The sequence below is a fragment of the Paroedura picta genome, chromosome 6, assembly GCF_049243985.1.
Source record: "Paroedura picta isolate Pp20150507F chromosome 6, Ppicta_v3.0, whole genome shotgun sequence".
In the NCBI taxonomy this organism is placed as follows: domain Eukaryota; kingdom Metazoa; phylum Chordata; class Lepidosauria; order Squamata; family Gekkonidae; genus Paroedura; species Paroedura picta.
Window position 1 is genome coordinate 63,867,691 of NC_135374.1, and position 61,198 is coordinate 63,928,888.

At 42.0% G+C, this 61,198-nt stretch overlaps 2 protein-coding genes across 4 annotated transcripts; one reads left to right on the forward strand and one right to left on the reverse strand.

Annotated features, from left to right (window-relative positions):
• Window positions 1-1,100: 1,100 nt before the first annotated feature.
• Window positions 1,101-28,104, reverse strand: HSF2BP (heat shock transcription factor 2 binding protein). Of its 2 annotated transcripts, none has more exons than XM_077342830.1 (8): window positions 27,746-28,104; window positions 24,938-25,088; window positions 21,604-21,707; window positions 20,586-20,729; window positions 17,631-17,769; window positions 14,777-14,894; window positions 7,793-7,896; window positions 1,101-1,816 (listed from the first exon to the last, which is right to left on the reverse strand). In XM_077342830.1, the coding sequence occupies exons 1-8, from the start codon at window positions 27,986-27,988 to the stop codon at window positions 1,608-1,610; spliced, it is 1,212 nt and encodes a 403-aa protein (XP_077198945.1). In that variant the 5' UTR covers window positions 27,989-28,104; the 3' UTR covers window positions 1,101-1,607. The 2 variants fall into 2 exon arrangements, with proteins under 2 accessions (XP_077198945.1, XP_077198944.1); XM_077342829.1 differs by having other exon boundaries at window positions 1,102-1,816; window positions 20,580-20,729; window positions 27,746-28,097.
• Window positions 28,105-28,137: 33 nt separating this feature from the next.
• On the forward strand, window positions 28,138-49,597 carry RRP1B (ribosomal RNA processing 1B). 2 transcript variants are annotated; one of them, XM_077342827.1, is made up of 16 exons: window positions 28,138-28,371; window positions 28,628-28,710; window positions 30,858-30,915; window positions 31,766-31,851; window positions 32,886-32,947; window positions 35,204-35,333; window positions 38,394-38,458; window positions 39,420-39,583; window positions 40,252-40,340; window positions 41,348-41,445; window positions 41,572-41,591; window positions 41,970-42,095; window positions 43,095-43,813; window positions 44,857-44,991; window positions 46,927-46,990; window positions 47,520-49,597. In XM_077342827.1, the coding sequence occupies exons 1-16, from the start codon at window positions 28,224-28,226 to the stop codon at window positions 47,708-47,710; spliced, it is 2,238 nt and encodes a 745-aa protein (XP_077198942.1). In that variant the 5' UTR covers window positions 28,138-28,223; the 3' UTR covers window positions 47,711-49,597. The 2 variants fall into 2 exon arrangements, with proteins under 2 accessions (XP_077198942.1, XP_077198943.1); XM_077342828.1 differs by lacking the exon at window positions 47,520-49,597 and adding an exon at window positions 47,113-47,511.
• The last annotated feature ends 11,601 nt before the right edge of the window (window positions 49,598-61,198 follow it).

Here is a 61,198-nt window from a genome sequence, read left to right on the forward strand (position 1 = left end):
AAAAATTTCCAAAGATGGAGAACCCACCATCTCCCGAGGAAGTCTGTTCCACTGAGAAACCGCTCTAACCATCAGGAACTTCTTCCAGATGTTTAGATGGAATTTCTTTTGAATTAATTTCATCCCATTTGTTCTGGTCTGTCCCTCTGGGGCAAGAGAGAACAATTCTGCTCCATCCTCCATATGGCACACCCTTTTAAATACTTGAAGATGGTTGTCAGATCCCCTCTCAGTCATCTCCTCTCTAGGCTAAACAGACCAAGCTCCCCCAACCTTTCTTCATACGTCTTGTTCTCCAAACCCCTCACCATCTTTGTTGCCCTCCTCTGGACACGTTCCAGTTTGTCAACATCCCTCTTCAACTGGTGTGCCCAAAACTGAACACAGTACTCCATGTGAGGCCGAACCAGAGCAAAGTAAAGCGGTACCATCACAGTAAAGCGGTACCCATGATCCTGTGAGAAGGTAAGGGCATTTCTATATGAGATCAGTATGCAATATGGTACTCCTTAGCAGGCTAGTAAAAATAGCCAGCACAGGGTCTCATTATGCAATCCCGTTTTTGGAATGTTCAATAGGTTTCTCTGGGTTGTGAGACTAAATGTAGTTTCCATAGCTCTGGCTTTCCACGTGGCCTTCAAGCTGTATGCAGTGGCTTTGCAAGGTCTTAATGGCTCCTACCCATCAGTGAGCCTCTTCAACATTTATCACTCATGTCAATAGAATTCAAATTCCCTGGTTGGCCACTAGAGACTGGAGGGCAGCATTTTCACATGGCTCTAACATTGTTGGGTTTGCAGCCCAAAAAGGTGGAGCGTTCTCTGTGTAAAGCTATTTAACGTGAGCAGATGGGTGTAGGGGGTAAAACTAGTTGGAAGGAACCTAAATCTAGTCCAATCTACTGCACAATGCAGGAACTCACAACTACCTGCCCACCCACAGTGACCCCAATTTTATGCCCAAGTAGGACTCTTATCCAGTGAGTGAGAATGGGAAGATATTACTGACAGAGCCCCGAAACCCATTGTTTGTGGCATCTGTCTTCCCTGTCTATTCTATATCTATATATAACATGCCTTCTAAAAGTTTGATTGAAAATATTTACAAAATTGTTTAGGTGCATCTCCTTTTATTGGATGTACATAACACTTTTCTGTTGCCCCAAAATAGAAAAAATTCAATGTACTTCTCAATCAGATATCATTGGGATAGGAGGAAAGCTGAAGTGGTGACGCAATGACTTCAAAGAAGAAGTACTTGATTTTATCTAACACAAATTGTTGATACGGAGTAATAGAAACTGAATAGAACTACTAGAATTCTTTATTATTAATTTCTTTGACTGTCTTTGGGGAAAGTGTAACACCAGTCTTTGCCTAACATTAATAGGTGGACCGTTATGTGGTTACCCGAGAAAACCTGATACATGCCACTTACAGCTATGATTAGTTTCTCTTACAGGAGAATACTGGCTAGGTGAACATGGAAGGACTAGAGTTTTTCAAATGCATATTATTTATCAATGTTAAAATAAACATTTTACAAACTACAAAACTGGGGGGGGTGGAGAACTGAAAATTCAAATGACAATGTTATAGCACTCACTTCTATATTTCACATTCTAATACTTTAATGTCCTCAAGAAGTTCTCGGGCTAGCACTTGAAGGTCTCCATTACGACACTTAGATAGCATAAGAATACGTGACAGTGGCATAGTGTCACGTATCTCGGCAGCTGACTTCGCTAAAACCTCTGGTTCCAAGATCACAGACTGGAGAAGCCGTAGGACATGAAGACATACCTCAGGATCTGGATCTAGAAGTGATGGGGGAAAAAGTCTAGCTAAGCAGATTTCTAAAATATCATCCCATATGAAATGTTCTGAGGCTGTCTTTCATCACAATCATTTTGTCCTCTTGCTTTGTATTTCAAATGTAATTATCTCATAAATGCTTATTTTAGTCATATCACTGATTTTTGCATTATTACTGACTGGTTCTCAAACAATGTACAGTATTCTGGAATAAAATTGAGTTACCACCTAGTAGATCACTAAAGCAGAATTATTTTGTTTTTTAAAGCCATTTAGTGTCTTAGTAGGTGTTTTTTATACATTTATACCCCACCTTTCTCACCAATGGGGACTCAAAGTGGCTTACATAATTCTCCTCTCTTCTGTTTTGTCCCAACAGCCTTGCAAGGTAGGTTAGGCTGGGAGAATGCGAATGGTCCAAAATCACTCAGTGAGCTTCCATAGCAAATGTGGGGATTTAAACCCTGGGTCTCTTAACTATTATACTACACTAATAGCTAGACATTTTGAGGTAGAAAACATAGAGAAACATGACTACAATGTCATGTTAGGAAATTGTCACAATACCCCTAAAGTATAGCCACTTACCCCTTACATGTTCTTTTTCTTATAATCCCCCCCCAAAAAAGTGGAGTACCAAGCATTACTGCCAAGACAAGTCTTACCCATCCTGTAGTGATGCATTTGATTTTTCCTACCTAAATGCATAACTTTACATTTTTTCATTTTTTTCATTTTAGCTCAGTTTTCCAGCCTGTCAAGATCATCCTGTATCCATTGTCCTCTGGTGTGTTTGCTAACCCTCCCAGTTTAGTATCATCTGCAAATTTAATAAGCATCACCTCTATTCCTTGAAAAGCATCTTTAAAGATTATTTCCTTAAAATTTGTGTAAGTTTGATAGTTTTCAAACATCTTTATTAGTTGTTTCAAATGGAAAAAGTTGCTTTATAAAAGAACAGAACAGGTATGAGTTATTCAATATGCAAACCAAGGGAATGACTGTTCAAATCTTCCATCTCATGTGGAAGTGTGTCTTCAGGCTGTGGGTGTTTTGAGTACAGTGAAACGTGTTAACAATAGCCACAAACCACACACCATTTTGTGGGACATTGTTTATCCCCAAATACAGAGAAATTTGGTTTGGAATAAAAATATATTCCACAAATCAAATTGTGAAAATTTTCCCCCAAGCATGGAAGTGGTATTAAGGCTGTACATATAGCAAACAGAGACTGTTTCCGCACTAGCAATATTGTTCAGATTTGCATTTTTAAAGGGTTGACTTTTTTGTCCATTTCTGCACTAAAATTTGTTTCTTCAGGCGCAGTCCCATATTGCCCCCTCACTTGCCCCGCAGTAAAGGAATCCCCAGGAAACCGGAGTTCATCTTTTCAAGTGGGGTCTAATTCAGGGCTGCCCAATGCGAAAATGTGTACAATTGGGGTTTTCCCCACATCTGTCTTTTTAAGTCATTTGAGAACACCCCTTTCCTCATTGCCATCCTCCCTCCCCCTCGGTCTAAAAAAACTGTCTTTAAAAAAGGGGGGATCGCATTACAATGCTGTTTCTAATTTTTTTAAAAAAGCAGTCTTGCATAGCAGTGTTATAAAGTTATAACTCCGGAGTTTTGAAAAATTACATTGAGGACACGGGGGGGGGGAGGCAATCAAGGGAGAAGAAAGGTGGGATTAAGGGACACAATGAAAACAAAGATGCAAGAACGCACCATTTTGCAAAAAAAAATTTTTTGAAAAGGGGAAGGGACCAAAGCATGATGGGAGGCTGCCTCCATCAGACTCAGTGCAGAAAGCATGTCACAAATTTCATCCTGGGAAATATGGCAAGGAAAGCCCAAATACAGAAATTCCAGTGCAAGCTTGCAGCATTCAAAGGAAATCCAAAGTGAAGCTAAAACAAGGTATGTCTCCTAATGTGGCAATGATCAGAGTTTGAATGTAGTGGTGCAGCTTAAGGTAGTGTGCATGCATACAAAAGCTTATACCCAAAATTAAAACTTTGTCTTAAATTTGCCACTGGACTCCAGCTTTTTTTCTGTTGCTTCAGACCACCACGCCACCCACCTGAATCCATATAGCAGACAATGCATAATTAACAAAGTGGGTGTTATGGCTAAGTAAGCATGCATAGAACCTGGCCTTACTTTCTACTTCTCAGTACTGAGAGCTGATTTTAAATGCATTTTGTGAATAGTCCTACCATTAGTCAAGGGTTACTCCAATGACTTCTTGTACAATAAAAGATTTCTGGATGATTATAGCAGGAGTTCTGCAATACTGTGAAGTACCATGTGTTTCTAGTACTCTCAAGGGAATTTCCTACCACGGAGTATCAGGGAACATAAAATGGTATCATATCCTCCCAGAGGACTGGTACAGAAACAGCTGCAGTGATTTTTTATAAGTCTGTTAATCATTTCATGAACATATCCTGGATGCTTTTATGTGCTATTGGTCTGGAACAGCATGTGTTACTTAATTACTAAAAAATGCTGATAAGATTTTAACAACATATTGAAAATCCAACTTAACTTCACTGACAGTCAGCACTGTACTGTTTTGATGTTGCCAGCATTCAACCATTAACAAAAGTAGTTGATAAGGCAAACGGGTATTGCAGTCGCATGTGTCACCGGCAGTATAGTCTCAGATGAACTATTCTCTGTAATGAGGCTTAAGTAATTGCATTACATCAATGCTGAACTGTTAATCTATAATAGGCTCTGGAAGTGTGATGTGAATTCAATTGGCACGTGCATGTAACATTCTTAGGTCATCAAGTGCAGGAGCAAAATCTATTACTCTGACAAATAATGGGTACCAAGTTCAAACCTGACTAATTTACTAGCTTTTCCAAATCACCCCCACTAGCACAAAAACATGCGACCATCACGTCATGCTGACAGTGACTGAGTTTTATTATGATGGCAACAGACATAAGCCTGCAGTCTTATGCACTTTACCCAAGAGAATCGTATCGAATTCAGTAGGGCTTGCTTCCAAGTAAGCATAGCTAGGCTGCAACTGAGACTGTGGTCACAGGGAGTAAAGCACAGCAGAGATCTTTGTATTGCTAACTTTAACGTCATGGGATGGCTTCAGTGAAAGAATTAATTATGACAGAGCTGAGCTAGGGAACTAATGCATCTCCTCTGTGATGAGGCAGCAGTTCAGCAGCTTGGTGGGTGCTGATTCAAAAAGGGAGTTTTGGTGATAGAGGGTGGGAAGAAGGTGTGTTTTTCTTTTTTTAAAAAGCAGACTGAAGACTAATGTCTTGAAAGGTTTGTGCTTTCTACTCTTTCCATTCCCAATATTATTTCAAAGCATGAGTCCTCAGAATGAGGACAGAACAGCTGTTTCAAAAACTGTTATGTATTCTTCTCCAGAGACAGAATACACATAAAACAGGGGCAGTGCTGATATGACAGAATTGAAATCCATTAAAAGTGAACATATTTGTGGCGACCTGGGCCTCATTGCTGTACACAGGGTGAGATCTCCCTATACGAAGGTTCCCACTTCTGAGTAGGGAAATTTCTGGAAATTAGGGGGTGAAGCCTGGGGAGAGTGTGGCTTTTGGAGGGCAGGCACCTCATCAGTGTATAATGCCACAGAGCCCACCCTACATGCATTTTCACCACAGAGCCAAAGACCGCTGAGTTCTGAGATCTCCAGGCACTAACTAGAGGCTGGCAACCCCACCCCATGGTCATGAGGAATACCACATATTGTATCAGATCCAGGCAGATGGAAACGTTTCATATACCTGCTAATGACAGATGATTTCATCAATGGGAAATGTTAAATCTGTTCCGGGGACAGTAGTCTCCAGTATGCCCCATTTGAGGGTTTCAGATATTTTCCTAAGGGCTGATGAAGGCAGGGAATGTTTTGCTGCTAGTTAGGGTGAACGTCCAGTAAAAGGAAGGAGAAAGTAGAATTGACAAAAAAACACTGTCTTTTATTCCATGAAGTCCATCTTAGAAAGAAGCCACTCAATAGTCTTAACTTGGAAGTAGGCCTCTCTCAGTAGTCAAGTTCCTAATGCGTAGCTGTTTTCAGTTGCCAACCAAGTTATTAATTGTACATGTCCAAAGTTACATTCCACATTAATGTTCCCTTCCACATAACAGGTTAGCTCCTACTGTGGGCATGTGGCAAGCCTAAGCCTTCCTGTTTGTCAAAGGACTGAAAGGCACTCTAATTTGTGCTTCCCTTTTAAAAGCAAAGTCTACATAGATACTGGGTGATTTTTAAGTTCTGTACTTAAAAAGTTGTTAATATATGCTTTATTACAAGTTTTACTGAATGTTGATTTTAGTAATGTTGCCTACTGTAAACAGGCTAGAAATTTAATAAACACATTATACTCTAATCTATAAATGGTTACCTTCCAAAATATGCACATCCAAAATTGGATTTAGATTTTATTTTTTGCCTTTAGAATAGATAACTTTTCAGAATGATCTTGTAACTAGTTTCAAAGCCCCTTTATAAAAAGGGGTTTTGAAAGGGGTGAAGGCGCGTGAGTCCAGCAGGGAGGGAACCCCCAGCAGCCGCGCTTCGCGCGACTGCTGGGGGTTCCCTCGGGCAGCGGTCTGACGCTGCGAGAGGCGCTTTGCGCCTCTCGCCGCGTCAGTCTGGGAGCAACTGCGAGCCGCGCTGCGCGCGGCTCGCAGTTGCTCAGGCTGGGAATCGGAGGGACCAATCGGCAGGCGCGAAGCGCCTGCCGATTGATCCCTCCGATTGTCTGTCGTGAGGAAGGGTCCAACCCGGACCCTTCCTCATCACGGACAAAGCCCACCTCTAGGGGGCTTAACGAATTATTTAGTCCGTGGCACCACGGGCTGTTTAAAGATGTTTGTTCTCAAGAGATGCCAAGACATTTATGATTTGGAAAAATTGTTCCCATGCCTGTCCTCGACTTTTTTGGCCCTGGCCCTGGCCCTGACCTGGTGGAATGAATTCCCGGGTGAGCTGCGGGCTCTGCAGGAGCATCTGGCATTCTGCAGGGCCTGCAAAACAGTTCTTCTGCCAGGTCTGTGGTTAAGACCAGGGTAGTGAGGAAGATTGCCCCTCCCCGGTCAGCCAGCAGCTAGTTTCATGATCTAACCCCTCTTTCCATCCCTCCAGAGATGGAGGTAAGGTGGGGAATGGGGAGTTTTTTTTGAATTCTTACTGACATATTGTTTGGGTTTTATTGTATTGTCCATTTTAATGGGGTTTTACTGGGGTTTTTATTGGACGTCTGTAACCCACCACGAACTAGGGGGCTCCCAGGCTATGCAGCTGCTGCTGGACCCAGCACAACTCATGAGTTGCACTACTGCTACTGGCATGCCCAAGGCTTCCTGGCTGCATGGCCACTGCCATGGGCCCAGCAGAACTCCTGGGCTGCACCACTGCCATACCCAGCAAGGTCCCCTGGCTGTGCCACTGCGGCTGAATCATTCCCTCCACCATATACTTAAAAAAACCCTCAGGTTTTTCTATAAATCTGGAGAGTGCTCCAAGTTTGCTGAAAAATTCGTTTAGCCTCTATGTGGCCCCAATCCAGAAATTTAGCTTTCTGTATATGGGAGCCATAAGTGGCTATTAGAATATAAGATGTACACATAAAATTCAGAAATTTCAATGTCAAATGCAAACTTTCCCAAACTAGGTAGATCTCTCCTGACTGATAAGTTCTTTCACAAGCCCTTTTCACAAGCCTGCCCCATTCACTCCCTTGTAAAATCCATCTTCCCATTCTCACTTCCTCTCATTCTTCTCCTTTCCAAAACACAGCCTTTTCTTGCAAATGAAATGGATATAGCACCTGGTGATTTAAAGTATGGTAATGTGGTTAAAATGTCTTTCCCCCTATAGTACATTAAGATAGATGAGAATTTTGGATGTTTATTCCCATTTATTATGTAGCCAAGTCATGATTTGGTCCTGCATCCTTTAAAGACCTTACCATTCAGGAGCCACCAGAGTAATGGAAAGAACCCAGGATTTTCACTGATGTACTTCAAGCCTTTCACGTTGATACTTACATTGTATAACGACATCATCATCAACCTGGAATTTAAAAAATGTTGAAAGGGTCATGGTACAATGTAGTTTTGTATCACACTACATAGTCTCTGTCCAGCTACAAACAATGCATTTTGACATCATTTCTACCATTGGGGACTACATTAATATATCCGTATATGTTCCTTTTTATTAATTTTAAGCTACAGATGCACATTATTGTACTTGTGTAATCAGTAAACCCCCCCCCCCCCGGGGCTGACATCATCCCCCTGGGCTAACATTGCCTGCCAATATTACACAACTGGGAACAGAAGTGCTAGATGTGGAAGGTTTAGTTAAAGTTGGGAATGGTTGCCGCCGTGATGCAGCGTTGGCTAGATGGTCAGTTGTGCCAGATGTTGGGAAATGTATTTTGTATTTTGATGGTATTTTGTATTTTTAACTGTATGTTTTATTGTGAACTACCCCAAGCCGGTACATAAGCCCACAATGATGATGATGATGATGCAGGGGCAGAAAAGGGAAAGCAGTTTAGTGCCACAGACTTCATGAGGATGGTCTTAAGTAAACACACAACACTTTCAGTGATATCCTCTTAACTGGGAGTCCCCAGTGGACAGCCTATCATCCTTATTAAGCTACTTGTCCTGACAAACAGAAAAGAGCACTTTAAAAAATTAGCCTGGGGAGGCTTAATTTAAAATCCTGTCATAAAAGTACAAATCCCTAGACCATTTTATTAAGTAATTCATTCTGTTTATACCTCTGTTTATACCTTTGGTTAATTTTTAGGGGTGGGGTTAAATTAAAAAAAAAAAGCCTCTCTGAATATATCTTATTGAAATTGATCAAAACGTTCATTCTGAATGTTCACTATTCATACTGAGAGCATATAAAGGTGTAAATGTAGCATCAATGAAATCAGTAAAAAGACTGTGGTGATTCCTACAATATATACACCATAAAAGGAACTGCTACCAACATAGGAACAGTAGTGTTACTAAATTTTGGGAATTAAAACTTCCTCTTCCCCAATCACTGGTCTTGATTCTGGATAGTAAACACAGTGTTTTATCCTGATATAAAAGAATCTAATCCTGAGTTCACAAACTAACAAAGAACATGAACAATTCAGCCTGCTTTCATATACATTTCAGAGAGGTCCTAGAATATTTATTCCAATCACAAAAAGTTACCCCAAGCACCATTATGTTTACAGTGACCTTACTCTTGTCAAAGTACTTGTTAGTGTTTACATAGCACTTTGAAAATATACACACTGGATAAGTGCTATGCTCAGTCAGCTATTTTCAAAAGCCTTCAGAGCTGTGTTTCATAATCAATTACTCTGCTAGTTTGTACACTAAGAAAACTAAAGGGCTTTCTTTGTGCACACAAACCCAGGTCCTGCCTCCCCCACTGCTGTTCTCTAGTCCGAAGGCTGCCCTGAATTTTAGTCATATCACTGAGGCTGGGATCCACTCTAGGGAGGCCTACTGCCAGCCTGGAAAAAGACTTTGACTTGTTTTCAATAGGCTTAAAATACTTGGATCTTTTGAACACACACTATGTCTTAACACAATAAATGTGTCTTCAGTTGATGCTCCTCCTCCTTAACTAGCAGAATAAGAACTTTCTTCATATTTTTATCCTTTGTCAGGACTGGGTCCTGCTGTTCTCCAAGACTCTTATCTCTGTGGACAGTGTCTCTTAAGCTGGATTTAGGCTGAAGGTCAATTTCTCATTGAAGAAGACATGGGAACACCTGAAAATTGGACTTCATTGCCAAGTCCCTAGGGATGGAGCTGGCCTGGAAAGATATACAGCCCCTTAATCTTCTTTTGAAGCCTTCAATTTCTTTTTATACTAAGAGAGAGCTGCCAGCATGTGACAAATACGACAGAAAACAGTCTGAGAAAAGAAGATGTAGGAGGCTGCCTCGAAGATTCCATGAAGGGCCATTTCAGCACAATTAATCATTCTGATCACTACAGCTCCCAGTTGACTGCCTATTCTATTGAAACAACTACCTTGGGTAGCTGAAGACTGACAATTTCATTCTCAACCAAGGAGTAAAATCCTATGGAAATAAATGAAAGTGCAAAGAACAGGAATAGCATTTTAAAGAAAGACTGTCTAGTGTCTCTCTGTGTACCCTACGTACTCTGGAGAACAGGTTTTGTCCTGAGCCCACAACAGAATCTTCATCTGATCACCCCTACTCCATAGGGCTGCCAAGTGTGGGTGGGAAGTACCTGGAGAAGGCATGGCTTGGGGAGGGGCGGGACTTCATCAGGGTATAGTACCATAGAGTCCACCCTCCAAAATAGCTGTTTTCTCCAGGGGAACTGATCTCTGTCACCTGGTGATCACTTGTTAAAGCAGTAGACCTCCAGACTCCATCTGGAGGTTGGCCACCTTAATCCTCCTCTCCGGCCTCTGCATCTTTTGAATATTTGCCCACGAGGCTCTGGGCAGTCTTTCTGGTATGAAAGGTTTAAAACTAGAAGGAAAGTTAGGGTGGCACTCATATTTTTCATCTCTTTGACAGCCTCTTTCTGTGGCACTGGTCGTGGTGAGACTCTGGTGTCTTGCCACATTTTTCTTGAATGCAACACCATTTCTACCCTATTCTAGCAGAGAGAAAAAGGGAGCAAGAAGGATATATGGTAGGGGTAGAGTGACTCACAACTTTCAGATTGGTGTCACCTTCTATCCTCAACAGGAAGAAGCCACTTTGGTTGATGTCCTTGTGAGGATAGTCAGGTTTCCAAAAAACAAAACAACAGACATCCCTCCAGGGCAACTCCCAGCTGGACCTCAGGGTTTTCCCAGTCTCTCTGTAGATCTTTCTTCTTCATACCTTGAAAAATTGCTCAGCAAATGCCTCAAGGGAGTGGGGTTGGAACCAGCTTTTAGGGTCCAAAGATCACCTGTGCAGCTGCTTCTGGCCTGAAGCTCCATTTGGCTCTTCCTCAGATCATTGGTAAGGCTTAGGGAGCTCTACATTTCCCTGGCCTTTGCTTCTTCTATCATGTTTTCCCAATTCTCTTCCTGTCTCTCAGAAAAAGATCTATTTGCCCTAACCATGGCAAGGTGCCGAGGGAAGGAAAGAGATACTGGCTCTCACAGACAGTCATAACAGGCTTGCCTTTTAAGAGACAGGAGGGCAACTGGGAAAAGCTTCACCATCACTGTCCACACCATGTTTTCTCAACAGGGGTTCCATGAAATGGTGTTTCTTGATGGCCTTGGAAGAATTTCGCCGATTAAGTGGGAGTTAATTATTTTTAATATGTATTTTATAATTTGTAAAAAGTTTGCTGGGTGATATGACTATACATGGTTATGTCAACCCGCCTCTCACTTCACAAAATGGCCAATGATGGGCCTGAAGGGGGTTTAAAGGGGAGGGGCTCCAATAATAAAAATCCTTACGGAGGATTGTCACACATGGTAACTGGAGTCCAGAGAGGTCAGTGCTCTCATTTTGACTTAACTGTGTTGGAGGGTGGCAAGGAGAGATGGGGCAGCAGATGCCTGCCCCAGCCCTGTTCCCAACCCAGCAGAGTAGGTTGCTGGGCCATTTCTGGTGTTTGGGGGGGGGGCAGAGGGAGGTGACAGAGTGTGATGTCACAACCAGTGAGAGTGTCTGGGGTCCCTGCCAGCCCCATACCTGGATCTTGCTCTGAGCGGGCCCAGATATCTGAATACCATCAGCAGTGTGCCTGGCTTGCTAGGGAAAAATCTGAGATGAAGCGAATATGTGGTAAATTTTAACAAATAGATGTATAGATTTTATATGTATTTTATATTTGAATTTATTTCACGAAACTACGGTAAGTTACCCCAAGACTTTTCTGGAGAGCGGCAGCTTAAAAGCTTAATTAATTAATATTGTCACTTCTGGCGACACATGACTTCTGGGGGTATGGTAGGGAGGTATGGCCTGCTGACCTCATTTCCAGGGTTTCTCAAAGCCTAAAGAATGTTTCAGGAGTTTTTCAACAGTTAAAGGATTGAGAAAGGCTGGTCCAGACATTCTAATTCATTCATGCCTACCCAATTATTTCTTCCATTTTACCCCAATTCACAATGTTCTCCTGCCTTCAGAGAGAGAACATAAAAAATTCATCCAATGAAAAGTACCACTGGATTTGGTCTTACAGTTTATTTACCAACAGAATTGCCCTAACCAATTTTAAATGAGGCAGAAAGACTAGATTGTTGTCTGTGCTTTTCTTTCAACTGTTTGTTCTGAAAAGAAACGAGGAGCTGGTTATGGTTAATTCAGAAGTGTGGGAAAATATTGAAAAGGTACATTTTTAGAGTTTAAACATTCTGCTAAGGTGTCAAAAGGGCAAAAGTCAAATCTGAAATAGACTGCACACAACCATGCAGGCACACAGCCTAGGAATGGCCCCCTATGGTACCTCCTCCAGTCATCAATTGCTTGTTCATTCTCTGTCCTACAAAATGGCATTCCTATTTTAAGATGTCTAATCATTTCCATTAGGTATCTAATTTTAGTTATATCTTTACACAAAATGTTCTTTTAGCCAAGAAAATACAGATTTTTGACAGCTGTTTTTTCCTGCCTGTCAATAATAGCCCAGTATTTTACAAATCCTCTGGCTCCCTCTGCTGACTATCCTTTGTAACAAACTTTCAAAATGAACAAAACACATTTTCTAGGCACCTCTGTACAAACACATAACGGACTCATACACACCTTATATCAGAAACCTAATGACCAACAAACATATCTATATGCCTTCAGCTACTATCCTAAGCATACCAAGCAATCTATTGTCTACAACTAGCCTCTATGCTACAACCACACCTGTTCCAATCCTACTGACAGAGATTCTCACCTGAGGGATCTACAACAAACGTTTTGGAACAGATTAACAATGCCAGAGGAATACCCAGGGCCTTTCCACACAAGGACCAATTTTGCTGAATGTTTTCAGTATGCAGAAACACTATATTTAATAGTGAAATTTAGTCATTCCGCATACCTTTAATTCTAGTAGAATATTGAAGTCCCAGTAGCGGTCTATGTTTCCAGTCTCGCTGAAATCGCAACAAAGGAAGCGATATTTTTCCACGCTTCTTCCCGCCCCTGTTCTGTTCCAACAGAACAGCCAATGAACTGTTGTGTTCGTGCTCCCGAAAAGCCCTTTCACTTTGAAAACTGTTTTTTAAAAACCCACACACACCAGTCGCGCACCAGAGAAAGCCGGTTACAAGGCCCCAAAGAGACGGCAATAGAATATAATAGAACAACAGTAGCCACATACAACTCTCAACTCAAGCTATTTCAATGCATCATTAAGGACTTACAAGCTCTACTGAATGTTGAGTTATTTTTCACAAGTGTGGGGCAGGGGGCTAATCTTTTCTTGCACACAGGCAGCCCCCCAACCTTAAACAAGAGAAACAGCACTTACTACAACACCCTATATTTGAAAGATATAAAAGCGTGATTACTTTTAATATATTTTTTCACTCAAGACTAGTCATCATATTGAGAGAGGGGTCGGTCCAATTTTTTGCTATATATAATTGTGGTGGACAGTTGCATGTCCTGCCCACCAGGAGTCTCAGCCAATCTCTTTCAAATGGTGGTTTAGAATGTTGAAAAGGGGCAATTGGCAGTTTAATGGCTGACCAACTGAATTGGGGGTTATTGGAATTTGGTGGGAAAAGGGAAGACTGCTGGTTAGTAAGGGCATTATGAGGGACTTTAGATATTTTGACACAGTTCCTGTCACAGACAGTTAAAAGTCTTTTTGTTCTATGTTCTGAATTTGTCAAACTAGAAACTTGCTTTGTAATGCCTTCTCAGGCCCCAGCTCCTCAGTAATGTTGTTATTGTAATACTCAGGAGGCTAGAGAAAAGGAAAACAAAGGAATAACTACACCATAAGTGTAGGGAAGAAGTTTGTCACAGATAAAATTTAAGTCCGTAGTTTCCAAGCCAGGAGATCGGGTGTCATCACAAAAAAGGGTGCCAGGAGCTGCTAACAGCATCCCTTCTGATATTGAGTTAATTAATTAGCCCTGGATAGCACTTGGAAGGGCAACCTCCAAGGAATACCAGTGGCAGATCACCTCCGAATGTGTCTTGCCTGGCAGCCAATCTTAGAAACTTCTGGCTATATTTCGCACATGGCATATGATTAAATAAATAAATAATAGACCGTAAATGCTTTCTAATATTAGATTTTCATGAGTGCAATCCTAAACACAGTTATATTGTACTAAGCCCACTGTCTTCAATGCCATTAGAAGGGTGCAACTGTTTAGGGTTGCATGGCATGTCTCCTTATGAGCATGCACATTTGAATATCTGAACTAATCATGGTAAAGAGTCTTACATTTGCTTTCTCTTTTAACATAGTGGTCCCCTCCCCCACTGATTACATCTTGATATTATATATATTACTAGAACTAGAAGATTTTATAAGCTTCATGGAAATAAAACTCTGCGGCAAAACAGCCCAAGAACAGTTAATACACCCAATTGTAATAAAATAAAGAGCTACAAGAAAAAATAGTATTACTATATCACCAATATAAACAATTGTTGTCCAATAATACAATTAGAATAAAGTATTAGTATGATAAAGGCTAATATACAGAATGTCACTTAATGCTGTACTTATGTCGCATTCTCCTAAGTCCTTAAAATGCTATACACACATACAAAATACTCTTACAACTATAAGGAAGGCCTGTATTCTTATCATTTGTAACAGAGATTAGGGAGGAGGGACTGGGGGGGAGAGGAAGTTTGAATTTGAGAAAGAATGGCTTGCTGAAACTGTGGAAGTTATAATACTTCATCACACTATATTATTATTTTAGCACTAGTACATTAGACTGCAGGATGCACTAAAACATGCACTTATCATACACTTTCAGTTTGGTGCAGCATCCCAGCTTCAGGTCTCCTAGAAGTTGCATCATTGTGTCCAACAACACTTTATTTGAATTAACCAGAAATTCACGGCCACACACTAAAGCAGCAATATCTAAAAAAAGAAAAGAAAAAAAGAACACAAAATAAAAGCATAATAACTACAAAGAGATAAACAGAGCAAGAGAATTTTGTAATCTCTATTTTAGCAGTAATACTGTAAAACTGTAGTTTTGGGTAAGACTATAGATTAGGTTTCTGGAAACAAATGACATGCTAATCTTTTGCACTGTAATTTGGTAAAGCACTTCCTATTTTTTTAATATGAACAACTAAGCAGCATTTGTTAAAATGTTTTTTAAAACCAGCTTCACACAACAGAATTGATGAACTACGGATTTAGTTAAATTTTTAAGAGTCAAGAGAATCTTTCTTCTTTACACCCTTGTCCAGCTGTCTAGTTCATACTGGATTCACATCACAGGTTGGCTAGCACTAAAATGTTATACCCATTTGCTGGTCAGATACAGAATAAAGAATGCCATTCTACTGATCAGAACAATTTATGTAACACACTGTCTGGTATGTCAATGAATATTCCAAGCAATGCTTTTTACATTTTTCTGGTAATCCTGATTAGCTGCACTAATGCAACTAATGAAGCTAGTAAAGAGTCGTCTAGGGTGATGAAAGCAGTTAACACTTCAGAGTCTGATTCCAGTAGCACCTTTAAGACCAACAAAGATTTATTCAAGGTGTGAGCTTTCGAGTGCAAGCACAAATCACTTCAGAGTCTGACATTCTGCATGTGCTTACATTTTCAGCTTCACAATTACACTTTCCCTAGCTCTTCTGAATACTTTTCCAAACTGGTATTTCTGTTATGCCTGCTCCTTCCAGGTCATTAATTTTGCCATGTAACAAAATTCTCACTCAGTATTTACACTCATCCCTATCTGTAAAGGAAAATAATTGGGGCTAAGAGTTTTACAAGAAATTGATACAGCTGCACAGTAGCTAAGTTGTTTTGATTTGATGATGCACAGAATTTTCAGGCATTACAGTGATACTGCAGAAAAAACAACATCCCTTAATTTTACTGCTGCTCTTCTGGTCAACATATATGGATATAGAAATTCATTGCCCACTTTCAGAAAGACAAGTTTTTCAACATACAGGCAATCGATATCTGATACAGAAAATTTTGGAAATTAAATAACATTCTGATGTGTTCTTTTGTCAAAATTGTTCAATATTTAATAAAGTATATATATTCAGTTCTCTCCTATGAAACAGAAATGACAGTGGTACAAAACATTCCCCCACCTCTCCGCTGGATTGTTTCATTTTGTTTTGTTTCAGAATCAAATCACGCTACTTCTACTATTGCAGCTAGTCCTCTGTTCAATTTAAGGTGATAGTTAAAGCCTAAATGGCCTGTGATTATCTGCAGGATCTCCTGTACCCTTGCCTTCCATTAGAACAACCAGAAATGCACAAAAATATTCTAAATGACTGCCTTTCAACTGTGGATTATTTCACCCTGGAGTTTTCTCATTGAGTCTGAGCATCTTTCAGAAACTTTAAGTTATATGTATTCCATTTTCCCTATGTCTATCAGGTATTGGCTTTAACTTGTAACACATGCTGCGATTCTAACAATGTTATCAGCTTGGCAGCATGCCAATAGAATCAATGCATACTAATAAAATCCCAATTTCTTCCTCTTAATTCTATTTGTGAAGAGACGAGAATGGCCCCAATGGGTGGTCAGGAGAGTGGCCAGAGCCAGGTGGTTGGGACACAATTATAATTTACTAATTATTCAAGTTCTGTTTTTAAACTGTTATTCACCTTATACCTGGAGGGACATAATTTGGAGTGTCATTTTAATTCATGCATTGCACAAGAAGAAAGTTGGCTTCAACAATGTTAGAGTCATATGACAACACACAGCATAGGACATGCCAGCTCTTAAGGGACTATGGTTATTCCATCAGACTAAAAAAATTAGAAAATGTCTTTTACATTTTGCCTGGTCAAATTCAGAGATTACAGATGCACTGAGGGTAAATACCTCTTCACAGAGAAATGTATACTGTGACATTAATTTACATAACATTAAAACCAAACTACAAAAAGTCAGGCTTAAAGAAAATAACCACATCTTCCACAGAAAAATATAACCATCCTCCCGATGTGCCAGGCATCTGACTGGCCCTCAATGGGAGACATCCCCCCCAACAGGGTGACGGCAGTCCCCCAGTGAAGGCCAATAAGAGGCTCTTCTCCATCCCCCTGCTCCTCCTCCTCCTTACCACTTCCCAGAACTTGGCATGAGGAAGATGAACTGGCAGAAGTCAAGACAAGGAGCTGGGGATGGCTATCCATTCATGCCCTGTCACACTCACTAGCCTCCTAGCTTCCAGGAGGGTGGGGAGGCCTGTCCAGGCATGCTCTGCTGAGGCCACCCTGGGAGGGTACAGAAAGCTGTCTAGGCATGCTCTGCCATGGCTACCCCACTCTCCCCAGCCTCCTGGCTACTGGGAGGGTGAGAGGAGGGACATCCAGCCATGCTCTGTCACAGCACTCCCAGCACTCCTGGCCCCTGGAAGAGCACAGGCAGCTATCCGGCACAGCTCACTGGCTGGCCCTCCCTGCTCTACAGGAGCAAAGGCAGAGGGCTGGAGAGCTCTTGCAGAGCATGGCACCCCAGCCAGCGAACCTTTGCCGATAGTAATAAATATATTTGAAAGGGAGATATTTGAAAAAGTACAGGTCAATTTATATATATTTTATCCCTCCTATCTTACAAGTAAAACATCATCTCAACATTCCAGATATGACTTACTTGTAACTATCCCTGCCAAAGCTAACACAAACTGACTTTCATCTGAATCCACATCTTGCTGTTTGATGTCATCACTAAGTGATTTCACAAAACTCTCCATTGTTTGTCCAGCAAGGCTAAAAAAATTCTCAGCTTTACTCTGAAAGTTCATTAAGAACAGTTATTTTTACAATTACAAAATGGCATGTTTTTAAACAATGAATAGATTTTTCAAAAGGTAACAGGAAAATTAATTAATTACTGATAAGTATAACATATTGTTCTCTGTACTTGTCAGGAATCATCCATTAAGACAAATGTTTTCTACTGATTAGAATTCTCCTAGTGACTTTAAAAGTATATTATCAATTCTATTATGGAAACTGAATGTATAAATGTCCTGAAATAGTCCATCAGATTCATGTTTAACCAATATTGTTCATATGAACAATATCTTCATAGGAAGATGAATAACAGACACACTTTGTGTTTTAATCATCTGCATGGTGAATTGTACCTCAGAGAAAGAAAAAGTATGCTGATTAGTAAAGACATACCACATTAACATTATCTGAGCAAGAACCACATCGTTACTAGATTTGTATACTGAACCAAACATTGAAAAGCTGTTTCCCATCTATTTATCAACTTACTAATTTCAGTTCCTTTCATCAGCTCAATAATTTTTTTGTATGCAAATAATTTATTTTAAAAATTAAACACAAGAAAAAGATGTGTCTTAAAATCATGAGATACAACTACAGGCTAACTCTGATGTTGTTTTTGCTAATGTATATTCTTTAAAACTTGGAAGGTCTTTAAAAAATCAGTACAGGAAAACAACCTCCAGAGTAGTTTCCCCTTCGTGATACAATTTGATGACTAAAACGTATTAGCAGGGCTAACAACTTTCATCAGAGAACTATAGATTTGGGAGATCTGTCTATGTAATGAGGCTGTTAAAATCTCATTCCCTAATGAAGCTCAAAACTGCCACTGCTACACAATGCTTTTTAAAATCCACAAAATGTATGTATGTATGTATGTATGTATGTATGTATGTATGTATGTATGTATGTATGTATGTATGTATGTATGTATGTATGTATGTAAGTAAATATTTTGTTTGTATACTACCCTATCCTGGCTGGCTCAGGTTGGTTAACAACAGACTCAAAAACAATTAACAATAAAACTATTTAACAATATTAATATAAAAACCACTCTCCTCTTGTAATTTAACACTGTAAGAGCCTCTTGTGGCGCAGAGTGGTAAGGCAGCCGCCTGAAAGCTTTGCCCATGAGGTTGGGAGTTCAATCCCAGCAGCCGGCTCAAGGTTGACTCAGCCTTCCATCCTTCCGAGGTTGGTAAAATGAGTACCCAGCTTGCTGGGGGGTAAACAGTAATGACTGGGGAAGGCATTGGCAAACCACCCCGTATTGAGTCTGCCATGAAAACGCTAGAGGGCGTCACCCCAAGGGTCAGACATGACTCGGTGCTTGCACAAGGGATACCTTTACCTTTACCTTTAAGGGATGAACAGAGCTTGGATGAGTTTTCTGTCTACAAGAAGATTTTCAAGTGGGGAGGCCAGTACCCCACGGTGTCTATTACCTCGCCTCACCCATAGGCCTGGTGGAACAGCTCAATTTTGTAGGTCTTCCAGAATTGTTTAAAATTCCAGAGGGCCCTGATCTTTTCAGGCAGAGCATTCCACCAGGCTGGGGCCAGGGCCGAATAAGCCCTGGCCCTGGTTGAGGCTAGTTTTCTCTTTGGGGCTGGGGACCTTAAGCAGATTTTGATCTTAATGCTCTTTGAGAGGCATAGGGGAAGAGGCGGTCCTGAACATACAATGGCTAGGTTGACTGTCAACAGGTAGGGTGCAAACTGTCATGCCTGGCACCGATGGTAAAGGGCTCTGTGACCTTAGCCTCCATGGCTAAGGGGGCATCCAGGATCACACCCTGATTCTTGACAGCAGTTGAAGGTGGTAAATGGACCCCGTAAAGAGCTGAGAGTTGCACCATACTATCCTTGGATTGTTGGCCCAGCCACGGGACCTCTGTCTTAGCTGGATTTAACTTCAGCCAACTCCATTTGAGCCAATCCACCCCAGCCCCAGGCACTCGGCCTAAGAATGTGAGAGTGTTGACAGATGGCTGTTCATCAACAGAAACAGCTGGGTGTTATCAATGTCCCTGTTACATAAAATTGAAATTGCCTCCTGAATACAGGCAAGTCCATATACAAAGCATAAAGGCCTGTGTGGACTGGGATAAAGATTCTTGCATTTATTTTGAAGGTATCTCTTTAAACCATAAATAATTGTATGGACAAAGAATTATGCATAAGCCTTCGAAAAGAAACAATCATAAAAATATGTAGCCATAAATCAGGTATTTTAATTGAGCATAAATGAACAATGAAGGTTTAATGACTATAAAGTGTTCCTGCAGAAATATCAGGAACTGAATCCCCTCACCAAAGAGGATGTGATGTACCAGTTAAAAATCTTGGTGACTGTACATTCTATAAATGTACAACTTGTATTATAACTAGATCTATAAAGTAACTAAAACAAATGCCAATACTTCCCAAAGACGTCATTTAAGTAGGGCTGGCTCCAGAGGCAGTTAGGAAGTTAGACAGTTGCCAGGGGTCTGCTTTAACAGCACCGCATTTTCAGTTTGCCTTGAACAGTACAAGAAACTCAATTCAAACACCCTGGATCAACACATGACCAGAAATTGTGTCAATGTATCATATACTGAGAAAATTTATATGCCTCCTCTCCAGAGAACTGCTTGCATCAGCTATGTTTGCCATTGATGTCTCAGATAACTATTGTATGTGTGTTGATCCTAATCAAATTGACAAAATGTCAAGACAATTTTATGTGAATCAGTCCTAAATCATCAATCACATAAATCTCGACAACAAAGGAAGATTTATGCAGGCACAATACTTACACTTACTAGAATACTTTTAACTGCTTCTTCATTACTAGAAACACTCCACAACAATGTGCATACTGAAGCTCCCATCTCTGTACAATATTCTGCTTGCTGCAATAATTGCTGCTTAGCTTCATTCAACTGCTGCCGAACAGCTAATTTTTCCTGAAAGTAATCAACACAAAGTTCCTTACTCCTAGAAGGTATTTTATTTATATCCTGCCTTTTCTGTCACTTGAAATCCTGTTTATTCTGTTTGGCTCCTACAGACTGTAAGGCAGGTTAGTCGGAAAATGTCTAAGGCTGCAGACTTTGAGGATATAAAGCAAGTGAGGGTTCAGCTCCCCTCACATTTATTTATTACTTTTATTTGCACTGTGCTTTAGACTCTCCTGCCCTGTCCAGCTCTGTCTAATTTGGTCCCAAATTAAAAAAAACAAATATGGCAGTTAGGTTTTTCCGTTCCACAAAGTTTTAAAATCTCCAAAGACATTTTAGTTTAGAAAATAAAGAGTACTTATTTATCAAAAAACTGGCTATCTGTAAATTTCAAATAAAACATTTCAGATATTTATTGTACAACTGTGTTCTATTTAAACAAGCAGAGAATCTGTGAGAGATTTACCCCAGGGAGGTGAGGAGATAAAATTCTAGGAAATAACAGAATCATCCCTAATTATATGAAATCACTTATACCTTCCATGACCACTAGCATGTAAGCCTGATAACAATCCATTTTCTGACCATCATGGCAATTCTTATGCAGGAGGCTGAAACTCTGAAGATCTAAGTAACTCTCAAAATGAACAGTGAATGGGTTAGATCTCAAGGCCATATTCCATGACTGTACGCTCCTTCCACCAGCAGACCAGTCCCTCTTCCAGCTGAAGTACAATGAGATCTCTAAAATGCTCCCCCTGAAGGTCAGGGACATTCAGGAATAACATGAGGATGGTGGATCTACAACAGGAGGACAGAACCTTTGGACCTACCCTCAAAAGAACTACAGATTCTTACTCAGAAGGCAAACGCTATCTACCTTTCTTTCTTTCATACAATCTGCTTGGGCTGTTTCCAGGCGGGCTTTAAAGTGTTCACAATCCATTCTCAATTGTTCCAGTTCATGTTCTTTCTTTTCTACCACTGTAAAAAAGGGGGATGGCATATAGCTGAAATAATAGGAAACACAAATGGACTGAAACACAACTATTTGCCAAAGCACCATAAAATATGTTAGGTACACAATCCAGTTTTCATTTTTCACATGACAAATATACGTCCTCTCTTGTCTCTATAACAAGGTTAACTTCTCTTTTAACTTTACATCTTCCAGCCCCTTCTCTGGTAAAGAAGGGTGTGTGGGATTAAACATACAAGAAATACAGTTGGTGCAGAAATGCTCATTGCTTAGGGTCTAAAGGCCTTATATCACCACCAGATGTACAGTGTAACTTGAAACATATTCGTTTGGAATTATATCAAGAGATTTCAGTGAGACTTATTTGATAGTAAGTATGCATAGGATTGTAGAGCCTCTTGTGACGCAGAGTGGTGAGTGGCAGAAATACTGACTGAAGCTGTCTGTCCATGAGGTTGGGAGTTCGATCCCAGCAGCCAGCTCAAAGTTGACTCAGCCTTCCATCCTTCCGAAGTCGGTAAAATGAGTACCCAGCTTGCTGGGGGATAAAACGGTAATGACTGGGGAAGGCACTGGCAAACCATATTGAGTCTGCCATGAAAACGCTAGAGGGCGTCACCCCAAGGGTCAGACATGACTCAGTGCTTGCACAGGGGATACCTTTACCTTTATGCATAGGATTGTAGCATAAGGTGGAAAAGCTTCCTTACAAATGTTGTAGAGGAAACAGTCTCAAAAATTTCAAAAACCACTCTAGATGTATGCATCAAGGATATGCTTTAGGAAGGCAACAAAGATGGTGAGGGGTCCTAATACCAAGACATATTAGGAAAGGTTGGGGGAGCTTGGTTTGTTTAGCCTGGAGAGAAGACAACTGAGAGGGGATTTGATAACCATCTTCAAGTATTTAAAAGGCTGCCATATAGAGGATGGAGCAGAGTTGTTCTCTCTGGCCCAGGAGGGACGGACCAGAACCAATGGGATGAAAGTAATTCAAAAGAAATTCCGTCTAAACATCAGAAAGAAGTTCCTGACAGTTAGAGCGATTTCTCAGTGGAACAGGCTTCCTTGGGAGGTGGTGGGTTCTCTATCTTTGGAAATTTTTAAACAGAGGCTGGATAGCCATCTGACAGAGAAGCTAATTCTGTGAAGGCTTAAGGGGGTGGCAGGTTACAGTGGATGAGCGATAGGGTTTTGAGTGTCCTGCATAGTGCAGGGGGTTCGATTAGATGACCCATGAGGTCCCTTTCAACTCTATAATTCTATGATTCTAAGAAGCTCCTAGAAGCTATCAACAGTCCATCACTCTCTTCAACCCTGAGATGGAATCTGGAACTTTGGTTTATTGAAGACAGCAGTGAGGCCCTTGTTTATATTGGCAGAAAAGGCACACTGAATCTGACAGGCTGTGTTACAAAGCTCACTGGAAGACCTAGGAGATGGCAGTGACAGCAGCAAAGAAATCCTACCATTGCTGCATCTAGTTCATGTCCAGCTCAGCTCTTTAAAGCTGACCCCCAAGTCAGCTGACCACTTACCAACAATTTTGCAAAGCTTTGGAGGAAGAAAATCTCTTAAATACCTACTGATACCAATACACAAGAGATATGCAATGGTCCATGTGACATCTAGACTGGAGACTGTAACTTGCTCTATGTGGGTCTACCCCTGACTATGACCCATTGCAACTGGTACAGAATGCAGTTGAACAATTCCTAACATGACCCATATTCAATCTGTCCTCCACTGGCTGGAGACTTGTTCTTTTTAATGAAAGCTGTGGATTCAGAGAACCTGCTGCACCTATCTTTACAACAGAAGATCAATGTAACAATATTCTTATCCTGAGTTTTTTAAAAAAATTGCCAAAGACCTGGTGGATTAGGGGAGGGGAAAGCACTTCTGGGGGAACTGGGCAGGGAAGCCTGCCTTTTGGAAGCCCCGCTACCGCTGTGCTTTATCTGCAGGGATATCAACAGGGAAACTACCAAATACTTTCACCATGTGGATGACACCTGTGACAGCATTGGAATATAATATAATTACTAATTATCATCCCCATATTCCTGCAATTCAACATCTTTTATCTTTGTAACATTTTCTTCAGTATAGTAGAAAGTTTTATTGCTTTAAATAGTTCTTTCCCTGCATTGACTGCTTAGTTGCCTTCAATCATTTTTTTACTACTTGCTAATATTGTCTTCCAACTTGTTTTGTTTTATTGGCGATCTGTGTTGCCTGACTGAATTCATTAATTGTATTTTTTGATTCTGTCTTGAGCCTCAGTGAGAAAGATGGACTATAAATGAAACACATAAATAAATTTCCCTTCTTCTGAAATATCAGTTAGACCACAATTGGTTGTCAGGCAAGGTTGGAAACAGAAAGGCCAAATGATCGTCGATATTCTGTCTGAGCTTTAAATGATGACAACGTATTTCTAAAAGCAATTGTGTGTATGAATTAGGGTTCGTTGCATGCAAAACTGTATAACCACACCCCAACATGACTAAAAAAGCCAGTTTGTGAAGCAGAAATGTATGGCAGAGATACCGAAGAAGATTATGCTAAATCGTTTTTCCTGTTCGCTGCTTCTCTCCTCAAAGTCTTAGCTCAGAGGTATGCTAACCACATACCAAATCATTTTGCTTAGCACTCTGGACCAAAGCACAGGCAAAAATGTTGGGTCCAGCAGTGTGGGAGAAGGCAACTAGCATGGCTTATGTCTGTCATCACCTCCTTGATAACCAAAGTAACTAGCAAAGTCCAAGGTGAATCACTGAAATACTGGCAGTGCCATGAAGGCTTGGTTTACTACAGGCATGTATGGCAAAATAAAACCCTAATTCCCCTCTCTCCATACTATTTTATGGCACACTGACATCTTCAGAAGATGTTACACTTGGGCTAAAAAAGGTTGCCTACCCTTGTTCTTCCCATCTGTTTTCTTCCTTACAAGATTCACAGCACAAAAGGAAAAGTAATCATAGGTGGTTTGGAATAAAGAAGCAACAGTCAACAAAATGATTTTGCTTACCAATTCTACCTTGCCAAAGAAAATGTCCCTGGGGGGTAGGGGAGCTTTGAGGATTGAGTTACATGTTTGTGTGTAGAATCTAGTTTGGTGTTCAGTTCTCAAAGTTACGTTGAATAGAATAATGGTAACAACAACAGCAAAGCAGTGATGGTTCTAAGCAGTACTAACAGTGTTAATTAAGGTGTCAGCAGAACTCACATGCTTCAACCACATCCAGTTTCTGAAAGTTCTCCAAGATGTCACCTGTCAGAACTCGGGGCAAAATGTCATGCAACTGCATCACCTCAGTTGTCAGCCTCTCCAGAGCTTTCTTCTGAACTTTAACAAATTCCCCTTCAGTCTCAGTTATCTGCAACAGAAATCAAACTTATTACATTTCAAATTGTTCTTCATTCTACAAAGCAATCACTTAGCAGTTAATATTCTATTTCTGTATTTATTTTAAGATGGGAGAAAATTGGTTCAAATCCCTAATCAACCACCAAGCTTAATGGATGACCTTACTATTTTGAGTTACAAGTTTTTACAAATATATTTAATCTAAACATAATAATGTAACAATTAAAAATGACTGCACTTCCCCCATTGGGGAGAGGAAATAATTTGTTCCAACATGTTTTGCAATATCAGCAAAATTACCAGAACTGTTCCCCGTGATGCTATAAAGTACCTATATATGACTATTACAGATGGTTATCAACATGTGAATAGACTCCAGGGGTCCACAGCCTTTCCCTCCTACCTTAATGGACTTGGCCGCATGCTAGGGAACCAGCCACTTCCATTGCACCCCCTTTCCCCTCCTGAGCCTTAGTGAGCCGTCTTGTGCTTTGTCTGGGAGGAAGCATAGCCTGCACACCTACTCCCGCATTAGACTGCCTCTTGTTCTCTCCCCCCGTCCTGAATTCTGCCTGTTAACATGGGTGGTGATGTCACTTCCAATTACAGCACTTTCAGTGCATGTGGCCTGCTGATATGACTTTTGGGGTGCTGTGTTGCCTGGAAAATTGTTTCAGGGGCTCCTCCATGGTCAAAAGGTTGAAAAAGTCTGATGTAGACAGAATGATGTATGTAGGCATTTCAGGAAAGTACTGTTTAAAGGAAACAGGAATGTGAACTATGCCACTGCTCTTCATGCACTGTTTTATATATTGTATCTATTTGCATTAAGAATTATTCTGCTCTTGTTGCATTGATTTCTATTTATGCAAGGTTCAGCACCATTAGGCATATAGCTAATACTTTTTTGCTTTGTTTCAAACTTTTGTAATCCTAGTCCTATTTCATTAGTTATCATCATTTCAACCTATTGATTATTTCATCATATTGGTTGTATTGATTTTATATTCTGCCATAGTGTCTCAGTGACAAAGGGAGACTATAGAGTAAAAAAATATTTTGCATTGGGAAGCAACAACCAACCTTCCAGTAAAAAGCTCATATGGATAGTTGTTGCACACTGAGTTGACATGCACTTCTCTGTGAAAGTCCTACAGCATGTAAGAGAACTATACACGTGTTAATGGGTTGTCATAATACTGATAATATAATGGTGATTATTTCTATCACTTTATTGTACTTATTTTGTGAGACTTCTCAAGCAGATCACCAAAAGAACAGCATGTTCATTTTCTAAATACAAAAACAAAACAAAGGTCTGAAATAATGTATGGCCAATTCTTTCAAATTCACAGACCTGTACATTATTTTTAGTCAACATTGGTAACATCTTTGAATGAAAAAACTGGGGTGCACAATCCTACACATGTCTCCTTAGAAACTATCCCATGTATTAAACTGAAACTCATTTTCTAGCTAAATGTGTACAGAACTGCATTTTTCAAGAACTCTGTATTTTCATTCAATGCATGATCATTCTTCAGACATGCATTTTCAGAACAGAACTACACCCAGACTACTTTTCTTCTCAGCCATTATGGATTTGAAAAGATGATTTCACAGGTTGCTTATCCTGTGAATAAAATTTTGTGTTTTTTTGAGGATACTCAACTGTGAAATAATTGGTGCACTTAAAAATAGTTCTCAATTATATCTGAAATTGCTGATAAATTCTAATGAGGCTTTTGATTAATCAAGAGTATGAAGTAGATGTTGTAGTCCTAGTGAACATCAAATCTCTCATGACAACTTGTCAAGTGGATATATACTACAGAATCAGATGAGTTGAAACACACCTGCTGCCAACTGCAGTAAAAGCACCTAAAGTGCCCCTGGACCTCATGGCATCTAGTCCTGCTTTTCCAATTAAGAAAGCCCATTAATTTTTTTACATATTTTATCCTTTGCATTTCTCTGTGAGACTCAAGTCCACAGAGCCCATGCAGTTGTATTGGGTTGATCATCTATGATGTTCTATGCAATTCTGGAAGTTACAAGTTTATATCAGCTTTCATTGTCATGGTTTCCTCCAGCAAATCTTCAGCTATATGAAACAGTGAGCAGCGACTCACGACAGCTCCTATCCTGCCACAAATCATGTCTTTAAAATGCTACTGGACACTTGCTGTTTCCTAACACCACTGACAGACTAACAGGGCTACTCATCCTGAGCTTTCTGCAAAGGTGTCGACCTATCCAGACCACAGTCCACACCCTTTCACTTAACTACAACTCTCGCGGAGGGGGGGGGGGGGAGAACGAACGGCTCTAAATTAAATGTAGGTGCTTAGTGCGGATTCCTCTACACCGAATGGCTGGAGGTCACTCAGGAAGCGTCAGGGTTGAATGGCGACTCAGACTGGCGAAATCCTTCGGCAGGATCCCGCTGATCTGCAACGGCTTCAAGTTACCACAGGTTTTCATCCGAACCCTCTGCTTTTCCAGTCTGCCGCCCCCAGCCCCAGCGAGCAGGAGGTTCTCCATGGCGCCCACAGATCCAACCACCAGCCCATCCAGACGGCTGACCCGCCCTAGACACCCCGCCCGGGCCCCTAGTCCTGATGTCGACCGCTGCCTCAAGAGCCGGGCCGGGGGCGCTGGTGGTACCTCCGGCCCCTCCCCAGCGCTGCAGGCGCCCTCGCCGTTTCTGCGCTGCATGCTGCCCCTGGCCCGCCGCGGGGTCCGAGCGAGAGACTCTTGTCGGCCCGCCCCTCCACGTGCCACGCGCCTAGTGCTGCAGGGGAGGGGGGGGGGGGAGAGACGCTGAAGGCGGCCGCCACCGCTTGCGGGGGGGGGGGGGGAGAAACTGGCTTCTCCGCCAAGTGCCTCAAGCCGGGCTGTTGGGGGCATTCGGAGCACAGGCAACACGCGGAGCCCTCGCTGTTTGCCGGAGGTAGTCTCGCGGCTTTTCCGGCAAGGCTGATTGGCTGGCTCGAAATTCCACGCGCCCACTCCTTCTCTGGTTTTCATTCGTCGCTGAACGAGCGGCTTAGAACGCGCGCGACGTGGCTGGGGCTGTGACGTCATCCGCGAGCGTTCGGCCAGGCGGCTGGGCTCATCACACAGCGCTGGGCAGCGGAGGCGGATGATGGCGCCCTCCGCTGTGGCTTCCGCCGTGCAGCCGCCCGAGATCCAGTTCGCTCAGCGATTGGCCGCCAACGAGAAGCGGATTCGGGACCGGGCGCTGAAAAAGCTACGGAGCTACATGATCCTGAGGAGCCAGGATCCGGCAGGTGAGCGCTGGCGGAGCACGTGGCGCTGGGGACGCCGGAGCCGGGCTCCGTGCCCAGGAGGAAGGCACGAGGTTATTACGAGGACGACGTGGGGGGAGAAGCGCGAGGGTGATAATGGGTGCGGGGCTGCTCCTTGTAGATGCTCTTAAACTCTGGCGGTGAATGAGAGAGGGGAGTGCGGTTGTGGCGTAGTTGTAGTTGTTCTGGAGGCGAGACGGATGTGCTTTAAGCTTTCAAATGTCATGTGATTCTCCAGGTGGATTCAACCAAGAAGAATTTCTAAAAATATGGAAAGGACTATTTTATTGCTTGTGGATGCAGGATAAGCCTCTGTTGCAGGTATGTCAAAACAACATGTTCTGTCAATCTTATGATCTAGGGACTCTCCACTTTTGTGTTCACACGGAAGTAACTCTCAGTTAATGCCAGAATAAGCATGAACAGAACTGTAACTTCGTGATTATGGATTTAATTATTGACAGTGTCCTGAGAGATAATAGTTCCATTTATATGGAATGATGAGTGATATGCAATGATGAGTGATAATATATTCCATTTATTATATATAACCCTCCTGGTAGACCACTCAAGGCGGTGTACAGCATCAATAAAACAATAACATAATTAAAATAATACTTATTAAAGCCATCTTTAACTAACAGCAACATCAATTACAGCTAGTGTTTCTAGTGCTGTCCTTTTGAATAGGCCTGTCACTAGATATGGAAGTGTTTTTTAAAGGGCTGCACATTATATGTTATCACTGTCTCCAACCAAAAGTTTGCTGGAAAAGCTCCATCTTGCAAACCATGCAGAACTATTTTAAGAAGTAATCAGAACCAACAAATGTGCCAAAGATAGCTAGTATTTAGGTAGAGTGACAAAGTGAGTGACAAATAAAGACTTAACCCATCTGAAATACCTACTCTGCCTGCAAATTGTGTCATGAAAGATGCATATTTTAAACCATTTGGTTCAAAAATAAAAATCAGTGATATAGCATTTCTTAACAAAGTTTGAGTCTAGTGGTATCTTTAAGATTAACCAAGTTTTATTCATGGTATAAGCATTCATGTGTGTGTACTCTTCATCAGATATATGCACAGAAAAGCTTATGCTTAGGAGAAAGATTTGTTGGTCTTAAAGGTGCCAGTGGACTTGAACTTTGTTTATTGCTTCAGACTAATGCAGCTAGACATCTGAATTTTTCTTAGAATGCGAGTGAAGTGTTCAAGCTGGCTCTCAAAACTCGTGTTCAGTCTGTCTGTAGTGTGTAGTCTTGCCAGCTATAATTTAGCCTTTGTCAGAATGAATCCTGAATGAGTCTTTGAACACAGCTTTATCTGTTATTTAAGAAGGAAAACTCATGCAGAACAAAAATGTCATTATATACGGAGTAGTGTAGTAGTGGAAGAGCCAACTTGGTTTGGTGGTTAGGAGCAGCAGCATCCAATCTGGAGTATAGGCTTTGATTCCCCACTCCTGTACATCAGTGGTACCCAATATTTTTATCACCGGGGACGGGTCAACGCTTGAGAATTTTACTTTTGCTGAGGGACATTGCCGCCGCCTGAGCCCTTGCTCCACTTGGTTTCCCGCCACCTGCCGCTGCCTGAGCCCCTCACTTCCCGCCGCCCACTGGGGGGTGCTGCTAGCAGCAGCTGCACAATGCCACGCTGAGGGAGAGCCCCAGCCATGGCAGCCTCCGGAGAGCACCAAAGGTGAGCCAGCAGCAGAGTGGCAGGGCAGCCCCCAAGGCAGCAGCCTTGGAGGAGGAGGAGGAGCAGCGGCCCGGTACCGACTGATCTACGGATCGGTCCCCGGAACGGGGGTTGAGGACCACTGCTCTACATGAAGTCGCTGGGTGACCTTGGACTAGTCACAATCCTGTTAAAGATATTCTCATTCCCACCTACTTCACAGGGTGTCTGTTGTGGGGAGAGGAAGGGAAAAAGATTGTGAAAAGCAGGATATAAAAGCCAACTTGTATTCTAGTTTTTAACAAGGAATAATGAAACAAATCTATGCTTTCACAATTACATTTCTTGAAATTATGTAAAATGTGAATAGTTATAAACCAAGCAGTCTGGTGCTTTTCTACCATTAATTATAGATCAATGCTTTCAAAATTTAGTGCCTGTTTGTAACTTTATCCTCTACAGTCAGATATGCAGTTGTTGCACCTAAGAAGCTTGTAAGCTTGTATTGCTGTACATCTGGAAGTGCTGTATGTATGCTGAGCTGTTTAATTAAAAATAATGGAATAGAGAATATTTTGCACATAGAGAGAAGATATCTTTTACTCTTGTGCCAAATCTGTGAACAGCTTTAAAACTTTATCTCCTGGAAAAGACAGTAGGTAAATATTGGGAGTATGCATATTTGCTCTTTTGGGTCTCATTCATGAGTTTATTCACACTTGAAATGGTGGATGGGAATCTGGTTTTGAAACACTATATTCAACATTTTTTCTCTTTCGTTTTTAGGAAGAGTTATCAAACAATATATCACAGCTTATCCATGTAATAGAGAATATAGATGCGCGTAAGTCTTTCTCATTTTATTTGCATGGTGCATATATTGTGAATCCTGAGAAGTTTTGTTGCATTTGGAAACAGCTACTTCTGAAGAGTCATGTGTGGCTGTCGTTTTTGGCAGTGACTGGACACATTTGATTCATTTAGAAACTTCCTCAAAGAGATAACTTGTTGAATTTTGTTTCAGTGATGGAAGTTCTACAAACAAAAGGTGTGACTGGTCCACTAAGACTGCATTGTCTTGAGAAATCTTTGTTTTACTTGGTTTCTGCATCAATAACTTTTCCTCTTCTCATAATGCTTATGAGAGGCAGCATCCAGAAATGGTATTGGTTGAGGTATAAAATGGACAACACAGGGTGGCAGTTATGCTTAATAATTCCTGACCAAACTGTCATTGGCCAGTGAATTCTTTGCACCTGCATATTTCCTTACTGCCTGCTGCCGTTAAGGTCTATGATTCAGTATTTCACAGTTAAACACATGAAACTGCCTTATACTGAATCAGACACCTGCTCCATTGAGGTCAATATTGTCTACTCAGGCCACCAAAGACTCTCCAGGATCTCAGGCAGAGGTCTTTCACATCATTTACTACAGCCACATCTTTAACTGGAGATTGAACCTGGGACCTTCTCTATGCTCAGCAAATGCTCTGCCACTGAGCTACAGCCCCTGTTCCTATTAGGGTTCCTAATGTTCTCTGTATGGTGATCTAAATGTTATTATAATTTCACTTGACTCTACTCCCAGCGATATCCTTGCTGCATGGAAACTCAAATGGTTTCTTCCTGTGACTTAGTGGAAATGCTTGAGATGAATATACAAATTAAATTATGACTATTTTTTCACTGCAGGGCATTTGTTCATTGAGACTTTTTGGCAAACCATGAACCGTGAATGGAATGGAATAGACAGACTGCGCCTTGATAAATTTTACATGGTAAAAACCAACTAGTGCCATTTAAGAACATAAAAAAATTCCATTATTCAGTATCACTTTCTGTGATGTTGAGGCTATTGATCGTGGATATACTTTTTGGGTTGTATTTATAGCATCCTTTTAAAATCTTAGCCACACAGAGATTGTTTCTATGATAACAGAAATGTATTTCTGTCTATGGCTGAAATTCAGGTAATGCCCCAAACAATGACTTGTACTAACTGCTGGATATAACCCAAATCTAAACATGTTTTGTCAGTAGACATCGCATCAGATTTAATTAAGCTTAACCATGTTTTGTTGTGATGTGTATTGAGCCAATGATAGTGAATTTGTAAGGTAAAAGTTCCTTTTAACTTCCTCTCATTGGCAGGCTTCTACTTCTGTCAGGCAAAAATCTATTGTGCAGGGGGTTGGACTAGATGACCCTAGAGGTCCCTTTCACTATGATTATGTGGTAGCATTCTGACTATGTTTCTAAGACCAAGAGCAGGTAGACAGGTTCAGAAAAAGAAAATTATATATTATATATGAAATTTCAGGACGTAGGTATAGAAATCGCATGTTTGAATGTTTTTCCCATGCCCCACACTCCCCACATAGAAATATTCACTTTCTCAGGCTACTTTGACTTTAACTGCATTCTAAAAGCTCAATGGAGTCATGCCATATTATGCTTCTGATTCTGTAGACCGGCCAGATTTCACAGGTCAGATATGGTTCAAATACACTGAATATGATTCTTCTCTTACATACTGAAAGGTGACTGAAGGACATGTGATGTTTCCTTAGTGTGGCTTAATATGCCTAGTTCTTTGGTCTCATTGAAACCTTTTGGTAAATAATGGTTTAGCACTGAGGCATTAATTTCTAAGTTTATGTTACCTTAATGTTATATAACTGAAGAAGATGTTGTGGAGAAACTATTCTATTTCTATACATATGTATGAGAAATTGTTTTTCTACCAAGGTTTGGTGATAATCAAACATTTCTTTGACTAGAAAATTTGTAATGGGAATTTTTTTTAACCTAGTTGATTCGCATGGTACTGAGGCAGTCCTTTGAAGTGCTGAAGAGAAATGGATGGAACGAAAGGTGGGTAACCTGTTGGGTGGGGGGATGAGTCCACTGGACAGGGAGGATTACTAATGAACTAACTTTAGCTCTATTTGATAAACCCAACTGGGAATCTTAGCAATTATAATGTGTCTTTTCCACAAGAGTTTTTCAAACTCTTATATCTTGATCATGCATTTTCAGTAGGAAATTCCACCAAGTTCAGGAGGACCTAATTCCATATAAGTGCTACAACTTCAGCTTTGGTTTTAAATTTTGGTGCTTGTGTTTGTTGATCTTTTTGTCTCCAAGAATATATAGGAATTGCTATTTTAATCACAACAACCCTATAAGCAGAGAGATTAAGATGGATAAAAATACGTATCTCTTAAAATGTAAATCAGAATTTTTAAAAAGTTTTGCCTGTGCTTTGCCTTTTAAAACAATCTGGTTTAAAATAAAGCCGAAACTTATGATTATCTCATGAAAGACTGTTTTCTGTGCGGGTGTGTGCAATACACATATATGCACATATTAGAAAGTATAAAGGAAAAGGAAAAAATTGTACAACATTATTACATTTGTCCAAGACAATCCTGTATAGAACAGAATATTTCCCTTTTGTCCTTCTCATAATTTCTACGATATTACCTGTAAAAAATATTTCTCTTTGGGCACAATTGTATTCATCATTTATATTTTGCTTCATAACTAATCTATTTGACTACAATGCTGGTTTCATCATTACTACATATTCAGCATAATTTTTACCACCTGTATATTAATTAGAACATTTAATAGATAAGTAGTATATCATAGTACAAAAGAAATGTATATATCTTATATATTTATTTATTATTTGAATTTCTATCCATAGACATATAAAACAGATAACCCCCCTCCCAATAAAACCAATCAACATTCCCCTTAAAAACAGAACCAAGAAGGCAGCATAATCCCTCAACTACCCTCCCTCATCCTTAGCCAGCACCGCAGGGTGGGTTCACATGATGTTAAGCATTGTCTGGAAAAGGGGGCCCAGTTCTTCCTGACCCCAGGATCAGCCAAAGACCTGGCAGAAGAGCTCCATTTTACAGGCCCTGTGGAACTTTGACAACTCTGTCAGGGCCCTCAGCTCTTCCAGGAGCTCATTCCACTAGATCAGGACCAGGACTAAGAAAACCCTGACCTGGGTTGAGGCTAGGCATGCTTCCTTAGGGCCAGGAATCACGTGCAGATTAGCACCTGCAGAGCGAAGAGCCCTGCAGGGGGCATAAGGAGATAAACAGTCCCTCAGATAGGCAGGGCCCAAGCCATGGATGGCCTTAAAGGTTGATACCAGCACCTTGAATCTGACCTGGGTTGTGACTGGTAACCAATGCAGCTGCCTCAGCACAGGCTGGATGTGGGCCCTCCAAGGTGTACCTGTGCGGACTCTAGCAGCTGCATTTTGCACCAGCTGCAATTTTCGGGTCAAAGACAAGGGTAGGCCTGTGTAAAGCAAGATACAGAAATCTGATCTAGAGGTGACCATTGCATGAATCACTGTAGTCAGACAGTCTGAGGGCAGGTAGGGCACTAGTAGCCTCGTCTGGTGAAGATGGTAGCACACCATGCGGGCTATGCCCGTGGCCTGGGCCTCCACTGAAAGGGAAGCATCCAGGATCACCCCCCAGATTCGTAGCAAAGGGAGCGGTATTCATCTGCATCCCAGCCAAGATGGGCAGATGCGCATCCTGTCCCACCACCTTTCTGCCTAGCCACAGGACCTCTGTCTTGGGGTTGGTGAGTTCTCGGCGCCTCTGAGTTATATAAATAACTCATTTATATTCAGGGTATTTCATTTGGAACAGATTTTAATTCAACTTCTGTTTCATTACCATACATTTGTATATATTTGATCATGTTAAGTTTGTCTCCTGATAGCATAACAATACATCTTTCCTCAAATTTCATAATAGACCTGTTCCTCAAATAGGTTGTTAATTTTATTGTTACTGCATATTCAGCATTTATTTTCCGATTCTTCTAAACATGAACCGATGTCCAGTTTCCATTTTGCTTTGTGAATAGTTCCATCCACTGTCATGATGTATTTGAATAGCTCTCCTAATACTTTTCATAATTTTGGCTCTTGGGCTTCTTTAGTCAGCAAGTACTCTTGTATCTGTTTCATGTCCCTAAACATCCATTTCATAGCACTGTATGCTAATTTTGCTAAATAAATAATTTTATCCTGGAGCTGATGGTATGACACAGGGGGATATTGTATACATCTTTTTTTTCCTTCTTTAGTTTCACTGAACCATTTCTCAACCTACTAATGAGAGAGGCTATCCACCCTGAAAGCAATGCTGCTGTTGGGGTCAAACTGCATTTTATTGAAATCTACTTGGAAGAACTGGCTAAAGTTGGGGCTAAAGAGGTAGGCTCATACACGATCATTCATATAATTTGACAAGCGCTGCTTTCATTTCCTTAATTCTTTCTCCCACAGAGACCCAGCAGTTCCTAGGGCATCTCTAGAAACAAACCAGGATGGCTGCATTTATAATTCATGCGATACCTTAGATTCAACTATTGGTTCAGACCATAGTTTCAGGTCCTGGCTTGACACATCTTAACCAGCCATACTTAGCAGAGTGACTTGCATTCAAGTTAACTCTCTAATTATAGTCCGTTTAATTAAACCATACATTTCCATTTTGCTCCTTGTAACCCTATTACCTGTGTAGAAAAACCCTCTGGAATAAATCAGTTTTGCATAGTTTGCAAAAAGCCCGGAGAATAAGAGCCTTCCTATCCTATGTTCTATAAAGTGGAAGCTAGAGCAGAGAAAGTCCATGCACTAGCAATTGTTGTCGATGCACTTGTGGTTTGGCAGGTTGACACCTGCAGAAGAGATGAAAGAAGTTGTGGTGGGACATAAAGGAGACTCAGTCCTGCAAATAAGTGGGTTCAAGGCCATGAAGGAGCTTGTTTGGTGCAGCCAGTAACTTAAACTCAGCCTGGTAACAAATGAGCAACCAGTAGATTGCCTGCAGAATTGAGTGAAATGAATTTTCCTTCTAGTTCCTGCTAACAGCTTATGGGCCATTTGACATTTCCAGTTAATTTTTGAGGGGAGACCAATGTATGGTGCATGACATTAGCCTAGTCTTGATATTATGGTGGCTTGAGTTCAGGTGGTCAGGTCACCCATATCAAAGTTATGGCAATCTTACAGGCTAGGCAGAGTTGGTAGAAAGCATTGTTTGCAGTTGCATTGACTTGCTTCTCTAATACTAAAGCTAGATCCAGTATAACCCCAAGGCTTTTCACTGAGTAAGGATCAGTTGAATTCCATCAAAGGTGGAGGGAATAATGACTTTCAAGACCTCTCCAACCAGCACTACTTTTGTCATTTCAGGGATTAGTTTCAACTTGTTCCCTGTTAGCCAGTTAAGTACTGCAGCCAGACAGCAATTCAGGACCTCTAATATAGCGACAGATGTGTAGGGTTAGTTGATGTGGTCTTTACATGATCTTAACAACCAGGATAGACAAGGATCCATGGTGCTTTTATTCCTTCAATTTTTATACCACCCCTCTCAAACACTGTCACACAAGTAGAGAACTTCACAAATGCCAGGGTCTTGAGCACATCCGTCATGGAAGCTGTGTCAGAATGCTTCATAAACAGCCCAGTGTATTACGTCTTCTGGCGTACCTATGTTACTGCTAACTTCCAGGTCAAAATGTATTCTTGATTTTATCAGCACAAAAATTGGCAAAAGTATTACAGCTAGAGTGTTAGAGGCTCATAGTTAAGTATAGCAGATTTTGGGTGATGCTAGCTGGTGCTATGACAATTACTGTTGCTTCATAGGTCTTACAATGAGCTCTCTTGTATAATCTGTCAGATTCTGTACAACAGTGATCCGCAACCTTTTTAAGGCTGCGGACCGGTGGCGGTGGGGAGGGCGATTGTCCAGCTGTGCATGCGCGGCTGCGCTTCCCTCTACCCCCCTCCCACAAAAAGAAGCTTGCCGGGCCGCAAGCTAATTGGCCGCTTTTGTGCCCGATTTGCTTGCGGCCTGGGAAGTTTCTTACTGGGGGGGGGGCAGGGAGAGGGAGCCGTGGCCCAGTGGTTGGGGACCACCGCTGTACAGCACTGTCCTAGATGTTTCCCAACACTTTCAGGTTGCCTAGCTCCATGATAAGCATTCCAAAGGCAGGATAGGTTGTTGAGAGGCAACCTTGTAGATAGCTTCAAGAAGCCTTGACATTTCACTTTTCCACTATGGCTTAAACACATGCCTGGAATCCTTATAACCCCCAGAGCATTCTGAAATCCAGTATGGTTCAAGAGCTTCTGTGGGCAGACCTTATTAAATGGGACCCCCTCTCATGTGGGCCATTGGAGCCACATTCACCTTGACTTAAAGTAGGCAGTGGTCAGATCATGGCTTAGGATAGATCTCCAGCCCTGAAACCAAGCCTTCCCTCAGTTTCCCAGTACAAACATTTGAGCCCAGGGTGTGATCTCTTTAGTGTGTTGGGCCACTCACAATTTGGTAGAGACCCAAGGAAATAAAAAAAAATTATAAGAGTCCTGGGTTCTCCAGCACCACATTCAACTGTAGTTCTGCTAATTCACCAACTGTACCTACTGGGGAACTCAGTGGCTGGTAGACAAGAAGGTTGCCTAATCTATCCTTCATGCCTAATGTGAGGAACACACAGCCAATGCCACTGATAGTTTGCACTGGAAGTCTGGAGGTTGAAGGTCTCATGCAGGGTGATAGCCACATTTGTCGTCCAGTAGTGCAGGGTAACCAGTGTGTGTAAGTTGAGACAGGCACACCATGTCCTTCTGTCCTTGTGTTTGTTCTGCAAGCCAAGTCCATTTCTTATTCCTCCAACATCTCAGAGAGGTGTACAGTTTTGTGCTTCACTAATCTGGTATTGCATAATATTGATGAGAATGTGGGTGTTCATGAATAATACCCTTTCTTTAAATTAAGCTATACACATACCTACACTGCACCTATAAAATGTTTTACCCTGGTTTATAGTCAAGATAAGAGCCTCTTGTGGCGCAGAGGGGTAAAGCAGCAGATATGCAGTCTGAAAGCTTTGCCCGTGAGGTTGGGAGTTCGATCCCAGCAGCCGGCTCAAGGTTGACTCAGCCTTCCATCCTTCCGAGGTCGGTAAAATGAGTACCCAGCTTGCTGGGGGGTAAACGGTCATGACTGGGGAAGGCACTGGCAAACCACCCCGTATTGAGTCTGCCAAGAAAACGCTAGAGGGCGTCACCCCAAGGGTCAGACATGACCCGGTGCTTGCACGGGGGATACCTTTACCTTTATAGTCAAGATTTTCCCCAAGCAGCCTTGGCAGCTTGACTTTAGAAGATATGCATTCCTTTCTTTTTAGAATATTACAGTAGTTTTGGAAAAACCTGGACCACCTAACCATGTTTGGTTTTCTTTGATTTTTGTAGCTCACAGCAGACCAGAATCTCAAGTTTATCGAGCCCTTCTGCAAAATTGCGGCCAAGACTAAGGAGTATGTTCAGTTGCTGGATTTTACTACTTGTAGTGACTCTGGAAATTAGTGGTATCTGTATTGTCTTAGAGCTATCTCTATTGTGAGCCTCTTGTGGCGCAGAGTGGTAAGGCAGCCAACATGCTGTCTGAAGCTCTGACCATGAGGCTGGGAGTTTGATTCCCAGCAGCCGGCTCAAGGTTGACTCAGCCTTCCATCCTTCCAAGGTCGGTAAAATGAGTACCCAAATGAGCTGGGGGGTAAACGGTAATGACTGGGGAAGGCACTGGCAAACCACCCCATATTGGGTCTGCCATGAAAACGCTAGAGGGTGTCACCCCAAGGGTCAGACATGATTCGGTGCTTGCACAGGGGATACCTTTACCTATTGTTTTACAAGTGGTATATGTTTCACTTTTTTTCCTGCCTTTCTCCAGAGCTTCGGGCAGCATATGTTCTGCATCATCAAACCAACTCTGTGAGCTAAATTAAGTTTATAGAGAAGGGCCTGGTTCACCGTCACCCAGTAAACTTCATGGCTGAGTGGGGATTGAACCCAGATCTCTCCAGTTTTGCTGCTTCAACCTGGAGGTAGCTGAGCAGATCTCCAGAACAAAATTAAGCATAAGAGAGGAAGTAGAATGCCCATTGTGAGGCAAGACTTAGCTGTCTTATGTGTGCCTGAAACAAAACTCTGCGTAACCGGGAACTATATCTTCTTTTGATTCTTTGGGTACTGCGATGGCAATGCTGGGATATTAGCAAAAGAATAGTGGAATAAATCAAACTCTTGCTTCAGGACCCAGGTGATGACTTGTTGTCCTTTGCATATTGCAATGCAATTCTTAAAATCTGTATGAGGTAGGCTTTCAAAGGTATAAATGGTATAAAGTATATCTCTGTGATTAACTTGGTCTGAACAACTGTAATAAAGTATGACCGACTATTTCTTTGTGGTGCTTTCCCCCCTTTAACAACTCAGTCGTCATCTGCTGCAAGTCATAATCCGTGGTATCTTTGAAACCATTGTGGATCAGTGTCCATTTGCTGTAGAAGATTTAATGAGGGAACTGAAAGCAGGTAGTGATGATGATCTATCAGAAGAGGATGACTGGAGTGACGAAGAGAATAAGCTTGTGGCCAAAGGTGAGTATAGCAAAGGCTACCGGGGTGTGTACTCTGATCACCCAGAGCTTGGATTGCTGTGAAGTGTTCAGTCTGAAGCTTCTTTGAAGGCTACTCGGGGGAGGGGTGGGGGTGATGCACACACCCTACCTGCGTGCTCATTCATGTTTTGTTGCCAAGCACAAGTCACTCATAAACATCTTTGCTCCTGACTGGCTTCCCCTATTTCAGTTCCCTTCATATAGGGAGGAAATCTGCAGGTGCTCTTCACTGGCAAGGAGAAATCTTTCTAGCCATTCACATTTCTAGTTTAGAACCAAGTTGTTCCCCACCCCCCATCAGCCTTCTATCAGTTGTGATCCAAAGGACCTGACAAAATTCTTGCCAGCAGAGTCTTTCCCACACTAGGGGCGTATCCTTTCTTTCATGAGAGGCAGAATAATTTGCTCATCTCAGGCTGCCAGTCAGAGGCAAAGACACACACCTGCCTCACACAAGGCAGGATGAGAAGTTGTTTGGCCCTCAGACCTTTGGATGGGAATTTGTTCCCTCATCTTGCCCTGTAAGGGCCATGCTGGTAACAAGGTGAGCTTTATAAAAGAATGGATGGAGGAAAACTTCAGCCTCTCATCTTGTGCTGGACTGCATTAGTACAAAGGCTCAAGTGTTGTTTATTCTGTACTGTGCAGACAGGAACTTGCCAAACAAACCTTCGCTAGATGGGGAAGCAGAAGAGAACCTAGATGCCGCAGATGATAACATTGGTCCTGTCCTTCAGGTAGGTGTCCTCTTTGGCAAGGTGTCTGCTTGTGTAGCACTCATGTGCCAGTGGTTTCTTCTGATCTACATGAGCTGGTCTCCTTTAATTTGAACTCCTACAGATAATACTGAATTAGCCACATGACGAAAAAGACTTGTTACTGTGCCGTTGTTTTTAAGTGGCAGTTGTGTCATTCAAACATAGGAGACCTGTGTCTGTTACACGGGTCTTGCACGTGCTGCTGCGTTTTGGCCTGTAAACCATCAAGTGTCTAGATTTCCCAAAGTATGGCTCTTGATTCTGCCCCGCTTATTGGAACTCATGAGCAGAGTCTCAAATCCTTGACTGCTGTGGCAATGTGACCTCAGGCCTAGAGTGCAGGTGGAGATTTGAGCTGGTAACAAAGTGGGCAGACGCACTAACTCAGATGTGTGGAGTAGAAAAAAATGTTGTCAATATAAAATGGTGATAGTACACATCTGATAGTACAGCATCTTTCAATTTATGAAGAGATTAGGATAACTAGATGCATTGTATATCCGCATCTTTCATCGTTAGGAACTTTGCAAGGATAAAAAATGATATGAAAGTTTTAGACCCATCGTTGTGCCTTTGCAATAGGCTAGCTCGCCCCTTCGTCACGTCGTGGAATAAAAGTTTTCCTTAGTCTTTTATCAGTACTTGTGGTAAAACTATGCTGGTGCAAGGCCCAGTGGGATGAGGTGCTGCTGGAAGTTAACTACATTTACAGGATGTGAATGTGAGTTTTATGGTCTGATAAATGTATAACTTTAATAAATGTAATGGAGTTTTTTTAAAAAAACAGTGATGATTATATGCTTAACATCTTGTTTTAGTTTATTGGTTCACTTGCATAACTTTTTTGTGAGAAACTGCCTTATTTATTCAATTTTTGTGTTGTCTTACTTGGAAAACTTCTGCTTTAAAGAAGTTTGAGAAACTGGGCAAATGCTCATTTATCCGATCTAAACAGCTATAACATTGTTCTATTTTTTATTTGATAGTTTGATTATAAAAGCATTGCCGATATGCTTTTTGAATTAGGCAGCAGGAAGCACACGCCAGCTTTTAATAGAAAACGCCTCTACAAACTGGTTAAAAAGTAAGTGATATGAAGGTTCTACCCTTTCCCAGTTTATCTTGTTTTTTTAATAGGATGAATGAAAATGCTTGGGCTGTTTGTGGGCAGATAGTAGAAATAAAAACTTCTTTTTCACTTGTTTTCCAGGTTCCAGGACCTTGCAGAAGGTGAGGCTCCAACATCACTGTGCTTCTGTTTTTATTTTGCTGTCAACTGTACAGTACTGGATGAAAAGATACAATCATGGTAGACGTATGTGTCCTTGGAAACATGTCCAAGGGGCTTTGGCTTGAGTTTCTTACCTCAAAAGGAATAGAATCCTTACCTGGTTGTTTTAGAATCTGGGCAAATTTGAAGTGGTCCCCTTTTCGTACTGTTTCAATGAAAAGCTTGTTTCAAATGGCCACTATACGCGGATATATTGTGAAGACTGAGTTTTTGTTTTCTTTAAAGACAGAAAATTAATGCTTTGCTAATGTGAAATGAGGGTGGATAGAGGTCAAAATGATTGTGGTATGTCTCATTCTGCTACTGTTGCACATCAGGGACATTTCCTCAAGACGACATCCCTGAAGATGTTTCTACGGATGAAGATGATGATACCTTCAGCAGGAGGAAGTGGAAGAGAAAATCTGGGAAACCCTTAGATAAAACCAAGCAGGAAAAAGAAGGTGGGGAAGAGAATCGCCTGCAGCAGCATCTCCAGTGTGTTTCCTTGAGCTTGGATCCTGTATGTTCTTTCTGCTTGCAGTCTTCTCATGTTAGAGGAATGCACTCTACAGCAGGCAGAGGGGTGTCTGCAAAAAGGACTTCTTGAATCCAAGCCTTTGTTTTTCACTATTTTATGTCTAAGCCGGTTCTTGCTGTGCTTCATTACCATTATAGAGGTTCTTCACTGGAAATATCTTTTGCTGTGTTGCTAGGTCTGAGGGTGGAGTGGAACTTGCCAGACATCTCAAACTAGGGTGTGTAGTCAGGGTTTTCTGTTGTGAGCGTCAACTGGAATAGTCTGTTACAAGCCATGTTCCCTGAGTATATCAATATCAGGAAGACTTTGGGGAGTACCTTGATAGTTAAAGTGCTATTTAATAGCAACATGTCATGACAGGGTTATATGAACTGATTGTCCAGCTAGATCCGTGTTCTACCTCCCTCAAAGGGTAGAGCAGTACCTCAGACAGATGCTCAGACAGGATACTGGAGCTCAAGAGCATCTAGTGAAAACTGATGGGCAAGAGGTTCTGGACACAGACAAAAGGAAATGCTACTTTACAGAGAGAGTAATTAAAACTGAATTCATTGCTAGAGGATATGGTGATAAATAAACAGCTTTAAAGGGGGATTAGATAGATGCATGGGGGATGTGTCTATCAATGGCTACTAGCCCTGGTGGCTGAGGGAACCTCCACTAAGCCTCTGAATCCCAAAGCCAGGGGGCAGAATCAGGCGAAGGCCTATGCATTGTTGGCCCTCCAGAGGAACTGGTTGGTCACTGCTTGAGGGAGGATGCTGGACTAGATGGACCACTAGTCTGACCCAGCAGGGCTCTTCTTATGTTCTTTATGCCCCACCACTTAAAACAGAAACACTTACTGCCGGTAATAGATGTAAGACTGTGCTAGTCAACTGCTCTTTCTTTTTGCTTAAAGCCATGTACCTTGCCTTAATAGATAATGCTGGAAACAGAAAAATGGATATGGACGAAAATGGTGGCAATGCAGGGTTGCAGAAGAAGAGGAGGAAGAGAAAGAGGAAACTGAGTCAAAGTACTGACATGGTCACTGCTACTGGAAGTGAACAGAAAGAACCAGTTGTATTAGCAGAATCCAAATCGCTAAACCAGAACGATGTATCAGCAAATATGAACAAAAGGCAAAAGAAGTCTTTGGGTAACACAGCAAGTGAAAATGTCTTTGCTGCCCATCCTGTAGGAGGACTCAGTAGCAGCTCAGAAAAGAAGACATTGACATGTTTGGTAAGCAGTGTAAAGAAAAAGCCAAAGAAGAAAAGTGGTGGCCTGCAGAAAGATCCCATGGAAACTGTCCATCAAAACGGGCAAATGCCTACCATTGCAGAAGGGTGTCTTGACCACTGTGCATCTGTAGATCATACAAATAACATGACCAAGAGGAAACAGAAAGAGGAGTTTGTGATCATCACTGGAAATGGTTTTTCTGAAGAGGCTGTTAAGCAGCCAGAGAAGGAATTGATATCTCTCACCTCCCAAAAAGTTAAATTAAGGAAAAAACAAAAATTAGGGATTCTAGGAAAGATGAGAGGCTCAAGGAAGAAAATGGTCCGACTGAAAAAGAAGAGGAAAATCAAGGAAATCCTAAACACTGTAGAAGAAAATGGACTTGAAGCTGAAAACAAGAAGTGCAAAACCAGCGTAAGGAGCTTCTCCCATATTTTTTCTACCACTGTCCACATGCTCACTTGTATTCATCCTCTCAGCTTGGTTCCCCCCTCGCCCATTGTGGGTAACTCTTTTGCCTCCAGTTTTTCCATCATTAGTAACAGTTTTTTCTAAGGAGTTATCCAATATATTATTTGTTGCTAGTTCAAATGCTGAAAGTTTTTTTTAAGTTAAAACACAGTGAGCAGCAGGCGTGTGACTGTAGGGGGAAGAGAGGCACACCACAGCAAGTGCTGTGGCTATAAAATATTGAGAGTTATTATAAGCACAGAGATGTTTCATGTATGCCCCTAGTGTATGCTGTGTTGCATGTAGAATCATAGAATAATAGAGTTGGAAGAGACCTCCTGGGTCATCTAATCCTACACTATGCAGGACACTCACAACCCTATTGCAGGTGTAACCTGCCACCCCCTTAAGCCTTCACAGAATCAGCCTCCGTCAGATGGCCATCCAGCCTCTGTTTAAAAATTTCCAAAGATGGAAACCCATCACCTCCCAAGGAAGCCTGTTCCCCACTGAGAAACCACTCTTAACTGTCAGGAACTTCTTCTTGATGTTTAGACGGAATTTCTTTTGAATTAATTTCATCCCATTGGTTCTAATCCGTCCCTCTGGGGCAAGAGAGAACAACTCTGCTCCATCCTCTGTACGGCACACTTGTAAATACTTGAAGATGGTTATCAGATCCCCTCTCAGTCGTCTCCTCTCCAGGCTAAACAGACCAAGCTCCCCCAACCTTTCTTCATATGTCTTGGTCTCCAAACCCCTCACCATGTGGTAGAGAACACTCAGTTGAGCCTGCTATCACAGTACACATGTCCAGTTTAGAAAATATGTGAGGCAGCTCCCAGCCAGAGCTGTAGTTCTGTAGTACCAGCAGTGTGTTTTGTCTGTAATGCATGCCATTGTCAAGCTCCTGAGCTCAAATGTGCAGTGTTGCATTATTTCTCCTTAACTTGTCTGTTGTGCTTTTTTTGTACATCTGTGTTCAGCTGCTCTTTATCCTCCTACAGGAACCCATTGACAATCCCATCATGCTACAGAAAAGGAAGGCCAAGGCTGGGAATGACTTTGTGAAATTTGAAAAGACAACTCTGCCAAAGCCAGTATTCTTTAGAAAAGCAAAAGGAAGCCTTACATCCTTGCAGGTACAGTGTTACCGATAACAGGCTGCCACAAAAGGCCAGGAAGGAGAAATAGCCCTTGTAGTGCATTGCTCTTCTATCAAGAACAGTGGTCCCCAACCCCTGGTCCAGGGACTGGTCTCGGCCAGTGAATCAGTCGGTACCGGGTCCCAGCTCCTCCTCGTCCTCCTCCCTGGCTGCTGCCTTGGGGGCTACCCTGCCACTCTGCCGCCAGCTCACCTTTGGTGTTCTCTGACAGTCGCCATGGCTAAGGCTCCCCCTTGGCGTTACACTGCGCAGCTACTGCTGGCAGCGCCCCCCAGGAGGCGGGAAGTCAGGGGCACCGGCGGGAAAGCAAGTGGAGCAGGGGCTCAGGTGGTGGCAGCGACGTCCCTCGCAAAAGACTCCCCCCCCCCCCCCCGGGCCTCAGTAAAATTGTCAAGCGTTGACCAGTCCCTGGTGATGAAAAGGTTGGGGACCACTGATCTAGAAGACTTTTGGGTCCCTGGCTATGGCCATCCTGTGTCATTTGGTAACTGCCAGTGTATATAATCACTTGACCTACATGATATCATTTATTCATGCTGAAATAGCCAGGTTTGACAGGTGTTGAATGTGCTCTAGGGAGGGCTACATCCCCTCTGGGTTCATCGCAACACTTAAAGACACTGAATTTATAGAAGTACTGCTATTTCGGAGAAATGTTCATATTGGTAGAAAGTCAAAGTGCGAAGTCGGTGGGTAATTTTTTCTATTTGCACTTATTTCAGAGTCCTTCTGTGAGATAAGATCTCTGTTGCTCCTTACAAGATCTGTGGGTGTGTTCTTAGTTGCCAAAATGTGCTAGTGGCCTTCCCAGTACAATAAAATCAATGGTTGGATTTCTTGTTATTATCCAGGAGCAGGATTAACAGCACAGAAGAGTCTGCTTTTTCGGGGCTTTATTTTATACTTTTCAATTTACTTAAACTACCAGCCTTTTAAAAACAGTGGAATTATTAGTTCATCAGTATCTTTGGGCTGCTGTAGACACAACACTACCTCCCATAAGCCTAGTCAGAAAACAGTGGTAACCCTCAGAAATGTGCTATCTCTTTCTTAGAACAAATACACCCTAGCATGTAGTTCTATTGTGCAGATATTGACTGCAGTCAAGGCTAACTAGATAGATCCTGTGTGTTTGTGGGGGGGGGGGACCCTTTTGTGTAGAGATGTCAGTTCCCAGCCTTACCTTTTCCGTTATATGCCAATTTTTGCACATATAGTGAGCTTTTTCTGGAGAGTTTTTTCTGCAGCATGAGGCCCCCATCCTCTTGCTAGTCTCCCTCTTTCACTTTAGAGACTTATTTTATTTCTATAAAATGCCTCCAACTCTTTCCTTCCTGGCTTAGCACTACCATAGGATACATCTCTTAGCCTCATTCCCCCATGAAAGGAGAAACATCTGATTTTATTATTTATGGGATTGAGGTTGCCCTGTTTTGGGGAACTCAGGACAGATAACATTTGTATAGTTCAATACAATCTCTGTATAAAGTTAAAATTAGTTAAAATTAGTTCAAATTAGTTTAAAATTAGTTTAATACAACATATTAAAACATCTGCATTAGAATCTTATGTCTTTACTTTAGGAATGGCATGGAGCTCATCTGAAGTGGGTGCTCTATATTTCTGATCAAGACGTGCAGCCATATTTTGAGATATGAAGGGGGTGACTAGTAAGGGGGAGAAGGTGGGGGAGTTTTGGAAGTGTCTGACAGGTTGCAGTGTTAAAACAGACAGTTCAGAAATCCACTTTTTAGTTGCCACTGGTAGTTGTGATTTGATTGCATTTTAAAGTTTATTTTTACAAGTTATTTTCAACAGTTGAGATGAGAAGAATGTTTTAATAAAAGGAAGATTTTTAATTGACCCAGAAAAAAAACCTTTATCTGCGGTCTTCATCTCCTTTTTTTATAGTTAAAATTACAGGATTCCATCTCCAAAAAGGTCACATTTGGACTGAATAAGAACATGACAGCTGGTGAGTGCCTTTACTTTGTTGCTTCTCTGAAAGCAGCCCAGACAGATCAAATAAGGAATATCTTATTAGACAACAATTGTGTGAAAATGTAATAATGACTTCAGTTTTGTGTACTTGTGTAGAATGTAGCTATAAGAGAGAAAGCAAGATGGCTGCTATCTGAGGTGGTGGAGTTGAAGGCAAAACTTCAGTCCTGTTGAAATTGCCATCCCCTGGAAGAACAGGCTTCTCCCCTCACAGATCACACTTTTCCTGAGCACTGAACTACACTTGCCCATAGAGGCGAGGGCTCCAACTGACCCCAGCCTGAAGTAAATATAGTCTGTTACCAACAGATGAAGAATTCATTAAGAGTTGAAATATTCAAGATGATTCTCCATTTCACCCGAGCGAGGAACAGAAACCCATGGTTGTTGGAAATCTGTTTGGTTCCCCTTCATCCACAAATTACTCTGGTGCCCATAAAAATGCTAACATCTAGGGACATGCAAGCATTGAATTAAGATTTTTGCTTTTTAATCTTTGACAGAATTTAAGAAGACGGACAAAAGTATCTTAGTCAGCCCCCAGGGAGCTTCACGTGTGGCTTTCAATCCAAAGCAGAAACCTCCCCATGGAGTGCTAAAGTCAGCTTCTGGTTGTCCTGCTGAGACATCTCAAATAAAGAAATCTACTTTATTGCCAGCTAAGAAAAGACCAACTGCAATGGACTTCTTCTAAGTAAATAAGGAGAGGACTCATTTTGTACAGAATATTTCAGCAACCAGTGGTTTCTGGAGGTATTTTTGTTTTTTAATTAACAGGATAGCATACATCTGGTCAATGTGACATGATGTTTATACTTTCCTAAGCACCTCTGTTTGAAACAGCTTTGTGTATGTTGTAAAAAAATGTAATTTGAGTTTCTAATTACAGAGCCTTATTGTGTGTGTTTTAAAAAATCTTGTTGTGGTAAACAAATTTGTAAAACTTTGTTCTAAACTATTGCTTGGGTTTTTTTGTATACCACAAATAAAAGGGGGGTTATTATCTTTATAGGCCACTCGAGGCAGCTAAGAACACAACTCTTTGCCTGCTTCTGTTTCCCTACAAGCCAGGTACTTTACATCTTCTTACCAATGGTTTTGAATTGACCTCTGAATGTCTGCTCAAATGGGTTATGTTTATAGAAAAACCACTAGAATTTTCTTGATTGGGTAACCATTTGGTTAATTTAATTGACTATAACTCACCTATTGCACTCGGCATGCCAATTTGGATTGGCACTGTTGCCTCTTTCTGATTTTGATCCTCTGAAGAATACATGCTTCCCCCCTCCCCATTAGTGAACCTTTGATTTTTAAACATTTACTGCTTACCCACCAAATAAATTTCCCTCTTTAAGATTCCACTTTACTGTAAGCCTTAATACTATTTGCTACAGGGTAAAGGTGGCTTTGGAAATGGCCATATCTTAAATTTACAGTACACAAGATTACTTACATTAGGCATGGAATATGTATGCGTGACTACACAGAATGTGTGTGTACTCACACCGATGCAGTATTCCAGGCAGCACATTACACTCCAGCAGGAATGGGGAGGTAAAAAATCAAACTTTGGATCCGACCTAATGGCATGAATACTTAGCATTAATGTTAGCATTTTCTCTTTAAGCTGACATTATATAACCAAGAAATCCAATATACTACTTCTGTAAACTAGTAGGATTCTAGGGAGCTATAATAAACAAGTTAGTGATCATCCTTTTCACAAGCCTTTTATGGAGTCTGCATAGAATATAGCATAATGCGTTCTTCTTAAAGTAATCTGGAATTATAGTAATCCTCCAGATTTTCAGTCTAGAACTAGAATACAGAATATGTAAAAGTATTAGGGGATAAGAGTTCAGTCTACACATTAGAGCTTATTGCTCTTCCTAATAGGCATTAATGACTTAGTTATGTGTCTTGCAGGACAATTGTGGCAGCCTCCTCTCCCCAGCCCCAAAAAATGATAAAGTAATATAAACTCTGAAATAGAGAATAAATATATAGCTAATTTTCTGAAAGTTGTTATAGACATGTATGGGCAGAATCTATCTTCCATTCTTCTGTGTTTGCCCACTACTTTGCCAGGAGTTTAATTCAAATCAGTATATTCATATTCGCAGACCTTAGGAGACTGGAAATGAATGCAACATCCCAGGACATGTCTAATACACAACAGTGTCAGAACCAAGGGTCTCTGCATTGGAATAAACATACCAGTTTATTTGTGTATTCTAACACTGTCTAGAATTGAAAGAGTTAAAGTGGCTTGTATTAAAAAAACAAAACTTTTTAAAGATCTTTTAATTTTTTTAACAATAGTTACCTGGTTTTATAGTTAAGCTGAGGTTTCAGTGAAACAACCGGTTGAAGTTTAAAGCTTTGTATTTAAAAACCTTTGAGTAAAATTTTTCTATCAGAGCTGTGTGACTTAGGAGGCATTTCTGTGGTTTCCTCTGCATCTTACTGTCAGAGTAATGTGTGGTTGAGCAGAAGGAAGCATTATGCAGCATTCACCTCTGATCCCATGGAAAGAGGCTGCTTAGTCTTGGCTAATAAAGGTGTTTCTTCCCATGAACACTGACATTGCTTTGTTTTTTTTCTGAATCTCAAAGTTGTTCTTCTAAGGCTTGGATTGCAGTAATTTAAAACAAAATCCAACATACATTTGAAATGAGGTCTCTCAGGTTATAGAAGTTTTAATAAGGACTGATCTTGGTATACTGACAAACATTGACTTCAGGTTACTTGCATTTTTAAGAAGCAAATTTGTTATGGTTTTCATCATCTTTGTACTGCAAGCAGATGCTTTATTTATGTTTAGATTTCTAGACTGCCGTTCCCAGGAAACTGGCTCGCAGCGATTTACAGAAGGAAAAAAATATCATACTATCCCATAAAATATACACAATAATAACAATTTAAAACCAAACCCTAACAGCACACAGGATGGCGGTTTCCAGTGTGCCCCATCTTCCAGGCATCAGTGCAGATGACATAAAATCAGGTTGGCAAAACAGTTAACAGCTCCTGATATGGTCTAACACCATGCACAGGAGCAGGTGGGGGGCGACCTGATCACATACCCCGAGGCTTTCCACCCGACCTCGACCAAAAGCCTGGCAGAACAGCTCCATTTTGCAGGCCCTGTGGAACTCAGAGAGCTCTGACAGGCCTAAAGCTCGTCCTGGAGCTCATTCCACCAGGTAGGGGCCAGGACCAGGCTTGCCTCCCAGGGCCCCAGGACCCTCAGCAGATTCATACCTGCAGAGCGAAGTGCCCTGCAGTGGGCATAAGTAAGTAGATGGTCCTGTAGTTAAGTAGGGCCCAATCCACGTAAAGCCTGAAAGGTCAAAACCAATACCTTGACCTGATCCGGAAGCAAATTGGTAGCCAATGCTGTTATTTCAGAAGTGGCTGAACATGGGCCCTCCAGGTGACCTGGTAAGTATCCGTGCAGATGCATTCTGCACCAATTGCAATTTCCGGGTCAGGGACAAGGGTAGGCCTGAGTACAGCGAGTTACAGAAGACTAACCTGGAAATTGCATGGATCACCGTGGCCAGGTGTTCCGGGGACAAGTAGGGCATTAGTAGCTGGGCTTGGCGCAGGTGGAAAAACACCATTTGGGCTACCTTAGTGATCCGAACCTTCTTAGATAGGGAGGCATCAAAAATCATTCACAAATTCCTGGTTTGCAGTACAGATGTCAGTTGCACCCCATCCAGGCAGGAGGCGGGAAGTCAGGGGGGCGCGGCGGGAAACTAAGTGGAGCAGGGGCTCAGGCGGCAGCGACATCCCTCGGCAAAAGACTACCCCCACCCCGGTCTTGAGTAAAATTGTCAAATGTTGACTGGTCCCCGGTTATAAAAAGGTTGGGGACCACTGCTTTAAGGCAATATTTAATCCATTCACATAGAGGGTGTTTATTCTTCCTGTAGGAAAAAAGCAAAGCACAGGTAATGGGGATGAAGATGAGTATAGGCAACATAAATCAACCCCTGCACCTCTAACTCGGATGCAAAATCTGTTTTGAATGCAGCACTGCTCTCAAGTTTTCCAGTGCCTCTTGTGAATGTTTTGACAAGATAATAGGCAGAAATATGACTCAACAAGCAGATAACTGAGCAAGTGTGGATTGATAGAAGTGGCTCACAATTGCCAGATGGCAATATGTGATGCAAGACACACACAAAAGCATAGTGCTGACTGATGCAGTTTATGGTTTTCCTTCTGATTTGCAGATGTCTTTTCCTTTGGCTCACACAGGCCCTAACTGTATTCTCTTCCACCCCAACCCCAGTTCTACAGATGACAGTATTTATAAATTTCATAAAGATTTGCCTAAAAGAAACATGCAGTTAGTTGGGTATCCTTGGGCCAGTCACAGTTCTCTCCACCTACTTCACAGGGTGTCTATTGTGGGGCGAGGAAGGGCAAGTGGGGAGAGTAAGCCACTTTGAGACTCCTGGGAGTGACAAGTGGAGTACAAAAAGAAAAAGCTCTTCCAAGATCACGTGTTGTAGACTGCATTCCAGTTCCTGCCTCTGCACTTGTACCTTACATCAAAGAGATGAAGTTGTAGTTGTTACAGATTGTATCTATATCAGTTGGGAATTTGCAATTATCTTATTCTGTGAATGCTACAGGTTGTTAAGATTGGATCCAGCATTTATGTCCATAAAAAAGGAAGTAGGAGGTCTTCTTTGATCTTCAAAAAAGGCTAATCTGAGGATTATGGGACCTGCATGAACAAAATGCATGTGGAACAGGCTGTAGTATGGAAAGCGGCTGGCAGAAGCGCCAACTAAGCAATACATTTGAAATAAGTTGAGTCGAGGCTCTCATGAACTGACTTGCAGTCATACTTGCCATTGGGAAACTCAAATTCCCAACCATGCCAAGGCCCAGTTCACCTTGGGAGCATTCCAGGCCATCAGGAGGGGGTTTCCGCTTTCTCCATGCACCATTTTCCCCAGCCGAAATGCTACAAGGGAGTCCAGTTTGCCCCACTCTAGTGCTGGATCCAGCCTGGTATACAGACAATCATTCCACTTGCTAAACCTTGTGTTTAAAAGGCTCTCAGTGGGCTTGGCAGTTGATGCCACGTCACCTTCAAGTAAAAGTGGACATCTGCCTGTGGATCACTGTAGCTACATTCCTTCACTGGGCTTATCACATGCAGTAACTTTCCATCAGCTCTTCTGTGATCAAGTTTTACCACCCCCACAATTGCCTCCAGGCCTCCCCCATACCCTGTCATGGCTTATCCTTTGGTTGACGCTATGCAACAGCCAACTGGCTAAGCTTTTTAAAGTGGCATCTCCTAAAATCAGCTACCCAGTGCATCAGTGTGGGCTTTATATATCTACTGTACCTTCTTGTTTGGATTTGAGTGTACTTTATGTTGAGTTAAGATAAGAGCAATACTGAACTTCAACTCTTATTCCTGATAATGTGTTCTTTTTTAATGTGCAGAACTTGTTGCTGTTTTAAAAGAAAACCAAATCTACTAACTAGCATTTTAAATAAATTCCAGTGTGTCTCATTTTGTAGCCTACCATAATAGGAGTTTGTAGTCAAGCTGTCAGGATATCAACAACTCAGGACTTTGCAGTTAATCTGCATTTATGACTGCATTTTTTTAAAGCCTACTGCTTTTCCTTGGTTGGTATTCCTGCTTTTATTTAAAACTTTTGAGAGAAATATCATTTTCAGTCCTCTTTGCGTCAAATCTTTTGAAAGCAAATTAAAATTCCCTCCCTGGTAATTCAAATGGATCATAATAATTTCCACCCCAAGGTGATCTTGGGGACAATATCAGTTTTCAATAACTAACTTTCTATTAGGAGTCAAAGGCATATTTTTCCCATTGATCATTTATTGGCAACATTGCCTAATTTAATACCATTTGAAGATGAAATTATGTTTGACAATGAAGAATACACTGCAGGTCTTTCTCAACTAATATGTTATTTGTACGTTTTTACATTGTAAATGTTATTTTGGAACTTAATGGGCTACCTAACAGTCCAATTCTAAACAGTCACACTCTAAACTCATTGATTTAAGTGGATGTAGAAGACAGTGCTAAAGACTGCACTGTAAATCCTACAGTTAAATAATTAAAACATTTTGTTCTAAGAAACATGAATTTAACAAGAACATCAACCTGGAGATCTGGTGTTTAAATCACTATTCTTATACCTTAACTGCACGTTGATTTGACAATGTCATTTCAATGTAGTTTTAAATAATTCACAAGTAAAAGTGTTAGACTGCATGAGAATAAGCCTTCAGTGGAGGAATTCTCCAGCTGTTTATTTATTTGATTTCTCCACCACCAGTTCCGAAACCAGTCTGACTTGTGGCAGTTTACAATAAAAGAATAAAACCCCATAAAACAGAAACAACAGTAGTCCTCAGTGGTGAGTAAAATAATCTATATCCCTCCCACTTCCCCGACTGCAGCCTATAACACCAGGGCACACCAGTTCTCAGTATCCACCATTGTCTATTATGCAGATGTATTTGAGGCTCCCATAATCAGAAAATAAGAAAGTTGTATCAGCCTCGTCCCGTGGCATAAAGATTTTGCTTATCCAGACAAGTGTTCATGTACAAAGCCATATAAACATACCTGGGAAAAAGCCCATTGCATTCAGGAATACTACGGGCACTAGATTGAGGGGGGGGGGGTGGAAGAACTCTGCAGATGGCCTCTCCCTCCCCTCAGGACCTGGAAAAGCTGCAGGCTGTAGGCCTCCAGGCAGGGAACTCACCAGTAGGGGGAGCTCTCATACAGCATGGATCTACAGTTTCTCAGCCTTGGAGGGAAGTGGGAGGAGGAGGGGGTCTTAAGGGGTGGGATTTGCTGGCCGCTGGACAGACAGCAAGCCGGCTGGAGAAGGAGGCACTAAGGAGTGGGACAGCCGCCCTGAGTGGGTGCTAAATGCTGAGTGGCACTTAAGCCATGAGACCGGCTCCTCCTCCTAGCCCTTACCAGAAATTCAACTTGAAACAAGCAGCTATAATAGCAACATTCAAAATGCCTTTGGTCTACAACCATAAATCATGTAACATGCTACTCAAGGAACAGCTGCTGAGAAAAGAATAAACTATTTCACATCCTCCATGTCAGAAAAGGAGAGTAAACATTTTATACACCATGGACTGGATTCAGATTCAGACCACGGAAGTGGATCCTAAGGCGCCCTTCTGCTTATTCCATGAGCTCTCAGAGGGGTGTTTCCATTCATTGAAAGGCATTTAAAGATGGTTTGGGTTCAATCCAGTAAACCTGGGGCCCAGATTACTTTAATTCTAATGCTATGACAGGACTATTCATGATTTTATATGAGGAAGGAGAAACTAAGAATAAGTTATTAAAAATCCTTGCAGGAATTATCTTGTAGAGTGAATCCCAAGAACAAAATGTTTATTTCATGACAGTATCTTTTTTTCCCTTCTGCATTAAAAATATATATTGTTTTATTTAAAACTGTATACAAATCTGGGGGAAAGATGAACAAATAGAGAGGATTCCGTGAACTCAATCTTTCACCAAACTTCATAGAATTATATAGGAAACCTTGACAGTAGCTCATTCTATTATTTCTCATACTGACAGTACAGAGGTTTTGCATTTATTTTTGGCTACAGCCACTCTTATTAATGATCATACCAATGAAATGTGCACTATTAGATGCTGTATCATATCCGGTAAATAAGACAGCTATGTGCACTGTGCATGGGACCATCTCACTTCGTCTGTACACTGAATTACAAATTGGGAAGTAGCCTCATTGGTCACCAAATCTATCTTTCTCCCTCAACCAGGAGTTCTGTGTAAGAGCTGTACCTCAAAGTATGTCCCCCATGGGAATGCCATCAAAAATGTTATCCCATGTCCAGTCCTCTTCTTGGCTACTATAACATATGCAGTTTTGAGTTAGAATGATGGTCCATGTACTTCTACCATTGTCCAGTCCAGCAGCAGCTTTCCAGGATTTTAGTCAGAGACCATTCTGCTTGAAAGCCTTTAAAGAAGATACAGGAACTGAACCTGGGATCTTCTGCATGCATAGTATGTTCTCTGCCACTGATTCACACCACTTACAAGATGAAACTGTATCATCACATTATGAGTTCTGGCATTTCATCTTTTTGGGAATCCCCAGATTAGCTGTAATGGCAGCCAATAAAATGGAACAGAAATAGAAAACATGAAGTGTAATTCAATGGGGTAAGTGCTCTTGGTAGGAGACTGTATGCTCTGTTAGCCAAAAGCCTTGAGTGATTTCTCTGTCCCCTTTAGACGGATCTCAGAAGAGGGGAAGTGCCTAGTCTAGGCTCTCATAACTGTTTGAGGATCCACCAAGATCTAGGGAGATTATTTTGGTAGCAGATGAAACTGGATGGAGTGTTTTTCTCTCCTGTCCTCTCCTGCTTCAGGCTCCTGGAAGTTTTCACAGCCTCCTAAATTTAGTGGCACAGTTCAATGCTAATGGAGCAGACAAGCTATGGGAAGATAGGTATAAGCATTCAAAACTGAACTTGCAGGGAAGGAAAGAGTGCACGTGTGTATTTTAGGAAGTAGTACCATTTATTTGTTTGGTAGAACTCTGGATAGGTTTCTGGTGGGATATTGTTTGTTGAAAATGTTGGAAATATGGAGGGATTTCTGTTTTGATGAGAAGGCATTATATTTGGTGGGATACTGTCTATTTAGAAGGACAGAGGAGAGACTCTGTTGAGAAAAGACTTCCTGCTATGCTAGTGTGGTTTGATTATTGGAACCATGGGAGCTAAGTCCTCAAAGCAGAAAGTGGACGCTAAGAGATCCCTGAGCTGAATGTTGGCTCTGAACACGGCTCTGAATAGACTAAGCAGAGATTTATTTACCTCTGTCAATATCACTGGCCTTTGTATATGTCCCAACCAGATTTAGAGGATCAATGGCCATCTGAAGGCTGCTTTGAGTGGGCGCATCTCTTGGTGTTAAGATGGCTTGTGGAAGTTTCCTACCCTGGCCCATTTATTTTTCTATCTCTTTGGGTGGAAGAGGCTGCTAAATACCAACCTTTTCCAGCAGTGCATGCTAAAGGAAAACAAACAAAACTGATCAAAATACAGTCCCCTTTCCTATTCCAACATTAGTTTATACTTCAGCTTCACAGGTTTCCCCCCTTGCCAGTGATGCTGAGCTGGAAGAGTTAATTTTTTTCCAGGATGTGGAAGGACAGTTCCCTTTGTTCCTGTCGTAAGCACTGATTTGCTAGCCAGAGCTGCGAAATCCCCTGCAGAACTACAGCAGGAAGAGCCAGAAAAAAGGGAAGGGGGAGAGTCAAGGGGGAGTGAGGCTCAAAAGAGTAGTGTTGTTGTGCTATATTATGATATAAATACTACTAGTTAAAAAGCCCACTGCATGGCTAAATGCAGCGGGTGCCAGCAGGGCATTGTTTGGGGGAGGGGAGGCAGAGGGAGGCAGGGCCAGGCAGGTGAAGTGGGTAGTGGGCTCCTGCAAGCTCCTAAATCATACCTGCATAATGTGGCATGGGGAGGGCGCCGTGGGGCTGGGGCAGGTGGTCTGTAGGCAGGCTGGTGGCAGCGGTGTCAGTGCAGGGTGATGGCAGACGGCTAGGGGGCATGGGAGGCGGCGGTTCCCTGGTCCCGGACAGTGGACCACTGATAGGGCCATTTCCTAAATATATAAAGGCACTATGGTTAACAAAAACTATTCTCCAAGAGCCATATGATCCATCCAAAGTGTATGCTGTAATTAAGGAAAATGTTAACATGTCTAAGGTTTCAAATGTAGGATTCTTCCCTGTCTGTACCTATTTTAATTAGGCCAGTCCCATATTTGTCCATACTCCCTGGACTAATGCAGATTTATTATTTATTTAAATTTTTATACTGCCCTTCCAAACGGCTCTAGGTGGTTTACATATAACTTTCCGGGCTAATTACATAGAACATTGTAACAAGTGTATATAACAAGTGTAACCATCGTAACATAATATGTCAACCAGAACAATATTTTAACAGGAACATTGACAAATCCTTGGGTAGGTTTGATTCTTCAGTCATGGAAGGGGGGTGTCTGGAGGGGGGGGCAGCGAGTGTTTTGGGGTCGATTGGTCTCAAGCAAATGCCTGGTGGAAGAGCTCCCTTTTGCAAGCCCTGCAAAATTGTGAGAGTTCATACCGAGCCCTGATCACTTCCATCTGCCAATCCATGCCAAATCCCAAAGAAAACATTGACAAATTCATTAAGGAACTAAAAGATCTGATTGGAATCTGATTGGAATCATTCTGATTGGAAACATTGGAATCTGCTTTCAGGTGACAGGAAAATTAGTGAAAGTATGCATTGAATCCAGTGATTTTACTCAAATCATGAAATATGCAAGGGATGTGAAAGAAATGAGGGATGGCCTGGCTTGTCTCAGATCACTCCAAAATCCAATGAGCCCATGATAAAGGGGGGCGGGGGTTGGAGGACACTACTAGATTACAGGAAACTATGATAAAAACATTAGACAATGTTTTTCTTAAGTGTATGCATTGGAGGAAGATCCCTGAAGCTAAGTTGGATGAGGAAAGTTCAAGGGATTATTATGAGCACCTGTGTGACATTCTAAGATTAATCCTGATGACAATGACCAGGAACTGCAAAGGGTTTATCTGAGGGTCTCTTCCCAGAACTGACAAAGAAACTCTGTTCTTTATATTGAGCAGTTCCCATCTAAAATCTTGCAGGTAGCCACACAGTTCTGGAAAGATCAGTAGGAGGAAGAGAGAAAGAAAGCACATCTCTCCACTATACTCATGGCTTTGCAGATTCAAGAAAAATTGATGAGCCCCAGCAACATCAAATAGCACAACAGGGTGGTCCCCATAAGTTTTCTGATAATAGGCAAACTCAGGCTTGCCATTATTGTGGAATTATGGGATATTTTGGCTATGACAGTAGGAAGAGACAAAGAACAGAGACCAGCATCAGCTCTAACCTAACCTGCCAGAAGGAGGTGTGCAACCCCCTAGAACCTGCTTTTCCAGAGCCTATTTATGACATGGCACCACTGATTAACTTATTTTTAACTAGCAAGAAAGCCCATTGCAACCAGGAATGCAATGGGCGCTAGGACCCAGGGGACACCAGGAGGTGCTTTTTTTTCCTGCTGCGTGGAGCTGTGAAAGGCTCCTACAGGGTTTTTTTTTTCTGCTGCTTGGAGCTGGGAAAGGCTCCTACAGGGTTTTGTTTTCTGCTGCTTGGATCTGCGAAAGGCTCCTACAGGGTTTTTTTTTCTGCTGCTTGGAGCTGTGAAAGGCTCCTGCAGGGTTTTTTTTTTCTGCTAGCTCTCGTGGGCGTGCCGGCTTGGAGCTCCTACAGGGGTTTTTTTTCCTGCTGCTTGGAGCTGGGAAAGGCTCCTTCAGGGTTTTGTTTTCTGCTGCTTGGATCTGCGAAAGGCTCCTTCAGGGTTTTGTTTTCTGCTGCTTGGATCTGCGAAAGGCTCCTACAGGGTTTTTTTTTTTTCTGCTGCTTGGATCTGCGAAAGGCTCCTACAGGGTTTTTTTTTCTGCTGCTTGGAGCTGTGAAAGGCTCCTGCAGGGTTTTTTTTTTCTGCTAGCTCTCGTGGGCGTGCCGGCTTGGAGCTCCTACAGGGGTTTTTTTTTCTGCTGCTTGGAGCTGGGAAAGGCTCCTTCAGGGTTTTGTTTTCTGCTGCGTGGAGCTGCGAAAGGCTCCTACAGGGTTAATTTTTTTCTGCTGCCTCTCGTCGGCGCGGCGGCTTGGAGCTCCTACAGGGTTTTTTTTTTCTGCTGCCTCTCGTCGCGCTAGCGGCGAAAGGCTCCTCCGGGGGTGTTTCTTTTTTTCTGCAGCTTCTCGGCGGCTGGAGTCTTGTGTTGTGTTTGCGGCGGGGGCTTCCTTGGGGCCGGCCTGACGCGGTGAGAGACGCTTCGCGCCTCTCACCACGTCAGGCCGGGAGCAACTGCGAGCCGCGCTGAGCGCGGCTCGCAGTTGCTGGGGCTGGGAATCGGAGGGACCAATCGGCAGGCGCTTCGCGCCTGCCGTTTGGTCCCTCCGGTTGTCTGTCATGAGGAAGGGTCCAATCCGGACCCTTCCTCATCCCGGACACATCCCGCCCCAGAACCCCTTACTGTTTTATTTAGTCCGTGGCGCCCGCGGCGCCACGGGCGGTGTACAGATTTGATTATTCTCATTTTTCCTTGCCTACTGGATACAGGTTCCTCTTACACTATGATCCATCCATTGGAGGCATTACTTCTTACATCTTCTGACATTGTATTGGCTTCAGGTATAAGGGATTCAGTCAACCCCATGTTCTATCTGCACCAGTTTCTGTTTCTTCAGGACTATATAAGGTAACAAGCCCACCCTATGACTTTGTTAATGTAAGGATTTGTTGGGTGGATTTGATGGATTTGATAGTAAATTTGCCAATATCTGACTTTGTTCAGGGTCCGTTTTGTTAACTGCAACAGGAACCAGAGGATTCAGACGGACCTACCAGGATCTTCTGAATACTTTGCATGTACCCTATTGTGGTTTTCCAAACCTAATAAAGTTGGAAGCTTGTCAGAAGCAGACCCTGTTAAATATGTAGTCTGGTCCAATGCAAGCTTCCCAAAACCTGCCCAACACCTTTTATTTAAAAAACAGATTAAGGAAATCACCCTCATCATTGAAGTGTTGTTATAAAAGACAATGCTGATTGACCCCCCCCCCAACTCCTATGTCCCCCCAACTTTATTCTTGCATTCATCTGTCTCATCACCTTTTCTTGATCCTCATGGCTTTCTCTCTGTTACAAAAAGAGCTCAACATTCCCAGAATCTTCCTCATACCAGGTCCTGGTGGGAGGGGGAGGCTGTCCACAGAGTTCTTCTACTCCACTCCCTAATCTAGAGCCCATTGGATTACTGAATGCAACAGGCTTGACTCCTAGTTATTAATAATGGTTTTAAAATTGTGAGCCAATATATGCAAAGAGGAGGGAGATGCTAAGGAATTTTATGTTTTATAATAGTGTTTAAATTATGAATCTGCTGGTTTGACAAATTTTAGAGATGTGTTCCCGCTTGACCTCCCCTCCCTCCAATGTGGATTGGTGCCACACTATCTTTCAGAGAACAGTTTCACAATTTGTTTGCATTTTTGGAATGTAGAATGCATTCTGAACAGAGGTTAGAGAAATGTTTAGGAACAGAAGTGATAAACTGTCTTCGAAATTCTAGACTTATACCTTTTGCCTACTTGATTCTATAAAGCAGTGGTTCTCAACCTTCCTAATGCCATGACCCTTTAATATCGTTCCTCATGTTGTGGTGACACCCAACCATAAAATTATGCAAGTGTTCTTTCACAGAAATTAAACCAAAACTGACCAATGGTGTGAAGATCCATTGTTCATGATTGTATATAAATTGTTTTTTTTTCTGGGGTATCTCAGTTCAGTTCTGCCTCTTGTCCCACCATGCCGATCTCTCTTTTCCACTGCATCAGACAGACAAATGCTCAATCTCAATCTACCCCGCAAGGCTGTTGTGTGGATGAAATGGAAAAGGAACGATGTCGGCCACTTTGGGACCCCCTTGGAGAGTAATGAAAACCAATGATTTGGAAGAACAAAAATTGAGTCCAGGGGCACCTTTAAGATCAGTAAAGGGATGTGGGCCACTTTGGGTCCCCTTTGGAGAGAAGGGTGGGGGAGAAGCCAAGAATACCCATGATTTGGGGGAGGCAACACAGGTGGGCCCAAGAGCATAGCTTCTCATCACATCTGGAGCTGCGCTGCTATCTAGAGCCTGAGGCTACTGAACTGCCCTGCCACCTGGAGCACCTGGCAGAAGGCTGCGTCATGCTGGAGGCGTTGCTGGAGCAGCTGGCGGCCAAGCGCAGGTGCCTACAGGAGGATCAACAACAGTGGCGGGACCCCCCACCCTGGCCAAGCTGCTCACTCTGCCACAACCTCTGTGAAAGGGTCATTCATCCCCCAAAGGGGTCCCGACCCCCAGGTTGAGAACCACTGCTATAAAGGAAGGACTCTGTATCTTGTTCAAGACGCTTGCATGATCTGTTCTTACAGGCGCCAGGATGATCATCCTTAATCAAGACTGTATACATAAATGGTCATATTAACCAGTAAATGTTA

What these genes read in the sequence shown, in the direction of transcription:
- HSF2BP (XM_077342829.1), bottom strand. Translation starts at nt 27,988, where the DNA reads ATGCCCCCAACAGCCCGGCTTGAGGCACTTGGCGGAGAAGCCAGTTTC. An exon ending in ACTGGATGTGGTTGAAGCAT is followed by an intron (nt 21,708 to 24,937) that starts GTGAGTTCTGCT and finishes CCTTTTTTACAG; the next exon opens with TGGTAGAAAAGAAAGAACAT. An exon ending in TGCTGCACCAAACTGAAAGT is followed by an intron (nt 7,897 to 14,776) that starts GTATGATAAGTG and finishes TTTAAATTCCAG; the next exon opens with GTTGATGATGATGTCGTTAT.
- RRP1B (XM_077342827.1), top strand. Translation starts at nt 28,224, where the DNA reads ATGATGGCGCCCTCCGCTGTGGCTTCCGCCGTGCAGCCGCCCGAGATC. An exon ending in CTAAAGTTGGGGCTAAAGAG is followed by an intron (nt 35,334 to 38,393) that starts GTAGGCTCATAC and finishes TGATTTTTGTAG; the next exon opens with CTCACAGCAGACCAGAATCT. An exon ending in GAAGCCTTACATCCTTGCAG is followed by an intron (nt 44,992 to 46,926) that starts GTACAGTGTTAC and finishes CTTTTTTTATAG; the next exon opens with TTAAAATTACAGGATTCCAT.